This window comes from Zeus faber (assembly GCF_960531495.2).
Source record: "Zeus faber genome assembly, chromosome: 15".
Lineage (NCBI taxonomy): Eukaryota > Metazoa > Chordata > Actinopteri > Zeiformes > Zeidae > Zeus > Zeus faber.
Window position 1 is genome coordinate 3,691,020 of NC_137194.1, and position 71,634 is coordinate 3,762,653.

The following is a 71,634-nucleotide window of genomic DNA, read 5'->3' on the forward strand; positions in this document are numbered from 1 at the left end:
GCATTAGAATATAGGCAAGTCATCTATTCAACTGAATTTTCCAATTGTAGATTATTAACAGAAGAAATTCAATGAAGTACTAATTATTATTGTGATGGAAAGTCATTTACAAAGTTTGTTTTTGTCTTTGTTCCAGGCGACTTGTCGTCTCATTTCCCCTCATTTCGTCATCATAATCATTTCTATTAGTGGAGATGCTGTATTAGTCACAACATTATAAAGTATTATTTATGGTCAATAAAGCACAACTGAATTGAATTGAATTGAGAGAGGGAGGAGGGATGCAGAGCAAACTGTGACATGACTACTGTCTCCATCTTGGTTTCCATGACAACTGCAGGAGTGACTGACTGGAAACACTACAGATGGAGGGGGGGGGGGGTGACAGAAGCTTCTTTCAGACCCCCCCCCCCCCCCCACACACACACACACACCTAATGCTGATTAACCCTGAGACCATCTGCACACACACAATAATAATACCATATTGTAATTGTGTGTGAGTGTGTGTGCGTGTGCTGACATTCCTCTGCTGCTAAACTTAGCATCATAGCTCTTCATCCATATCTGAGTGTAAAGCATAGTGGGAAATCACCGCTGACCTACATTACAGTGTGTATTGTGAACACTGGGAGCGGCTGCCCCCTGCAGCGCCCCCTGGTGGACAGTCAAGCGTATCTAGGCAACCACGCAGCATGACGTCATGATGATTGACAGCTCACACTCCTGGTGGCTGTACTGTTTACTGACACTCTGAGCAGTGTCACCATGGAAAACAGCCGTGTTTTCCATGGCTCCACATTGCCGCCAGGCCCAGTGCAGGATGGAGGGGCGGGGCCTGGAGGAAAGGGCGGGGCCCGTAGAAGCTCAGGTCATGTGACTCCAGATGTTCAGTGTGTCCTCAAGGAACAAGGAAACAAGGAAACAAGAGAACAAGGAACGGGATCCTACTTCCTGAACCGGGATCCTACTTCCTGGAACATGATCCTACTTCCTGGAAGTAGGATCATGTTTTTGATATGTTTATGATATTATTGTAGTGGTATACTGTGATACTATTTTTGTTTCAGATAGGAAACAGACTAAATTCAATACATTATATACATCTACAATGTGTGTGTATGTGTGTGTGTGTGTGTGTGTGTTACGGCATTTCCATAATTGCCAAGCCCCGCCCTGCTCCGGACACCCACAACGGAACCCGGAGTAAAGCTCAAATCCCATTGGCTGACAGAACTGGGGGCCTCGGAGGGAGGCTCCTCCCACTTAAACAGTCAGGATCAGGAGGGTTTAGAGGCATGGTACAATGGCTAGAACGTGTCACCCGGGTGGGATTTTCAGCAAAAAACGTCATGTTTTGGGAGCTCACAGTACCCCCCGCAGTAATACCCCCCCGCAGTAATACCCCCCCGCAGTACCCCCCATTTGAGAAACACTGAGCTACACTACACCACTGCTAAATTCCAGCTCCATTTAACTGGATCCTTCTCGAATCAGATCTTAGAAATAATTCCAGGTAAGAAGGTGAAATGAAAAGGAAAACACTCAAACAAACTGAGAACAGAATTTTATTGAATTCATTTTAATAAAACCATTAATAACAAGTTAAAAACATTTTACTGGCTAGAGCAACGTGTCAGTGTGTGTGTGTGTTGATCTCCTGCTCCTCAGACTGTAGCGACGCTGAAATACAAAGAATCCGGTTCAAATAAAACTCCCATGATGCACCACAGCTGCTGGAAATAGTCGCGCATGCGCGCACACACACACACACACACACACACACACACACACACACACACACTACCTGTGTCTCATCCACAGGGACGCAATACACCAGGGGGGCGGAGCCACGGGCTCGTCTGCCTGGACTCACTGATGCATTGTGGGAATGCCGCCGCATGGCATTGTGGGAGGTCAAACTGTGTTCCTCTTGAGGACACACACACACACACACACACACACGGTTCATGGGTCTGTTAAATAACCTTTCAAAACAATATTGCTTATTGAGAACAATAATATTTCTAAAATAGAATAACATGAAATAAAACTGTTTTATGGCCTTCAGGGCTATTAGGACAGTTAGTGTCCTGATAAGGAATGTCCTACCAATAAACACTCGACGTCAGATGATTGACGAAGAAAACTCTTTATTTACCCCCGTCTCACCTCTCAGTCCAACTACTCAGGTGAGACAGATACTCACCTGACACTGAGAGGTGAGACAGGTGTGATCCCTCTGGGAGGGGAGACAGGTATGACCTGTCTTCCTGTTTAATGGATGTCCTGTCGTCCCCTGTTGCTGTCTTGTCCTGTCTCACTCTCTAAAGTAAAAAATAAAAATAGCATAAACACACACAACACATGCACTACAGTAATGTGCACTACACTTATAATTGCACTACACTGCGTAATGCTCACTACAGCATAACGCTCACTACAGCGTAACGCTCACTACAGCATAACGCTCACTACAGCGTAACGCTCACTACAGCGTAACCCTCACTACAGCGTAACCCTCACTACAGCGTAACGCTCACTACAGCGTAACGCTCACTACAGCGTAACGCTCACTACAGCGTAACACTCACTACAGTGTAACGCTCACTACAGCGTAACGCTCACTACAGCGTAACGCTCACTACAGCGTAACGCTCACTACACCGTAACGCTCAATACACCGTAACGTTCAATACACCGTAACGCTCAATACACCGTAACGCTCACTACACCGTAACGCTCACTACACCGTAACGCTCACTACACCGTAACGCTCACTACACCGTAACGCTCACTACACCGTAACGCTCACTACACCGTAACGCTCACTACACCGTAACACTCACTACACGTAACGCTCACTACACGTAACGCTCACTACACTGTAATGTTCACTACAGCGTAACGCTCACTACACGTACCGTTCACTACACTGTAACGCTCACTACAGTAACTTCACCTCTGATCTGCTCCGCTCTTCATCCTTCTCTCCTCCTCTTCCTCCATGCTGGAGCCCAAGCAGACTATCTGGAGGATAGACAGGTAGAAAGTCAGACAGACAGTCAATAGGTCAGACGGATAGTCAGTCAGTCACTGAGTCAGACAGACAGTACCAGCCTGTCTCAGGCTCTCTTGCAGGCTGCTCTGGATGTCTCTCAGCTCCTTCAGGATCTTCAGACTTTCTTGCGAAGGATCTTTGAACCTGACGGCAGCGAGCAGCAGCACAAGCGAGGCCACGCCCACCGCCACACCCCTGGCCACACCCACATAGCGACACACTCGCTCCTGGAAAGACAGACAGGTCCATTGAGCCACGCCCACATAGCGACGCCCCCTCCTCCACACTGAGGCAGACAGGTAGCAGCATAATAAATGGCAGCTAGCCGTTAGCATCTAGCCGTTAGCAGTGTACTGACCATGCTCTGGTGCTCAGGCTCTGCAGAGTCCATCACCAGGCGGTAAATCATTCGCTCCACGTAGAGATTTAGACACACGAGGCTGACTAGCACCAGCCTACACACACACACACACACACACACACACACACACACACACACACACACACACACACACACACACACACACACACACACACACACACACACACACACACACACACACACACACACACACTTTATTCAGGATATTTTAATATTTTTTTTCACGAGGACAAAACGAGAAGCTCTGCAGGTGAAGTCAGATGAGAGGGAGGACATGGACGGAGGAGACGGGAGGATGGAGGGACATACCTTGCCCGGGCTGTCCTCCTGGTGGAGGTGAAGAGGAATGCGGCACAGAGCGCGGCGGCGTTGTAGAGGGCGGAGCTGAGCGTGTGGACCTCCATCAGCAGGAAGTCCTGCAGGAAGGAGATGCGGCGAAACACCTCGGACAGCGCCACCTGCTGTTGCAGCGACGACGAGCTGAGCTCCGAGAACAGCTCCCTGAGGCCTGGGCACAGGGAGCACTGTGGGTGGGTGTGTACTGCTGTGTACTAGTGTGTAGTCCCTCGGTGTGTAGTCCCTCAGTGTGTACTAGCGTGTAGTCCCTCAGTGTGTACTAGTGTGTAGTCCCTTGATGTGTAGTCCCTCAGTGTGTACTAGTGTGTAGTCCCTCGGTGTGTAGTCCCTCAGTGTGTACTAGCGTGTAGTCCCTCAGTGTGGACTAGTGTGTAGTCCCTCGGTGTGTAGTCCCTCAGTATGTACTAGTGTGTAGTCCCTTGGTGTGTAGTCCCTCAGTGTGTAGTCCCTCGGTGTGTAGTCCCTCAGTGTGTACTAGTGTGTAGTCCCTCGGTGAGTCATCCCTCAGTGTGTACCTTGTGTAGAGTCCCTCAGTGTGACTCTCAGGTCTTCTCCGTTTCGCAGTATTTCCTGTGTGGCCACGAGGGCGTCGCCCTGCGCCTCCTTCAGCTCCTCAGCAACGTGCCTGGTGTCCTGCATCTGCTGGGCCACGCTGAGCGAGCTCTCCATCAGGCTACACACACACACACACACACACACACACACACACACACACACACACACACACACACACACACACACACACACACACACACACACACACACACACACACACACACACACACACACACACACACAGTGTCTGAGCCAGAGTGTCCATTTGTTTTATTGTTGTTTTTTTCATTACAGTGTCTGAATATTCTAAATCATTAAAAGTTCATTGCTATTTCGAAGTGTGTACTTGCACGAATATATTACCATTATATCAGTCTTAACATGACAATAATATTGGTTATCGCAATTATTTCTGGGACAATATATGATCCAGTTAAAGTAGTTATTGTGACAGTCCAGGTGTGTGTGGCGGTGTTCCCAGGAGTGTGTGTGGCGGTGTTCCCAGGTGTGTGTGTGTGTGGCAGTGTTTCAAAGTGTGTGTGTGTGTGTGTGTGGCGGTGTTCCCCGGAGTATGTATGGCAGTGTTTCACGGTGTGCGTGTGTGTGTGTGTGTGTGGCGGTGTTCCCAGGAGTGTGTGGCAGTGTTTCAAGGTGTGTGTGTGTGTGTGGCGGTGTTTCAAGGTGTGTGTGTGTGTGTGTGTGTGGCGGTGTTCCCAGGAGTGTGTGTGGCGGTGTTCCCAGGAGTGTGTGTGGCAGTGTTTCAAGGTGTGTGTGTGTGGCGGTGTTTTCAGGTGTGTGTGTGGCAGTGTTCCCAGGTGTGTGTGTGTGGCGGTGTTCCCAGGTGTGTGTGGCGGTGTTCCCAGGTGTGTGTGTGTGTGTGGCAGTGTTCCCAGGTGTGTGTGTGTGGCAGTGTTTCCAGGTGTGTGTGTGTGGCGGTGTTCCCAGGTGTGTGTGTGGCGGTGTTCCCAGGTGTGTGTGTGGCGGTGTTCCCAGGTGTGTGTGTGGCGGTGTTCCCAGGTGTGTGTGTGGCGGTGTTCCCAGGTGTGTGTGTGTGGCGGTGTTCCCAGGTGTGTGTGTGGCGGTGTTCCCAGGTGTGTGTGTGTGGCGGTGTTCCCAGGTGTGTGTGTGGCGGTGTTCCCAGGTGTGTGTGTGGCGGTGTTCCCAGGTGTGTGTGTGTGGCGGTGTTCCCAGGTGTGTGTGTGTGGCGGTGTTCCCAGGTGTGTGTGTGGCGGTGTTCCCAGGTGTGTGTGGTGGTGTTCCCAGGTGTGTGTGGCGGTGTTTCATGCCGCTGGTCGCGTGCAGCTCGCGTGAGCTGCGTTAGCATGAGCCACATTAGCATTAGCATGAGCATGAGCATGAGCCTCCTTGGCATGAGCATTAGGGTTAGCCCAGAGCCACAGGGACAGCCAGCAGGGGGCGCACCAGCCCATCACACACCAACCCACTCACGGCACATCGCTGTGTGTGCACGTAGGTGTGTGCGCCTACAGGTGTGTGTGCGCACGTATGTTTGTGCGCCTGCAGGTGTTTACGCCTACAGGTGTGTACGCCTACAGGTGTGTGTGCCTGTCGGAGCGTGACTGTAGGTGTGTGTTCGCACGTATGTGTGTGTGCCTGTAGGTGCGTGACTGTAGGTGTGTGCGCCTACAGGTGTGTATGCCTACAGGTGTGTGTGCACGTATGTGTGTGTGCCTGTCGGTGTGTGCGCCTGCAGGTGTGTACGCCTACAGGTGTGTGTGTCTGTCGGAGCGTGACTGTAGGTGTGTGCACCTACAGGTGTGTACGCCTACAAGTGTGTGTGCACGTAGGTGTGTGTGCCTTTCGGTGTGTGTGCCTGTGGGTGTGTGTGCCTGTCGGTGCGTGACTGTAGGTGTGTGTGTGGCTGTGGGTGTGTGCGGCTACAGGTGTGTGTGCACATACCTGTGCACGGCGCCCTCTGCCTGCTGCTGCCAGGCCTCAGACTGCAGGAAGTGGCAGATGGCGTGAGTGTGCGTGAAGAACTGGGTGTAGGCGCTGAAAGCCACGGCATCCATATTGGAGGTGCAGCTGCTGACCTCTGACCCCGCAGGGCATGCTGGGAAACTCCGCCCAGACCTGAGAGACGGACAGGTTACACATCGCTTCCTGCACATTAGCGTTACTTCCTGGAGGAACCAGGAGGTGAACAGGACAGGTATAGAATCAGACAGACAGGTATAGAACGGTTTATATCTGTATGTGTCATGTTGGACGTCCATCCAACCGTGTGTGTGTGATTGTTTTAGTGTGTGTACCTGCGCAGGTGACAGTGTGTGAACTTGAGCGCCAGCCTGCTCTGAGTTTCCGCCGTCAGCTTCCGGCAGTGCGTGTTGACGTCATGCAGGGCGCGCGCCCAGCACGTCCCGTAGCGCGGTTCTGCCGCGAGCTCCTGCACGTGCAGCAGCTCCGCTTCCCCGCTGGTCGCGAGCTGGTCGCGTGCAGCTCGCGTGAGCTGCGTTAGCATGAGCCACATTAGCATTAGCATGAGCATGAGCCTCCTTGGCATGAGCATGAGCCTCCTTGGCATGAGCATTAGCCTCCTTGGCATGAGCATGAGCATTAGCCGCATTAGCCGCGTTAGCCGCGTTAGCCTGAGCCTCCTCCCGGTGTCACGCGGCGGACCCTCGTTCTGCCGCTCCTCAGTCTGACCTCTGACCTGGGGGTGACGCACGTATTTGAGGGCGGGGCTTATTTATGGATTCACACGTTTACTCAATAAATACCTAAATAAATAATTTTATTGTCAAATATGTAATAATATATAATATAAGCAATAGTAAAATGTGCCAAACACCACAATAAATATGTAATAAAAATAAATATAATATTTATATAAATAACATATATAAATATATAAATATTATAACGAATAACTAACTGTATTTAACTCAATGTTACATTAATATAACTGCAACAGCACAAAGTATGCAGATAAAAGAATAATCTCTTGTTAATTATAAGTAAATACAGTAAAATAAACATAATCAGTAAAACAGGTAACCCTGTTGATAGGTTTTCCTTACTCTTACAACGTGTATAAACAAATTAACGTACAGATTCTGTTTCATGCTCAAAGACGATGAGAAGACGGCCTGATTCTGCTTCCCCAAATGAAGGGTTAGTCCCACTGGATGATTATAATGTCGCAATGTTATGATGTCACAATGTTATGTCACAATGATATGATGACACAACATTATGATGACACCATGTTATGTCACAATGTTATGATGACAATATTACAACATTATGATGACACAATGTTATGATGACAATGTTATGTCACAATGTTATGATTACAATGTTATGTCACAATGTTATGATTACAATGTTATGTCACAATGTTACGACATGATGACGATGTTATGTCACAATGTTATGATGACAGTATTACAACATTATGATGGCACAATGTCATGTCACAATGTTATGATTACACAATGTTATAATGACACAATTTTATGATGCCAATGTTATGTCACAATGTTATTATTACACCATGTTAGGGTGACACAATGTTATGATGTCAATGTTATGATGTCAATGTTATGACATTTACATTTACATTTAGTCATTTAGCAGACACTTTTATCCAAAGCGACTTACAAGGGAGAATAACATTCAAGCTACATTGCGACAGAGCTTAGTGTAACAACAACATTAGTGTAACAATAAATACTGCTAGGTAGCGCTATGACGACACAATGTTATGATGTGATCATGTTATGCTGACAATGTTATGGTTCCACAATGTTATGATGACATAATGTTTTGTCACAATGTTATGATGGCAATGTTATGATGACACAATGTTATGATGTGTTCATGTTATGCCGACAGTGTTATGATTTTACAATGTTATGATGGCAATGTTATGATGACACAATGTTATGATGTGATTATGTTATGCTGACAATGTTATGATTTCACAATGTTATGACGACATAATGTTATGATGTCACAATGTTATGATGTCACAATGTTATGATGACACAATGTTATGATGTCACAACGTTATGATGACACAATTTTATGATGTCACGAATGAATTTGAATTTGACAGTGTCACAACGTTACAAAGTTTCCAACCTGTTGTGACGTCACAGTCGTAACGCCCGGGAGGGACTGAACTTAAAAGTTGTAATCGACAACTTTTGTGCCACTGTCGAAAATACACCCAGGCGGCTTCAGGTTGTCCTTAGAGCGCTGTGTGTGAAATGGAAATGAGAGAGAAAACAGAAGCACGTTCACCAAAGAGGTACATTCAAATTGAAACAATTTTACTTTCATTTTATTTCTTCCTCTTACCTGTTTTCTTTTCACGTTTACATTTCGCAACCGATTTCAAGGAGTGTTTTTTATATTCTGCGTTTATCATATACGCGGAGTAGATTGCTCCAGCGTCCAACATTTCCACGAATGGTTGCACATTGTCACTGCTGTAAAACCTTCATTTTCCAGGGGTCGGGACCCGTGTCAGTCTGAATGCACAGTGATATGGAGGCTGAAAACGTTGTGTGTTGCTCCTTGAAGTACGATGCACATCAACAACTCAAACATCCTGAACAATTTGGAATTCAACACAAGCTGTTTCAACTCTATCCACACACTACTACACTACTACATACTACTATACTACTTATACATACTACTATATACTACTACATCCTACTACTGTACTACTACATTCTACTACATACTACTACTGTACTACTTCTATATACTACTAGATACTACTAGATACTACTCCATACTACTACTGTACTACTTCTACATACTACTATGTACTAATACATACTACTATATACTACTATATTACTACTACTTCATACTACTATATACTGTAGTAGTACAGTAGTAGTATGTAGTAGTAAAAGTAATATGTAGTAGTATATAGTAGTATGTAGTAGTACAGTAGTAGTATTACTTTATACTACTATATACTACTACATACTACTATATACTTCTACTGATCTACCACTATATACTGCTATTGTACTACTACTACATACTACTATATACTACTACTGTATTATTACTACATACTACCATATACTACTGCACTACTACTGTACTACTACTATATACTAATACATACTGTTAAAGCTGCAGATCTATCTACTGTATTTACTCATTTACTTCTCCATCGACCCCCAAATTCCTGCTTTTATTTTCACATTTTGCTTGTGAATTGATATAATTAATAATGACTCAAGTGATATTTTAGTAGTTAGTCAACAAACCCATTTCCCACGTGGTGGTGAAGGGGGACAGAGGTTGTTTTTATTCAGAATACACATCCAGGGTCATTATGTGAAGCAGTCAGGACTTTTACTACGTCTCTTTGTTTCTTAATTATATTTGATGGGGAAGGGCTGCAGGATTTCTGCGAATTATTTATTTATATTTATAAATGTATTGTTTGAAATGTAAAATATTCAAGTAAATCACTCCTGGAACAGTCCTTTGTTGTTTTCCTGCTCTCCGTGATTCTTCCGTGCAGGTCTCGCGATAACACATCCCTGGGGACCCAGTGAACTGGGTGTTTTTTCCCATCGTCCCCCCACATCTCGCGGTGTTTCCGTCCTGGCGGCAGGGGGCGTGGCCCCAGCGCAGTGTTTAATATCAGCTTATTAATTTGAATAAAGATGGCCGCCGCAGAGAGCGGAGAGGAGACGCTGTAAGTGGCTTTTTACATCTTTATCCGCCGTGCGAGCGTCGCGCCGCCGCCATTACGCCGCTCGGGTTGCGCGTTGCGTGTTTGCGGTGGAGGTTTGGATGGATGTGGAGCGGCCCGTCCCGCCGAAGGAGCTGCGGGGTGAAGACGTCACCGAGCCGCCGCTGAGGCTCCGCTGTGGCCCTTCACCTCCGCAGCTCCGCAGCTCCGCTCGGTGTGTTGTGCTTCTCCCCGCGGTTGCAGAACTCCGCTGCCCGGCCCGCCGAGCCCCGACACCGCGCGGCTCCCCTCCGCCACCCGGCTGGAGCTCTGCTGCCCCGGGGAGAGGCAGCTCTGAGGGTGGGTGGAGGTGGAGAGGGGCTGGGGAGACCTCCACCAGCAGAGAAAACTACAGACTGACAACTACGGAGTTACAACTACAACTACAGACTGACCACTACAGACCGACGACTATGGATAGACCACCACCGACCGACCACCACGCACCGACGACTACGGACCGACGACTATGGAACGACCACCACGCACCGACGACTACGGACCGACGACTACGGACCGACCACCACGCACCGACAACTACGGACCGACGACCACGCACCGACGACTACGGACCGACGACTACGGACCGACCACCACGCACCGACAACTACGGACCGACGACTACGGACCGACGACTACGGATCAACCACTACGGACTAACGACTACGGACCGAAGACTATGGATCGACCGCCACCGACCGACCACCATGGGCCGACGACTACGGATCGACCACTACGGACTAACGACTACGGACCGAAGACTATGGATCGACCGCCACCGACCGACCACCATGGGCCGACGACTACGGATCGACCACTACGGACCGACCACCACGCACCGACGACTACGGACCGACGGACCGAACCACCACGCACCGTCGACTACGGACCGACCACCACGCACCGACCACCACGCACCGGCGACTACGGACCGACCACCACGCACCGACGACTACAGACAGACGACTTCGGACCAACTGCCACGGACCGACGACTACGGGCCGACGACTACAAACAAACGACTACAGACCAACCGTTACCGACCGACAACTGCGGACCAACAACTACGGACCATCGACTACGGACCATCGACAGCGGGCCGACAACTACGGACCGACAACTACCGACTGAAAGTTACAGACTGAGAACTACAAACTGAAAACTACAGACTGAAAACTATAGAAACTAAACTACAGAAAGTAATTTACAGACTGAAAACTATAGAAAGTAAACTACAGACTGGAAATTACAGACGGAGAACTACAGACTGAAATCTATAGAACGTAAACTACAAAAAGTAAACTACAGACTGAAAATTACAAAAAGTAAACAACAGACTGAAACTTAAGAAAGAAACCTACAGACTGAAAACTATAAAAAAGGAAACTACAGAAAGCAAACTACAGACTTAAAATTGCAGAGTAAACGACAGACTGAAAAATACAGACCGAACACAACAGAATTAAACTACAGACTGAAACTAACAGAAAGTAATCTACAGACCGAAAACTACAGAAAAAAGCCTACGGATGGAAAACTATAGAAAGTAAACTACAGACTGACAATTCCAGAAAGTAACCTACAGACTTAAAACTATGGAAAGTAAACTACAGAAAGTAAACTACAGACTGAAAATTAGACTTAAAATTACAAACTACAAACTGAAAACTACAAAAAAAATACAGACTTAAGAAAACTAGGCTGAACTATAGAAAGTAAACGACAGAAAGTAAACAACAGACCGAAAACTACAGACTGAAAATTATGAAAAGTATACTACACACAGACGGAAAACTACAGCTTTAAAACTACAAAGTAAACGATAGACTGAAAACTACAGAAAGTAAATAACAGAAAGTCAACGACAGACTGGAAAATACAGACTGACATTACAGAGAGTAAACTACGGACTGAACACGACAGAAAGTAATCTATAGACCAAAAACTACAGAAAGAAGCCTACAGACCGAAAACTATAGAAAGTAAACTACAGAAAGTAAACCTCTAGAAAGTAAACAACAGACTGAAAAAATACAGACTGAAAACTGGAAAGTAAAACTACAGACTGAAAATCTGACCTAAAATTACAGACGGAGAACTACAGTTTGAATACTACAGAAAGTAAAAGATAGACTGAACTATAGAAAGTAAACTAGAGACTAAAAACAATAGAAAGTAAACTACAAACAGCACACTAAAGACTAAAAGAAAATCACCTAAAATTACAGACTGAACTACAGACTAAAAACTACAGAAAGTAAACAACAGACCGTAAACTTAACTTAAAATTACAGACTGAGAACTACAGTCTGAAAACTACAGAAAATAAACAACAGACTGAACTATAGAAAGTAAACTACAGACTGAAAACTACAGAAAGTAAACTACAGAAAGTAAACTACAGACTGAAAATTAGACCTGAAATTTCAGACTGAAAACTAGAGACCGAAAACTACAGAAAGTAAAAGACAGACTCAAGACTACAAAAAAGTTAACAACAGACAGAAAAATACAGACTTAAAACTACACAAAGAAAACTAGGCTGATTTGTAGAAAGTAAACGACAGACTGAAAACTACAAACTGAAAATTACTGACTAAGTATACTACACACAGACGGAAAATGACATTGAAAACAACAGAAAGTTAATTACAGACTTAAAACTAAAGACTGAAAAATACAGACTGTTAACTACAGAAAGTAAACGACAGACTGGAAACTACTGAATGAAAATTACAGAAAGTAAACAGACTGAAATCTACAGACAGGAAACGGGTTAAACATTAAACAGTGTAACATGAATTAAACAACAGACAGTAAACAGTGTCATGTCTGTGGTCAGTGCTGAAGCAGTGCTCCAGACAAGCATTACTCTGTAGTTCCATACGTTGTAGGTCTATACACTGTAGTTCTATTTTGTGTAGTTCTATACACAATTTCTATATGTTGTAGTTCTATACAAGGTAGTTCTATACACTATTTCTATAAGGTGTAGTTCTATACACTGTAGTTGTATACATTGTAAATATATACGTTGTAGTTTTATACACTGCAATTCTATATGTTGTAGTTCTCTACATTGTAGTTTTATACACTATTTCTATGTTGTAGTTTTGTACGTTGTAGTTCAATACGTTGAAATTCTATACACAGCAATTCCATACATTGTAGTGCTATATGTTGTAGTTCTCAAGTTCAAGAGATTATTTGTCACATACATATACATACGGTTACTATACACTGTATTTTTCTACTTTGGAGTTCTATACCCTGTAGTTCTATACACTGTATTTATCTATTTTGTAGTTCTGTACACTGTAGTCTATACATTGTAGTTCTATACACCGTATTTCTATGTGTTGTAGTTCTATACACTATTGGGATATGTTGTGGTTCTATACACTGTGGTTCTATATGTTATAGTTCTATACACTGTTGTTCTATATGTTGTAGTTCTATATACTGCATTTCCATACATTATAGTTCTATACATTGTATTTCCATATGTTGTAGTTCTATACGTTATAGTTCTATATGCTGTAGTTCTATATACTGCAATTTTATACATTCTCTACATCATAGTTCTATACACTGTAATTTTCTACATTGTAGTTCTATACACTAGTTATTAACACTGTAGTTCTATACGTTGTAGTTCTAGACACTGTTGTTCTATACGTAGTAGTTCTATACGTTGTACCTTTATACACTGGAGTTCTATATGTTTTAGTTCTATTTGTTATAGTTGGGTACACAGTGGTTCTATACGTTGTAGAAATATGTTATATTTCTATACTCTGTAGTACTGGTGTAACTGGAGGGTCACTGGGGGTCCATCAGTCTTTGTACTTAAAGTCTGAATGTGATGTTGTATAAACACTGTCACAGTCGGACCACAGCGTCAACTACAGCGTTCTGCGCAACCAGAAGCAACCACATCATCTCAGTAGTTTGTCTGAGCTTGCAGTTCTTCCACAGAGAAGTTAAACACAACTTCTTGGAAGAGTTCCGGTAACCATGGTAGCCATCTCTAGGAAACGCCTGTCTGCGCGCGCGCGCACACGCACGCACACACACACACACACACACACACACACACACAGACTGTATGTTACAATGTTCCGTTAAGGTCTCCATCAATGAACTGAAACAATTTCATTATTGAACCGTTTGGTGATTGGACCAGAGGGGGAGCGGCCATCTTTAATCTCTAGCAAACAGCAGCAGCAGCAGCAGCAGCAGCAGCAGCAGCAGCAGCAGCAGCAGCAGCAGCAGCAGCAGCAGCAGCAGCAGCAGACTGGGACGTCAGTGCATTGATTTGATGTGATCGTGTTGACGGGTCTCTCTCAGAACCGAAGAGCAGCATGTGGAGGACAGAGAAGCACCCAGCAGCAGGAAGAGCAAGAAGACTCGCAGGGAGCGTCACCATGACAACAAGGGGGCAGAGGCTGAAGCTTCAGCCACACCCCAAGAGGCTGTGATGTCACACGGAGGGGCGGAGCCACAGGCCCAGGTTGGAACTCATTTACTCCAATACTATATACCTCCAATAGTATATACCTCCAATACTATATACCTCCAATAGTATATACCTCCAATACTATATACCTCCAATACTATATACCTCCAATACTTTATACCTCCAATACTATATACCTCCAATACTTTATACCTCCAATACTATATACCTCCAATACTATATACCTCCAATACTTTATACCTCCAATACTATATACCTCCAATACTATATACCCATGACCAGAGTTTGCGTTAGAACAAATTGGTGCCGGTCAACGTGTGCAGGAAGAATTCAACTTCCCGGTCACATGAAAGAGATTCCGGTCGAATATTATCTGTGTTTATTGAGCTTAAAAACAACTGATAAGCAGGTTTTATAGAGAATGACATCATCAAGGCATGTAGATGATTAATATTTTTTTATTGACTATTCAAATTAAAATAAGTCCCATTAGGGCCATTTTAAAAATAAATAAATAAATAAATATTACAAATATTACGACTTGAAATCAAATAATTTCCGTTCGTGAACAACAAGTAACAAGTGCAGCCGCTTTATTAAACATTTCACTTCAATAAAATTTTGATCAAATCAAACAATAAATATGACAAATAGGTCGAAATAAATGATAAAGTTTGTGGTGTTGACGTCTCGTCGACATATTTTACACAATGAATATTTAGCGTCTGCTTTGGGTCGGAACGTAAATATAGAAAAAGACCAAACTCTGGATGTTTGTGTCCCAGCGACGCATCATCTTCCTGCTTCTCCTCAGAGTTCTAGACGCTGCGGCTCTGTCTCGTTCCGTGTGTTTACTGTGTTTACAAGCACAGCCTGTCCACCAGGGAGGGGGCGGGGCTTAGTTCTATATCCACAAACGTGATTGGTCAGAGGTGAAAGGTGACCTTTAGATCGTCCAAACTGATTGGCTTCCCGTTGCAACTTGCCGAGTGCGAAAATGAACCGATCTGCGGAATTTTGTTTCGATCAAAATGATCGAGTCTTATTTTATTTCGACATCGGGGCAAAAGAGATGGCAATAATTATGGCTATCATTTTATCGCCCAGCACAAATTCAAATTGTGCTGAGAGGGAATTATTTTCACCAGACATTATGACGGAGAGATTTAAATATGTCAGACCTGAACAGAGTTTCTGGTCAAAAAAACGGTAATTACCAGATAATGAAAATGCTGCCTGTGAGGCTGAAAACCCCCTTGTCCAATTGACCTGAATATAAGACTTCCTACCTGGAAAAAGTCTGAAAAAGTGGCGTCCACTTCTCTTCGCGGTCTAGACTTTAAAATGTCAACGTACAAGTACAATAATGAGAAATAAAACTGCGTGGGGAGGAGTGTGTGAATTTGTTCCCGCACACATACAGCACCCTACAACTGTGGAACAACGCCGACACAGCGACCTCGCCGCACCCACCACTCGCTCTCCATCGCTGACGTAGTTCGCTGGAAGCGGAAAATGTTCCCACGCGGCTGACGTAGAGGAAGTGGGCGTGTCGCCTGGCCCCTGCGTGTCAGACGCATCTGCACTCGCCGTCGTCTGACTCACTCCGCCGGACGCCAGTCTGCTTGACATGAGCTGAGCATGTTGCTAACGGCTTCCGGGCGGAATTCGCAGTGTGAAATTTGGTTCCGTATAACGTTCACCAATCCTCGCACGTAGGGTACCTAGGCATATGTCCCGTGTGACTGCGCACTGCGTTATCACTCTTTTCAAATACAATTATTTTCTTTATAAAAACAAGATTTGGTCTTCAGGGCGGGTCGTCTTAAAATCAGGGCCGTCTTATATTTGGGTGGATTTGGTAAGTACCCTGCCTCCTCAGCGCTCCGTGCTTGTTGCCCTGCAGGGGGCAGACGCGGGTGCCGGGCCCTCCGGCTCCGAGGCCCCGGGGTCGCCCCGACAGCGGCGCTCCGTCATCAGGGACCGCGGGCCGCTGTACGACGACCCGTCACTTCCTGCCGGGTGGACCCGGAAGTTGAAACAGAGGAAGTCCGGACGCTCGGCGGGGAAGTTCGACGTTTACCTGATCAAGTAAGACACGCCCGCTTCTCACTACGGCCTCTCTCAGCCACACCCACACCCAGGCTCCACTGAAGTTTAAAGTTCAGTGGAGCGATCTCAGATTGGAGCGACCAGATTGGACAGAACAGTGACGTCATTAGATCAACAGCCAATCAAGCTGCTTGAAACTTGGTTTTATGAAACAGGAAGTAGATTTCTCACTATGAAGGGGGTTTGTGTGTTGTGTTTGCAGCTCGGAGGGGAAGGCCTTCCGCTCCAAGGTGGAGCTCATCGCCTACTTCCAGAAGGTGGGCGACACCACCACGGACCCCAATGACTTCGACTTCACAGTGACGGGGCGAGGTAGCCCCTCCCGTCGGGAGAAACGCCCCCCCAAGAAGCCCAAGATGGTCAAGGCGCCGGCCCGCGGCCGCGGCCGGCCCAAAGGTGCCGGCCAGTACTGAGGGATGGATGGAATATTTCCATATAATATCCATGTAATATTGAACATGTTGTGATTGCACAGGAAGCGGGAAGCTGCGTCAGGCCACGGAGGGCGTGGCCATGAAGAGGGTGGTGGAGCAGAGTCCAGGGAAACTCCTGGTCAAGATGCCGTTTGGCAAGGCAGAGTCTACACCCAGCAGCAGCACGACCCCACCCATGGTACAGCCTGTCTGTCTGTCTGGTTTTCTGTCATTGGAAGTCAAAATGCTGATGAGGGCGTACGTACTGATGCCATTGATCTATAAAATATGACATCACTTACAGTGTGTGATGTCACCACTTCCTCTGTAGGCCTCACCAGCGGTGGGTCCCACAAAGCCCCGCCCCGGCAGGAAGAGAAAGTCGGAACAGGAACTTCCTGTTCTTACTCAGCCTGCTCCTAAGAAGCGTGGCAGGAAACCAGCATCCGCTGGCAGAGCGCCACCCATCGCGACAGCACCCTCGCCCTCGGCGACAGTAGCCCCAAGCAGTTCGTCGGCAGGAAGCTTCGCGGCGGCCATCTTGGCTGCCGAAGCCAAACGTAGAGCAGCCAAGGAGTCATCTTCCAGAGGCGTCGTCCAGGAAACGGCGCTGCCAATCAAAAAACGCAAAACCAGAGAGACGTTGGAAGAGAGAGAGAGCCAGGAATCTTCTGTTGCCACGACGACACAGGGTGGAGGCGGGGAGGGAGGAGCAGCCCCGCCTACCTCTCAGCACAGCCAATCACAATCACAGAAAACACTTCCTGCCACAGAGGAGAGCCAATCAGAGGAGCCAAAGGCTCCAAAAGGCAGGAAGCCGAAGGAGAGGAGGAAGGAACGACATCATCCTCAGTCCTCACCCCCTCCTCCCGCCCTTCAGCAAGCCACGCCCAGTTCCCAGCCTCCAACATCACAACATCCCCCCCAACCTCCCCAAACCCATTCCATACCCCCAACACAACCCCAGCCCCAACAGAGACCCCCAACACAACCCCAACCGAGACCCCCAACCCACCCTCAATCCCCCCAATCCCAGCAGAGACCCCCACCACACCCACAAACCACCCAACCTCCCCAGACCCACACCAGACCCCCAACCCAACCCCCAAGACCCCAAACACACCCCCAAAGCACCCAACCCCAACCTAGACCCCAAACACACCCCCAAAGCACCCAACCCCAACCTAGACCCCAAACACACCCCCAAAGCATCCAACCCCAGCCCAGACCACCAACACACCCCCAAAGCATCCAACCCCAGCCCAGACCACCAACACACCCCCAAAGCACCCAACCCCATCCAAGACCCCCAACAAACCCCCAACCACAGCAGAGAGCCCCTACACGCCCCCAATCCCCCCAACCCCACCCAAGACCCCCAACAAACCCCCAACCACAGCAGAGAACCCCAACACGGCCCCAATCCCCCCAACCCCATCCAAGACCCCCAACAAACCCCCAACCACAGCAGAGAACCCCAACACGCCCCCAATCCCCACAACCCCATCCAAGACCCCCAACAAACCCAGAGCCCCTCCAACCCCATCCTAGACCCCCAACACACCCCCAAAGCACCCAACCGGCCCAGACCCACCCAAGACCCCCAGCCCATCTCCAGCCCAGAGCCCCCTCAGCCCCCCCACTGCAGCCTAAACACCCGGAAACCACTCAGCTCCAGCAGAGACCCCCCCAGCCCAGACCGCCCCCTGGTCCACCCCACCAGCTGCCGAGACTCACCCACTCCCTCTCCCCTACCCAGCAGCACTTGCAGCGCGAGCGCCCCCCCCAGCTGCTCCAGGTCCAGCAGGCCAAGACCCAGCGCCTGCCCCTCGCACCCCCATCCCAGCACAGCCCACCCCCCGCCCCCCTGCCCCTCGCCCCCCCACCTCAGCACGGTCAGCCCGAGCCACAGGACCTCAGTAGGGGGGGGGCGAGGGGGAACGTCGGGGAGGGAAGAGGGTCTAACAGCTCATCCCGGGGCTACAGCCCGGCGCCCGGTCCACCAGGGGGGGTCGCTGGGTCTGGGACAGGGGAGGGTGAGGCCAGGGAGCTGAGAGACATGCTGCCCCAGGCCGCTGTCCCCCGAGCCGGCCGCGAGGAGACGGTGGAGTCCCGGACTGCCGTCAGCGAGAGGGTCAGCTGATTGGATGGAGCGACGGACGCTTTGGACTTAGAGACGGAAGGACGGAGGGACGGAGGGATGGAGGGACGGACACAAATCGTTTTGTAGAAAACAAACAGGAAATGGAAAAAAGTGAAAGTGTATGTATATAATCAAAAGGCAGCTGTAGTACCCTGCTAGTGGCTGGAGGGGGCGCTGTAGTGGAAAACTCGACATGCTTACCAACTCATAACTGAGAGTTTGCTTCCAATATATAATCTGTTTTTTATTCACGTTTTGATAGTTAGTTGTTTTCTGTTGTATAGTTTAACTTTAGTATCTTCCTCTTCAGAGGAGTGTGTGTGTGTGTGTGTGTGTGTGTGTGTGTGTGTGTGTGTGTGTGTGTGTGTGTGTGTGTGTGTGTGTGTGTGTGTGTGTGTGTGTGTGTGTGTGTGCGCGTGCGTTGGGGGCGGGGGTAGTTTTTGTTGTGCAGAAGACTTCCTTCCTGTCCTGAACCAGGCCAGATCCTGTCACTCTGTTTGACATCTTATAAAGCGAAGTATGAGCGACAGTCGCTTTCTCTTACTGTAAAGAAACAGCCTCAAAAAAGCAACTGACTGGCAGGTTAAGATGAGGTCTTCAAGGTTTGGAGATTTTAATTCTCCTTTGGTTCGGGATGCGAGCAGCCTACCTGTGTCCATAATGAGCCAATCAGAGCCAAGTCTGATGACTAGTCTAGGAAAGGCTGAAGGTCCTGATCAGGAGTCACAGGACATCAAAGAAAAGCAGAACCTCACGTCCAGACGTGTGGACCGTACGGAGGCGGACCTTATCACCTACAGAAGTGGCTCTGGAGCTCCGTACTCAAGGAGGCTCTGCCACAGACTCTTCCAAAGAACACGGCCAAGCGCCTTCACCAGGTCCACAAAACACACTGGATCCATTAAGTATCTGAAGAGCTGATCGGAGCTTCATGTCCGTCGTCCCCCGCGGTCTTTGCCAGTGATGGTACTCAGACAGGAGCGCATCTTTCTGTCCCCTCTTTGGACTGCGAGTCCGGAGACTCTGGTCCCATCCTGCAGACTGCTGTGAGTCATGACAGCACAGCGTCCAGAGAATACAGCTTGATCTCAACCACAGCTGTAGAGCCTCTTGGCCTCTTAAGCGACCTCAGTCTCTGGACTGGAGCCAATCTAAGTGGCTTCCACACTTCCTGCTCCCCTGGATGAGGGCTGGGCAGCTCAATGGAGAAGCTCTTCAAAGTCCCCCCCCACAGATGACTTCTTGGGGGTCTGCCAGTACTGGAGCCTGCTTGCAGCTCAGGTTCTTCTCTCGAGTCATCAGGTGGAGTGAGAGACGAGCTTTGAGGCAGTCTAATTGACGGTCTCCATCATCTCTCAAGTCTGAGCATTCGCCTTGGTGCTCCGTGCGCTGGCGTCAGACATCATGCCTCAGAGCTGCCAGGACTTCCAGTACCCAGCAGGAGGCGGCGTCCTCACCGCCAGCCTCCACCACCCGGGTTTACAGAGAGGTTTACAAGAGCCTTTCACTGCATGTATCCAACGCATTCATTGAATCACGTTTGTTATTTAACAAAACGGCGCACAAGGTTTCCATGGAGGCAAAGTTTCTGTGTCATCCCTAGGTGAGCATCACTGAGTATAACATTTTTCTTTTTATTCCTGAGGTTGTTCAGGGCTCTGGGATGCACAAATTCCACCTTTGAACGTCTCTGCTTCCCACTTTTCAATGTGACAAGAAGGCGTGCGTCCTATTTCCTGATTCCATATTTAGCTGCTGATGTTAATTTACCTGGATGGCGTATGTCTCACCTGTCTTTAGGCCACAGCTCTGTGCAGCTGCTCCCTTCCACAAAAGTGGCCTTGAACAAGCTTCTTCAGACTCCTTTTCCAACCTCAATCAGAACATGCCGGCAGTGAGTTCTACATATGGAAGTGATTAGCGACATTGTCTGTACAGCCACCAATCCAGTGGATCTGAACGAGTACCCAGTCAGTCATGAACTTTCGGCCCAAGCAGCTGTTGAGAGCACCTTGTGTTTGGACATTCAACAATTAGGTCGTGGCCGTTGCTTCTGTCCACACCCCTCTGATATAACAAGCTTTCTTATTAAAGGAGTCTGGTTGGATCATGTTTGTCTGAGGTTTTACTGCAGACCTGACGGGAGCAGGAAGCTCCAAAAGACATTTTGGGGAATTACCAAGCCCCACAAGCCCTTCTGCTTCGGCCATGATCCTGGAAGGGTAACCTGGGCTTAATCTCTTACTTAACCTGCTAACACATGTAGGACTCTGCTCCCATCCGGACCTAATCTCTTCATATGCGAGTCTGCTCATCATCAGATGTCTGGATGGCTCAAGTGGTGTTTACCTGCAGCAGTCAACAAGTTGATCCCAGACCAGTCAACAGGTCTCAACAGTCTGTAATCCTATGACCCAGTTAAGAGTAACTTCAGTTTTTACCGGCTAACCACGAGTGAGGCGTCAGCAGCAGCTGGCTAGCAGCTAGCGGGCACAGTAGGCGTTCTTCAGAGGCTCCGTACGAAGGTCAGTCTGGTTCAGAATCTCCCTCAATGTTTTATATCAAAGTGATATTGTGTTATTTAAAAAGTGCCTGTAAAAATACTATGAAAGTAACTAATGATAAAACGTTTTATTTTCAACCCTTTTCATTAAGTTCGAACGCTCAAATCAAGAGTCCAAAGGATTGAGGTTGTTACTCGGACCAGGGGCGTCGTACATTCAACAAGCGTCGTGGTGATGGAGGCAGGGTGGAGAATCATCCTGGGAAACCCTTACCTGAAGTAGCAGACATGTCATCATTTCATTGAACCCTGTTCAGCTGAAAACGGCACCAAGAGGAACGTTAGTGTAAAAAGAAATGAAATAAAGTTGAGTTTGGAGGAAGCCCCCTCCCCGAGCCACCAAGACACCAAGTTATTGTACCGTTGCATGAAGTGTTTAGAGTAGCACTCCATCACCATCAGCTAGGGAACAGTCAGTCAAACCAGTCAGTTTAACCACTCAGTTAAACCAACAGTCAATTAAACCAACAGTCAGTTAAACCAACAATAGGTTAGACCAACAGTCGGTTAAACCAACAGTCAGTTAAAACCAGTCAGTTAAACCAACAGTCAATTAAACCGACTCAGTTAAAACAACTGTCCATTAAAACCAGTCAGTTAAAACAGCTGTCAGTTAAAACCAGTCAGTTAAAACAACTGTCCATTAAAAACAGCTGTCAGTTAAAACCAGTCAGTTAAAAGAACTGTCAGTTAAAACCAGTCAGTTAAAGGAACTGTCAGTTAAACCGCCTCAGTTAAAATAACTGTCAGTTAAAACCAGTCAGTTAAAACAGCTGTCAGTTAAAACCAGTCAGTTTAAGAAACTGTCAGTTAAACCGCCTCAGTTAAAACAGCTGTCAGTTAAAACCAGTCAGTTAACACAGCTGTCAGTTAAACCAACGGTCAGTTAGAACAACAGTCAGTTAAAACCAGTTAAACATTGTCTTGTGCCTTGAAGTCAAACTTTTCCTGCTGGTTTCTTTCACCCTGATTTGCATCAAAAACTAATTGTTTTGATCTCCATTTTGTGTGTGTGTGTGTGTGTGTTTGTGTGTGTGTGTGTGCGCATGTGTGCGTGTGTGTGTGCGCGTGTGTGTGTGTGTGTGTGCACCAGGCAATAATGGCTCCAGTCCGGTCCTCGTACCGCTGTTAGGATCAGTGTTGTCGGTCCGACCGCTCGGTAGAATGCCTTATTCCTTCCAAACCTTTTAGGAGAAAACGTTCCAGACACTTTGATAAAGAATGAATATGAAATATTGATCTGCACTTTATGAGGGCGGTCGCTCCCTGTGCAGACTGACTGCTCTTCATCCTCCTCCTACTCCTCAAGGTTTGTGTTGACTTCTGCTCCTTGTAACAGACTTCCCAGTAAACCACATGTACCAAACCAGAGCCTCCTCTCTCACTCTGTATTATTATAATAATAATAATAATAATAATAATAACTGACAGGACGTTCACACTCCTGTGTGTGGGTCAATAGTCACCATTCAAAATATGTTAAATTATTTAAATGTTTATAAACCAATATAATAACTTGGACCACAAAGCAGTGGATGTTCTGTTTGAATGTGTGCACAAGCAGCTGGAGCTTTGTACAAAGCATTTAGGATCCTTCAGGCCTCAATAGTTTTCATTCCACTCCGCTCTTGGACTGACAAACGGGGCTTTTATTTTGAAGCGGGGAGGAAGTGGGCGTCACTCCCGCGCGCCCCTGAAACCAGGAAGTAGATTTGCGTGGAGTGGGAGAGCTTCCGGTGCAGAAGCGGAAGTAGATGTGGTGCCGCTGGCGTCATGGCGGACTGCTGAGCTGCGACCTGACCGCTTGACGAGCCTCCTGGCTCCGCCATGTCGGAGAGCTACGTCTTCCAGCTTCCCGCCGGGCTGCTCTGGGAGTTCTGCCGCGTCATGGACTCTCTACCCGACTCGGACTGGAGCCGCTTCGGTGAGAGGCGGCTAACAGAGCTAGCTGGCTAGCTGGCTGCCTACCTGCCTGCCTGCCTGCCTGCCCCCCTGCCTGCCTGCCTGCCCCCCTGCCTGCCTGCCCCCCTGCCTGCCTGCCCCCCTGCCTGCCCCCCTGCCTGCCTGCCCCCCTGCCTACCTACCTGCCTGCCTGCCTGCCCCCCTGCCTGCCTGCCTGCCTGCCTGCCTGCCTGCCTGCCTGCCTGCCTGCCTGCCTGCCCCCCTGCCTGCCTGCCTGCCTGCCTGCCTGCCTGCCTGCCTGCCCCCCTGCCTGCCTGCCTGCCTGCCTGCCTGCCTGCCTGCCTGCCTGCCTGCCCCCCTGCCTGCCTGCCTGCCTGCCTGCCTGAACATGCTCTGTTCTGTCTCGCACCAACCAGGGTTTGATATGAATCGCTTTAGAGTTCATCTGGTTGTTTTTTTGTCTGAGTTCCGTGGCGCAGCTTCTCTTTGAACCTTTCTGAACGATCATCAGTTACAACTTTAATCTGGGATTAAACTGCTGCCTTTTCTGCCATTTAAACACCTCACTGTCGAGGATCAAATAATCCCAATATGAGTTCAAACTAATGGAGCAGCAACAAGGTTAATCTGGGACCTCTCCTCTCTTATCTCCTTTTCCTTTCTCCTCCTTCTCATCTCCTCATCTCTTCTCCTCTTATCTGTTCCTCTCTTATCTTCTCTCTTCCCTTTTCCTTTCTCCTCTTCTCTCCACCCTCTCCTCTTCTTCTCCTCTGGTCTCCTCTGCTCCTCCCTTCTCTGCTCCTCTTCTCCTCTCCTTGACCTTTGCGCCTTCTCCACCAGCCTCGCAGGTGCTCTCAGACCAGACTGACGTCCGATTGGTTGAGAGGAGGAGTAGGCGGACCGACTGGCTGATGAACCAATGGGGGAGCAAGAACGCCCGTGTGAAGGACCTCCTGGAGCTGCTGGAGCGGCTACAGCTCTTCCGGGCCCGGGACCTCCTCCTCAACTGTGAGTACAACTGCAATATTAGTATGTACAGCGTACTACAGCAGTAGTAGTATGTACAGTATACTATGCCGCTAGTTGTTGTATGAGCTGTTTGTGCCGTGTGGCCTGTTCACCGCCGGGGGGCGGTCGTGCTTGGTCTCCTTTGCTCGGAGGCTCCTCAGCACTGGACTCTGTTTGCAGGGAGAAGCGAGGCCCAAGCCCCGCCCGCTGCTGCCTCCAGACCATGCCCACCGCCCTGTCCCTTGACGTTTGACCATGCCCTCAGGACGCAGGAGCAGCTCTCATTGGCCACGGAGACATTGAGTGTGTCTGGCAAGTACACACAGTACATAGAGTACAAGTACACAGAGGCAGTACAGGTGGAACAGTGTTTCGTGAAATGCTTTCCAACTGAAGAAGTTTTCTGTTTTAAGGAGCCAGGGCCGGGGGAGGAGCCGGGGCTCTGCCTAAACCAGGTCCCCCGCCTTCTAGTCTGCACTCTGGAATCCAGCCACTCCAGGTTTGGATTACTGCACATTATACTGCTTAGTACACGCTTCTTAGTAAATAGCAGTACACTGAGACGGAAGATTGATTTGAAATGATTGTATAACCAGTCTGTCTAGATTTACAACTAGTACGTCTGGTTTTATAACTAGGACGACTAGTTTAAGAGCTTCCAATGAGTCACAGCAGCGTCGTGAACCATTCGCCTACATATGAATAATCCATTTCCTGTTGCTCCATCGTAGTTCCTGTGCAGCTGCACCAGATGGCGCCACTCTAGTAAATGATGACAGATCAATAGTTGCTGATGTGACCCAGTTTCCAGAAGGTCCTGAATGTCCCGGAGGTCCGGGGGTGCCAGTGGATCCTGGAGGTGCGGGGGTCCCGGTGGATCCTGGTTCTCTGATGTCGTTGTCCTACGAGGATCTGGAGGCTGGAACGCAGGGATTCTCTGCTGCCCTGCTGGTGGGGGAGGGGCGCTTCGGGACCCTCCACAAAGCCTGCATTGGGAAGACCACCTACGCTGTGAAAAGACTGAAGGAGGTACTAGCCTAATACTGCATAGTACTAACACACCGCTATCACTCGGGCTGCCCCCTGAAAGTGGGAGTGGGACCCTCAGTCTTAAACCCCTCAGTGGACTGAGATTGTTCAAGTGGAGCAGTCGTTGTTTTTATCAGTCAGTGTTTATGACAATGAGGATAAAACAGAATTGTGCAAAATGCACAGGGAGAACATATCAACGAGGAATTATAAATAAGGGGAGTCATGAAACAAGTAAAAACCGGGTGGGGGGCGGGGCACGGAGGGGCGGGGCGGGACCCCAAGACTCCTTCAGATTATTTCCTACACATGACACATGGAGAGGGGGTGACGGACAGAGTGTCCCCATGACGCAGGCTTTCCTTCCGTACCGTTCATACGCACTTGTTTCCTTCCGCAAGGAGACGTCAAATACAATGGAAGTGTCTTTTTATATTTCCGACTGATGATTACACTCGTCCACTTTCAGGCGGCAGCTCTAGTTGTTCACCTGTTGCTCACTGTTCTGTTGTGTCAGGGCTCTGAGTTGAACTGGAGCCTGGTGACAGAAAGCTTCAGAACAGAAGTCGAGAAGCTCTCCCGGTGAGTCTTGATAATGACGTCATTTTTTAAATTTCTTTTAATGATTTGGGAAAAACACATTGTGATTTATTTATTTATTTTTGTTTCTTAGAGTGTGTGTGTGTGTGTGTGTGTGTGTGTGTGTGTGTGTGTGTGTGTGTGTGTGTGTGTGTGTGTGTGTGTGTGTGTGTGTGTGTGTGTGTGTGTGTGTGTGTGTGTGTGTGTGTGTGTGTGCCACACCACACTGTAATATTGGCTAAACATGAGCAATGAATCATTCTATAGTGTGACCAACACAACATTGAAGACAGTCAACATATAAACTGCTCTTTCCTGTAGGCGTGGCCTCCTCCATACACGGAGCGCCACTCTGTGCTGGGGAACAGCCCTATTGTCATTAAATTAAAAAAACAAACAAACATTTTGTGTTCTGGAAGAGACTCCGCCCGGACTCTACGGGTGTTCCGGGCTCGCACTGCACACCGCAGCCTGGGCCGGAGCACCGGGTCTCACTGCTGCGGGGCAGCGCGGGCGTTCCGTTAAAACGATGGCTCCGCCCCCATTACGCACGGTGTCGTTCCACGCGCCATCGTTTCGTTTCCAGGAGGCAAGAACTATAAATGCACCGGTCCGGTGCGCCCGGCCTCGGCCACCCCATCGCTGCCGCGCACGTCGCTGACACGCACATGGTCGGTACCGCAGGAGGGTGAGACAGGTGCGCCCTGATCCCTCTCCCCGCCCCACTCGGGATGGCGTGCTAGGTGGCCACCGATCTCGCCTGTACCAACAGCTGATCCGGCCCTGGACAGCCCTGTTGGTTGAACTGTGTAACATAAAAAAAAAAAACAGAACAAAAAAACCCCACATTTTTTTTAAATTGCAGCCTTTGCGATTTGAAAATTGCGTTCTATTAAACTGCAATATCGGTTTGAATCTGGTTACTCATTCAGCTCTCATAGAAATGTCAGTACTGAGTACTCGTAATGAGTACTAGTTCTCTGCAGGTACCGCCATCCCAACGTGATGCAGCTCTGTGGCTTCTCCGTCGGCTCTGGAAGCTACTGTCTGATCTACAGCTTCATGGAGAAAGGCTCTCTGGAGGATGGGCTACACGGCACGGTGCGCACGCACACGCACACATAAACACATACACTCTTCCCTGGAATGGACTAGACTTGGGCGATCGTGCAAAATTCCAATCACCATTCCAATGGCGATTGTGCCACCCCCCCCCCATGTTGTACATTACAAGGTGACGTAATGCGGCAAATGCCTTTTTTCCCCGTTCCAGAAGTGCAGGATTTATTACTTACAAATGAACTATTTACACAAAAAACATTTGGTGTTTACTGAACGAAGTCGCGTAGCAACAGGGGGACGGGCGTCCCCGCTGTCGGGACCGTCCCTCAACTCGGTTGAGCGGCGTGCGCGCCCGGCGCACCGCGGTCTGGGGGAGGAGTCATTTTAAAAGCTCGGCTCCAATTCTAGGTTTACGTTTTTCATCTTCCATACTAGTAAGAGACGAAAGACATGAAATAAATCCTTGGATCCCATGGTGCCTTCATACCAGGCGCCTTTTGTTTCTTTTTTTTGTTTTGTTTTTTTGTCGCAGATTGTCTGGACGAGATATATTCATGAGGAACGTGGCCTCGGTGCACCCGCGATGTGCGCACACTGGAGTGCAGCTTGCGGGCATCCCCCCCCGCACTTCCACGTTTCAATGCTCCAATTTTGTCAACTGTCATTAATGTCAATCGCGATCGATAGAATCGAAAGACGATTTAATCGTAAATCCGTCCAAGCCTAACACGCACACACTCATTACGTATTACATACCTGCTGTATCATGTGATATTCCATATATCCTTCTGTCTTATAATATGATTATTTCTGAATTCTGTTATTACTGATGTGCCATCAGGCTGCCAGCGCCCTCTCCTGGCAGCAGAGACTCACTGTCCTGGAAGGAACCGCCAGTGCACTGAAGTTCCTCCACCTCCCTCCAGCCCCCCATCCTCCACTCATCCATGGAGACGTCAAGAGGTCCGTCTGTCTGCTTGTCTGTCTGTCTGTCTGTCTGGATGCTTGTCTGTCTGTCTGCCATCACGCTGCTAACAGTGTCTGTGTGTGTGTGTAGTTCTAACATCCTACTGGACCAGAACCTGCTTCCCAAACTGGGAGACTTCGGTCTGGCCCGGTTCTGTGGCAGACAGCCGGGCAGACACACGGGCGCTCAGACCACCTATCAAGGTGTGACGGACTCGGTCCGGGGGACGCAGGCCTACCTTCCAGACCGCTGCACCATAGATGGCCGCCTCGGGACCAGAGTGGACATCTTCAGCTTTGGAGTGGTGAGACGCAGCAGGAGCTGATGGGAAATAAATTCCTCTCGAACTTTAGTTCACTTCTGTGTGTGTGTGTGTGTGTGTGTGTGTGTGTGTGTGTGTGTGTGTGTGTGTGTGTGTGTGTGTGTGTGTGTGTGTGTGTGTGTGTGTGTGTGTGTGTGTGTGTGTGTGTGTGTGTGTGTGTGTTTAGGTGTTGTTGGAGGTGTTAACCGGTCGTAAAGCCGTGGAAACAGACCAACGGTCCAGAACCCGCTACCTGGTGAGAACGCACACTGACCTGACTCAAGATGCCCACCGTTCTTCAATCTCTTTCACTTATTTTTGTACTTCCTGCTTCCGATCAGCTGATCGGACAATACTGGACATAAACCGCAAACACATTTTCCTCCGGGATCAGCGACTCTCTGGCACTGTGACAACACCTGGACTGGAGCGGGTGTCCTGGTCAGGAGGAAACAGGGAAGCAGCCTCCTGCAGGCATTCTCCTTCAATAACAAGATGGATGAACATCATGGTTTCCATGGAGCCTTGACCCCTCTTTCCCTGACCCGCCCACTTGGCCCAAGGGACTCTCCATCCATCGGCAGGACTGAACGGGTCCAGGGAGAAGGACCTCTACACCCAGAGATGGAGGAAGAAGGACCTCTACGACCAGAGGTGGAGGATGAAGGACCTAGGACCTCTACACCCGGAGGTGGAGGATGAAGGACCTCTACACCCGGAGTTGGAGGATGAAGGACCTCTACACCCGGAGGTGGAGGATAAAGGACCTAGGACATCTACACCCGGAGGTGGAGGAAGAAGGTTCTCTACACCCAGAGGTCCAGGACTCAGTTCATGACTTGAGTGCACTCTGCTCACTTCAACTCCATTTTTTTTTTTGCTCTGCTTATTTTTTCAGATTTTTCAAAATAATTCACATTTCTGTTAATATTTCTTAAATATGTTTATTTTCTAGAGTCACTTTCACGTGATAGTTTAGTCACTTCGACTTCTTTACCTGTTTTTAAGTTTTATCTGCTCTGTTGAGATTTTGCACAAAGATGAAGCTGTAATATTACTGTCAAATAAAACATGTTCTGTCCAATCAGAAAGACCTTCCTTCTGAGTTGGAGGACAGTCCCAGCATTCCCTGTGTCTCCAGTGTCTCCACGGGGCTGGTTTCCTCTCCGGTGGCTGCAGAGCTCTGCAGGGCCCACTTGGACCCCAGGCTTTCCTCCCCCAGCCCAGGTCTGGACATGTACAGATGGATATTAAATTAGTGCTGAGAACATGGAGCTAGTCAGCCTCACCTTGATGTGTTTACCGGTTGGTGCCGGGGTGCATGGAGCTCCAACTGTGTTTGGTTCTGTGTTTGTGCCTCCAGGGGGCGCTGGGCACCCTGTGACGGGCTGTGAGGGAGTCGCTGCTCTGGCCTGCAGCTGTCTGAACAGGAACGGGACGAAGAGACCTCCGATGAGTAAGGTGGGTCTGCAGAACAGGAGAAGGAGAGGAGGAGAGTGATGGATGTGGTGTCGATCTCAGGCTGACGGATGTGGTGCAGAGGGAACAGGAATGGGCCTCAGACGGATCCCAGAGGGAGCCCAGGGATCATGGTGCATGGTTCTCCACCTGGAACAAGGGATTAGTCGTATGATCAGGGAATCTAACGACGTTGACTGGGCCGTGTTCTGGTCACAGCGTCATAAAGTTTAAAGATGAATATTAAATTCTTTGTGTCTCGCACTAGAATATTAAATATGACCTTGAAAAGTTCTTCTCTGTCCTCTCAGGTGTTTGACAAACTCAACGACATCCTTAGCGCTCTGCGTACCTCCCAGTCCTGCCAGTACTCCCTTCCCACCCAGTACTCCCAACCCTCCCAGTCCTGCCAGTACTCCCTTCCCACCCAGTCCTCCCAATCCTCCCAGTCCTGCCAGTACTCCCTTTGCACCCCGTCCTCCCAGTCCTCCCTTCCCATCCAGTCCGCCGACGTGAGCTCCCTCTCCCAGCAGCTGTCCGAACTGGGAGCGCTGGGGTCGTCCTCCCTGGCGGGTCCCTGTGAGAGTGATGAGAGTGAAGGCTTCTCGCAGTTCAGCTCCCTCTCCCAGTTCTCAACTCATACTGGAAACCAGTTTGACTCTGGCAGCGCACTGGTTGGCCACCAGTCCGGCTCCCTCCCCCAGTGCGCCGGCCCCAGTGGACAGCAGTCTGGGTGTCCCTCTGAGCCCAGTGAGCCCAGTGGGGGTCAAGGTTCCACCAGCAGGTCGCGTCCTGGAGCAGCGAGCGGCCTGCAGCCTGCAGGGTGCACAGGTGGGCAGTATTTTATCGTGCATTACAGCCCGGTGCATTGCATTGAACTCTTTTTCTGGGGACCCACTTTTTAAAAATGACGAACCATTGCGACCCAATTCCCATTACACATTACTGCCAATTTCCGCATTAGATTATCTTGGATAGGTAAACCAGCCATTTCTTAGACATATATAGTCAGCGAATCAGTAGCGGTATAATAAATCACAACTTTGTTTCATGCATGTTATCGAAAACATATACACATGTTAAATGGATTTAGGTGGAGTTCACAGCTTTGTTGTTGTTTTTATTTACTATCAACAGTAAAACAAACAGCATGTACGCGAGCCTTTCATACCGGATTCAGTGTTTTAAGTACAATTATCAGAAGAATACGTACATTCAGTTCTATCAAGGGACAGTCTAGCAGAAGTCACCCGGTCCGCGACGGACAAAGCTCATTCATTTGCAGCACAAAGCAACATTTTTATAAAAAAATAATACATTTCTGTTGGAACACGAAACAACCATTTGAGACAGAAATTTGTAAAAAAAAACAAAAACAAAACCACCAATCGGTGTTGGCAACGAAAACTCACGATCGATGCATCCCTAATATGCATATCCCTTATCTCTAATATTAGACAGGGACAGCGGAGTCTTGTGATGGGTTCGCTGGCTGCATGTGAAAGCGTCTGACGTCAGACGGACTTGACCCTTCGGGTGCTTGTCCTGGCCATGTCACATGAGACTATGGAAGAAATTCTGTCAATTTATTTGCCGAACATTTGCAATAAAATATCCTACGACCAAGTGTTTGGGAAAGCATGTGTTACAGTATTAAATATTATTTTATAGTTTATTATAGTATAACCTTTTGTATAAAATATTGTATTATAGTATAACATTTTATATAAAGTATTGTATTATAGTATAATGTTTTATACAAAGTATTTTATTATTGTGTATTATAGTAAAACTTTTTTTTATAAAGTATTATAGTGTATTATGTTTTGATGTTTCTATTAATCAGTAAATGATCTTTTCAGATGAACAGATGCATTATGGGCCGACCAGCGGACCGGAGGAGAGCGACGAACTGGATTACCTTCCTGACCACTGACTGGCTGTTCCACTGGCTGGCTGGTCCACTGACTGACTGACTGGCTGGTTCTTTATACCCGGACAGAGTTTTCACTGTGATGTCATTTTGTGTTAAATTTAAAAAACTTTTACACTGAAACTGTTTCTGCTGCTTTTATTCAGTAGAAAGGTCAGAGGTCACACACAGCCTGACAATATTAAAATACAGTGTCTTGGAATTAAAGGATGAAGAGCAAAGAAGGTAGATGTGAAGCTGCATCGTAGAAATTGTGCAGAATTCAGGAATAAATGTCTGTGAAAGGCCCCCCCCCAACCAGGACACTAGGGAGGCGTGGCTTCTGTGACGAGAGGCGTGATCGGCAGAGGAGGAGGAGCCCACCAGAGTGATGGACCAGGTATACATCTTCATCCACTGCTACCTGACTATGGGCCAGGGGCCCTGGAGACCCCTGGATCCACATCTTAAATTTGCCCAAACTAAATGTAAATGAAGTGTTTAACCGTTGGACACTGTTTGCCCTCGTGGGGCCACGTTTGGAATTTCAAGTTTCAGTTTGTGTTCCTGATTGTTCATGTGCGTTGTGTTGAACTTAAAGCAGAGGCTCCACCCAGTGGAAGGAACCGAAATGACAGCATGGTACCCGGGTGGAGAGACAAACTCAGATTTCCAAGTAATATACATCTGATTATTTTGATCATTTAATAATGATAGTGCAATGATAGCCCCGCCCCCTTGAATTATACGAGGAAAACGATCCACTCATAGTAACTAAAGTAATGAAGACAAATGAACCAGGTTTTCACAATAATTTTATTCATATATAATAATCACTTTATTGATCATTCAGCATCTCATATAATAAGTTTATCTGTCAAAGGTCTGATCCAAACACTGCATCGCATCCAGTTTAGAAATCTGTACAATGTACATGGACAGAAAAACTCTTGTCTGTCGGTCTTTGCTACATTTAAAGCACATTACCTCCTTTCCAAGGCCAATTTGGCAACTATTTCAGATCGGGCTGAGTTGGGCAGTCCAGGGTGGTGTGGGGTGGTCAAGGGTAGTCTGGGGTGGTCCGGGGTAGTCGAGGGTAGTCCAGAGTAGTCCAGGGTGGTCCGGGATAGTCCAGGGTGGTTTAGGGTAGTCTGGGGTAGTCCAGGGTGGTTTAGGGTAGTCTTAGGTGGTCCACGGTTATCCACGGGTGGTCCAGGGTGGTCTGAGGTAGTCCAGGGTGGTCCAGGGTTGTACAGGAGTGGTCCAGGGTAGTCTGGGGTGGTCTATGGTTGTCTGGGGTGGTCCAGGGTGGTCCAGGGTGATTCCTGGCAGTTCGGGGTGGTCTAGGGTTGTCTGGAGTGGTCCAGGGTGGTCTGGGGTGGTCCACGGTAAACCCAGTTAGTCTGTTGTAGTCGGGGTGGTCTGGGGCGGTCCAGGGTAGTCTGGTGTGGTTTGGGGTGGTTCAGAGTAGAAGGTCACAGAACGAGTGTGTGCGTCTGCTGGTCTGGGCTGGTCTGGTGGTTTAGGGTAGTCCAGTGTGGTCGGCGTAGTCCAGGGTGGTCCAGGGTAGTTTAGGGTGGTCCAGGGTGGTTTAGGGTAGTCTGGAGTAGTCCAGAGTTGTCCGGGATGGTCCAGGGGAGTCTTGCTGTGGAATCGTTGCTGTCATTGATACGTGTGAATGAAAGGTCACAGAGGGAGTGTGCACGTTTGCTGGTCTGGTCTGGTGTTTTAGGGTCGTCCAGGGTGATCGGAGTTGTCGGGGGTAGTCCGGAGTGATCTGGGTCAGTCCGGGATAGACCGCGGTGGTCCAGGGTTGTCCGGGGCAGTTTAGGGTCGTCCGGAGTAGTCCAGGGAAGTTTAGGGAAGGGGTGATCTGATCTGGTTTGGCCTGGTCCAGTCGGGTTCTTCTCTACCAGAGCACCGGTCTCACTCTTTGTTCCACGGGTCTAAACGGAATCATTTTCCAGCGCCGAATCATTTCTGACTGACTGGTGACCAATTAGCTGTCTGTCTGTCGGGTTGTCTGTCTGTTTAGCTTGCTGACTGTTTTTTTTTTTTGTTTTTTTTTTTTTTTTTTACTTTTGTGAAAACTTCGTGCAAAACTGTTTTTACTGAAATAAAATGATTTATAAAACTTTTTAAATACAGATTTTATCAGAAAGGGAAAGGTTTTACTATAGACTATTATTATGATAATAAAATATATTATAATATATTATTATGATAATAATAAAATATATTATTATCTTAATAATAATAATAATAATCATTATCATTGTGATGCAGGGTTGTAACTGACTGTTGACACAACATGAATCTGTGTTTTATTGCTGTGAGGACGTAGATATTTACAAGATGCATAATAGTTTGTCTGAGAAGCAGCTTCAGGGCTTGTTTTATCTTCTTATTCATTCATGCTTTAATATCATTAATTAATCATAGTAATTCACTCAGCGTTCTACACTAGGGCCAATGAATCCAGCGTTCTGATTTATTCTGACCCTGCTGTGACTCAGAGGCGTGTGACCTTTGATCTCCCTTCAATCCTATAAAACAGATTTTATCTTAAAGGAACATTTCGCCATCTCCTAGAGTAGGAGACAGTCTAGAAGCTAGGAAACAGTCTAGGAGCTAGGAAACAGTCTAGGAGCTAGGAGACAAGCTAGGAGACAGTCTAGGAACTAGGAGTCTCTTGATGCTCTGTTTGACTTTTGGAGATTTAAAACCAATTAACTTGTTATTGAACATGAAACACTTTTTGCAAATGATGAACTTTTCATGAAGAACCAACTTCCCGTCTGAAAAGGAAGTGAAGTTCCACCAACGCACAGCTACAGTGTAGAAAATGCATAGAAGAAGAAGAAGAATATCAAAATGCCCTTAACGCAGATGGGAGGGAGCACTTAGAGGCGGGGTCTCAGCTAGACATACTTCCTGTACAGTGTAATCCACTTCCTGTACACTGACATTTCAGTGAATTAAAGGTTCATTCCCCCTAATGGCTTTAAAAAGGCTCAGCGATGTGGGAGAATTTATTCTAATTCTAAATATTAATCAATTATAATCTGAGGGAATTTGACACAATATGAATATAAATCACCACGAAATGTGAGGTTCATCACAGGGAACCGGACTGTGCCGCACACCTGACCAACTCTAACTGTTTGAGGTGGTAACCATGCCAACCATGCATCAGCTGCCGGTTGCCAAGATGACAACATGGTATTTAAATTTTGTTCTCATTAAGTCGGAATGATCCTAAATAATCATAGTCCATATTTAGTTTCTAAATGCAGAGCGGTAACCACACAGGCTGTCAACTGTCGATGGGCCACAACTAGTTGCTCGGGGCAACCGGGCCCCATAGAAACCAGTTTTATGATGAATCTCTCACAGAGCAGACCAAACCCTCTGACGGTTTCCCAGAATTCAGTTGGAACCTGGCTCCTCCTCGTGAGATGATGTCACTTCCTCAGATGGTTCCGCTCGGTTCCTGTGGGATGTAGTTTGGTTTCTCCGCGTAACACCAGGAAACTGCAAAGCACTTTTTAGTGGGCAGAGCTTCACGTCCACACAAGGTTCTTTGGGATCTGAAAAGGTTCTGATTGGAACGGACCATCACAAGCAGAACGTTCCACTCGGTCTGGAAGGTTCTGACATTGCTCTGGACAACCCTTCTGGTTCCAGTCATCATCGTTATTGTTCTGTATGTCGTTGTAAACTCCACTTTGTCCTAATCTGGCCCGGTCTGGTCCCAATCTGGTCCTGTCTGGTCCTTGTCTGGTCCTGTCTGGTCCCAATCTGGTCCTGGTCGTGTCCGGTCTGGTCCGGTCAGGTCCGGTCTGGTCATGTCAGGTCCGGTCTGGTCTGGTCTGGTCGTGTCTGGTCCGGTCTGCTCCGGTCCTGTCTGGTCATGTCTGGTTGTGTACAGTCTTGTCTGGTCCTTATCTGGTCCTGTCTGATCCCAATCTGGATCTGTCTGGTCCAGTCAGGTCCTGGTCATGTCTGGCCTGGTCGGTCGTGTCAGGTCCGGTCTAGTCCGGTCCTGTCAGGCCTGGTCCTGTCTGGTCTGGTCTGGTCTAGTCCTGTCTGGTCGTGTCTAGTCCGGTCTGGTCTATTGGTGTCTGGTCCTGTCCGGTCCTGTCTGGTTGTGTCCAGTCCAGTCTGGTCCCAGTCTGGTCCTGTCTGGTCCCAATCTTGTCCAGTCTGGTCCTTATCTGGTCCAAATCGGGTCCCCATCTGGTCCTGTCTGGTCCAGTCTGGTCCTTATCTGGTCCCGGTCGTTCCGGTCAGGTCCGGCCTGGTCCAGTCCGGTCTGGTCCTGTCCGGTCTGGTCCTGTCCGGTTGTGTCCAGTCCAGTCTAGTCGTGTCTGGTCCAGTGTTCAGGCTGGATCTTCATCGCTCTAGGTCCAGGATTCACTCATGGTCTTCTAACTTGTTGGAGATGGTCCTCAACAGTTGTCAGGTCCAGATCCTCCATCTTCCCCTGGAACCAGGACCCACTGAGTCCTGACGTGAACCAGCAACCTGCCAGCGTGCCCATGAGCCAGGCACACGGTTTGGGTGAAGAGGCACTTGGGAACAGACGGAACCTTTGCGCTGTCCACCATGTTGGCTCCACCCTGGCACAACAGGGCTGTTGCTAAGCAACACGGTGTTTCTATGGAGGAACAAGGTGAGAAGCTGTGACTGGTTATGGCAAAAGGATCCTGTTAGAAAGTTGAAAAAGCTACTTGTGCTCCACCAGCAGGTGGCGCTGGTGCTCCCACGCCACCTCACGCTAGTTGCATATTTTAATCTCATTATCCAATCACAGGGACAGCCCTCGAATTAAGCCCTGCCTCCGGAGCCGACCCCCAATCAGAGTCTGCGTCGGTCTGTGTGTGCAGGGCTTGAGCCAGGGTCCCGGTGCTGGCGGCCATGACGGTTGAGCTCTCCTCCGATCAGAACGTTCCCTCCGCTCTGACTCCGCCCCTCCTGCTGCGATGCTGGCTGCTGAATGGCTGAGCGGCGAGATGGAGGAGGAGATTGCTGCGTTCTGATTGGAGGCCAACACCGAGCTCCCAGAATGCTGTGCAGGGCGTTGCTCGCTCTGTCTGTCTGTCCTCCTCCTGTCTGTCTCTCTCTCTGTCTGTCTGGCTTTCCTCCTCGTGTCTGTATCCCTCTCTATCTGGTCCAGGTCCAGGTCTGGAGCTCCTCCTCCTCCTCCTCCTCCTCCTCCTCCTCCTCCCCTCCGTCTCCTCGGGGAAACGGTTGTCATGGTTACTGAATATTTATCCTCCTCTGTGTGTGGGGGGGAGAAGGGGAGGAGTCCATCCTCAAGGTCTGCGAGAGAGAGACAGAGAGACAGAGAGAGAGACAGAGAGAGAGACAGAGAGACAGAGAGACAGAGAGAGAGACAGAGAGACAGAGAGAGAGAGAGACAGAGAGAGAGAGAGAGACAGAGAGAGAAGAATACGTGTCAAACAGCGCCCTCTGCAGGAAGCCATAGAAGCCAACATGCCAACGTGAGGCTCCTCCTCCAGGAGGCTCCTCAGCATCTGACATCCTGAGGGATCCAAACTGTGATGGGTGTGGCAGTGATGGGCACCAGAACAGTGTTTAAATAAAAAGATACTTTCACTGTATTTGACGTCTCCTTGCGGAAGGAAACAAGTGCGTATGAACGGTATGGAAGGAAAGCCTGCGTCAGGGGGACACTTTCTCCGTCACTCTCTCCCCGGTCACCTCCTCTCCATGCCTCGTGTGTAGGAAGTAATCTGAAGGAGTCTACGGGTCCTGCCCCGCCCCTCTGTGCCCCGCCCCTCTGTGCCCCGCCCACACAGTTTTTTAATTTGTTTTATTTATAATTCCTCATTGAGATGTTCCCCTGCGCGTTTGATCCTCTTATTGTCATTAACACTGACTGATAAAAACAACGACTGCTCCACATGGTACTAACACCTGACTGTTGTGTGACATGTTACCGACACCTGACTGGTGTGTGACATGTTACTAACGCCTGACTGGTGTGTGACATGTTACTAACGCCTGACTGTTGTGTGACATCTTACTAACGCCTGACTGTTGTGTGACATCTTACTAACGCCTGACTGGTGTGTGACATGTTACTAACGCCTGACTGTTGTGTGACATATTACTAACGCCTGACTGGTGTGTGACATGTTACTAACGCCTGACTGTTGTGTGACATATTACTAACGCCTGACTGGTGTGTGACATGTTACCGACACCTGACTGTTGTGTGACATATTACTAACGCCTGACTGGTGTGTGACATGTTACTAACGCCTGACTGTTGTGTGACATATTACTAACGCCTGACTGGTGTGTGACATGTTACCGACACCTGACTGTTGTGTGACATATTACTAACGCCTGACTGGTGTGTGACATGTTACTAACACCTGACTGTTGTGTGACATGTTACCGACACCTGACTGTTGTGTGACATGTTACTAACGCCTGACTGTTGTGTGACATGTTACTAACGCCTGACTGTTGTGTGACATGTTACTAACACCTGACTGGTGTGTGACATGTTACTAACACCTGACTGTTGTGTGACATGTTACTAACACCTGACTGTTGTGTGACATGTTACTAACGCCTGACTGTTGTGTGACATGTTACCGACACCTGACTGTTGTGTGACATGTTACTAACGCCTGACTGGTGTGTGACATGTTACCGACACCTGACTGTTGTGTGACATGTTACTAACGCCTGACAGGTGTGTGACATGTTACCGACACCTGACTGGTGTGTGACATGTTACTAACGCCTGACTGGTGTGTGACATGTTACTAACGCCTGACTGTTGTGTGACATATTACTAACGCCTGACTGGTGTGTGACATGTTACTAACGCCTGACTGTTGTGTGACATATTACTAACGCCTGACTGGTGTGTGACATGTTACTAACGCCTGACAGGTGTGTGACATGTAACATGTCACACACCAGTCAGGCGTTAGTAACATGTCACACAACAGTCAGGTGTCGGTAACATGTCACACAACAGTCAGGCGTTAGTAACATGTCACACAACAGTCAGGTGTTAGTAACATGTCACACAACAGTCAGGTGTTAGTAACATGTCACACACCAGTCAGGTGTTAGTAACATGTCACACAACAGTCAGGCGTTAGTAACATGTCACACAACAGTCAGGCGTTAGTAACATGTCACACAACAGTCAGGCGTTAGTAACATGTCACACACCAGTCAGGTGTCGGTGTGTGACATGTTACTAACGCCTGACTGTTGTGTGACATGTTACTAACGCCTGACTGTTGTGTGACATGTTACTAACACCTGACTGGTGTGTGACATGTTACTAACGCCTGACTGTTGTGTGACATGTTACTAACACCTGACTGTTGTGTGACATGTTACTAACACCTGACTGTTGTGAGACATGTTACTAACGCCTGACTGTTGTGTGACATGTTACTAACGCCTGACTGTTGTGTGACATGTTACCGACGCCTGACTGTTGTGTGACATGTTACCGACGCCTGACTGTTGTGTGACATGTTACCGACGCCTGACTGTTGTGTGACATGTTACTAACACCTGACTGTTGTGTGACATGTTACTAACACCTGACTGTTGTGTGACATGTTACTGACGCCTGACTGTTGTGTGACATGTTACTGACGCCTGACTGTTGTGTGACATGTTACTAACACCTGACTGTTGTGTGACATGTTACTAACACCTGACTGGTGTGTGACATGTTACTAACGCCTGACTGGAGTGTGACATGTTACTAACATGCTACTGACACATGACAGGCGTGTGACATGATACTAACGTGTGACTGGTGTGTCCACACTGGGATGGAGAGATGAGGATGAAACAAAGGGAAAGGGAGCAGTGGAGGAAGAGAAGAAAGGAACCAACCGTGTGTTTTCAGTTCGTCCAATGACGTAGAAACAGGGTTCACCCTGGCGGGAGTTAGTCATACAGAGAGACAGACTGGACAGCTCCACTAGGGGCAGACAGACAGGCAGGGGGAAAGAGAGCGACAAGGAGCGAGACAGACAGGAAAAGAGAGAGAGAGACAGGGAAAGAGACATACAGGAAGAAAGACAGGTAGAGAAGGAGGCAGTAAATCAAGTCAAAGAGTGAAATCATCAGAATATAAGAGACTAAAAGTTGAATTGTTTAAATGATGATTATTATTGTTATAATTATTGTTATTGTGATTATTAGGGCTCCAGCCCACAGGACCCTTGGTCAGGGGGAGGGAGGAGGCTGATCTTAATTTATTGATGAGATTTACAGTAAGACGCTTTATGATGTCATCATACTATTTACTATTAGTGATATTTACAGTAATACGCTTCATGACATGATATTATTTACTATAAATGTAGAGATTGTGGTTGAGAATGTCCAGTTGCACCGTGTCCAGTGTGCGGTGTGGACTCAGTCACTCTGTAGTGTTTTGAAGTTACCAAACTATGGATTTATGTGTATATTTATATAACTTCTTACCTGGTAGATGTCCGTAGATCTGTTAGATTGATATTGTAAATTTGCTCCACATTACTTTGCAGGATGAATGAAAAAATAATCTGACATGTCGCACTGAAATGTGCGACTCAGTGATGAGTTCAAGATCCAGTGAGGAATTGTAAAAATAGAAGCAGTGCAATGGCAATTACTCACAGAAATACCACAACGTTTTTGGTATTTCATGGAAACGTAACTCCATGAAAATGTAATTCAAGTAAAATATTCAACACATAAATGAGTTGCCCGACACGGCACCAAGCTGCCACCGCTCAGTGAGAGAGCAGCTCTACTTCCACTGACAACACCATGAGTTCTAACAATGACAAGTTCTGCTTTACAGGCGAACATGGACGGTTGTTTTAAAGACAGGAGGGTTGTGCTGTGTAGTCCACATAGTGGTTGCTCTGGGAGATGAGCAACCAGGAGACAACAGACCATGCTACGTTCGAGTAAACTCGGAAAATTGTGCTGCGTTTCAGAGAACCTGGGAAACTGTAAAACACACCCAACACGACTAAATTGGACCCTGTGTATTGCTGCCTGCAGATATATTTATTATTATTGTAATTACTTATTATTATATTTGTTGTATTATTATAATTATCATTATTAGAAATAAACTTTTAAAGAAGCAGACAGGAAGAAGCAGGAAGCGCAACACGGAGCTTGCTGTTTGAAGCTCCAGACCCATAAAAGGGAATTATAAGACTACTTACTACTACATAAGTAGTAGTAGTAGTGGTACGTAGTGGTACTTATTGGTTAGTAGTAGTAGTAAGTAGTGGTAAACAGTGGTAAGAAGTTAGTAGTGGTAAGTAGTAGTAAAAAGTGGTACATAGTGGTACGTAGTGATACGTAGTGGTACATAGTCGTTTGCAGTTAGCATGCAATTAGCGTACCATAGTCCGGGACATATCCGTTGCCAGTCTTGAGGACCAGGTGGATTCGGGGCCCTCCCCTCCTGATGTGGTCCACGGCCTGGCTGTGGGTCATGCCCCCCGTGGGTTCCCCGTTGATCTGGACCAGCTGGTCCGACACCCGCATGGCTCCGCTACGCTGGGCGGGGCCCCCCTCCATCAGGGCCAGGACGTACAGCCCCATGTGGTACTCTGAGCCCCCCCGCAGCGAGAAGCCGAACCCTGTGGGTCCCCGGTCCAGGTCCACGCTGAAGAGGCTGTCCTCCTGGGGGGGCGACAAACATCCACCGAGTTTAAAACCTTCTTTCCTCCTTTTCTTTTAACTAACCCAACGAGGATACCCCACCCACTCCCCCACCCGCTCACTAACCACCTGATCGCCGCTCGTTCGGTCTGAACATTACCATCAGCGATGTCCAATGAGAGCAAAGAGGAAACCAGGGGGCGGAGCCATCAACATACCATCAGGCACCCCCTTCTCTCCACCTCCACCACCTCCTCCTTTTTTCTCTTGGGTGAAGTGAGGTGAGAGAAGGCGATGTGTGTGTTTTTTACCTTTACTTTGTGTCTTGATGCTCTTCTCGTCCTGCTGTCAGCGTCCGATTCTGAGGAAACTAGAGGAGGAGGTGGATAGGAAGGTGGAGGCGAGTTGTTAGTTCAGTATGGTATTTGTATCAAGCTGAAGATGCTATGCTATGTAGCGTGCTGCTCCACACCGTCAGTCCGGGGAAGCACCGTCAGCCTGAGGGAGCTCCCCGCCCTCCGCAACAGCTGGGACACCTCCCTGTGCGGGAGGGAGGAGACGCAGCGCCCCTCCACCTCCACCAGAGAATCGCCAGGGTGGATGAGGGCACTACGCCCAGCAGGGCTGCCCCGCCGCACCGTCACAAACCGGTGGGAGGTCCTGGAAGAGGCTGGGAAGAGGGGATTGAATCTGAAGTCAGAAGGGTTAAAATCCAACTAGAATCACATCCTTCTGAAAAGAGCTAACGCTAACCTACTAACGATAACTTGCTTACGCTAGCCTGCTGAGTGTGGATGGATTTGCCCTGTTTTGTTGGAGTTATTCTCCCTAGCTCCCTCTGTCTGTCACTCTGGTACTACATTCCTGCCACTGCACTTGGCTGATATGTCAACATGTTACCCCCGGCACCCGTCAGTCTGATAATAATCAGATCCTTAAGATCCGATTCCCACATTCTCCATGTGGGGATCGGATCAGATCTTACCACCGGGTCTCACTGGCCGCTGCGCTGAGGTTTGGTTCAAACCTTTTTTTTTTTTCCTCCCTCAACCCCCAGTAACAGATGTGTCCCCAACACCTGAACCCAACGACAGATTCAAGATTCAAGAGGTTTATTTGTCGAGAAAGAGAGAGAGAGAACCCATTTCACAATCATCTGGAAAGGGTTTTTACTGTGATTTATTTCTTCTTTTTGAGGATCTCTCCAGGCGGAGGAAAGCACCGGGGGCGGTCAAAGCGGCTACGGGGAGCACCAGTTCCTTCTGCGCATGCCTTGAATCAATCAATCGAATCATCAAAAAAAAAAAACACAGATGGACTTAATCGCCAATTGCCGATATATTCATCCAATGGCCCAAGACTACACATCACAGCTGATACCATTGTGCAACTGTTGTCACCTGTTTGGTCACTTCACAAGGACAGGGCCTGTCACTCAGTCACTCAGTCCTCGCCAGATCGTTGAGTTAAAAACTAGGACTTACCCACTCCCCGGTTCCCCGCCAGACCTGCCAGACCTGCCTGCCCTGCCTGTCCTGCCAGTCTGGATCTACCTGCCTGTCCTGCCTGACCTGTCTGTCCTGCCTGACCTGCCAGTCTGGATCTACCTGCCTGTCCTGCCTACCCTGCCCGCCTGACCTTCCCTTCATTCTGTGCTTGCCATCTTCTCCCCCTTGCTTCCCTTCAATAAAGCCCAGTTCTTATTTTCATCTAGTTCTGAGTCTCCCTGTCTTCTGCCCTCGCCACGTGGAGACATACGTGGCCATGCAGCGAGTTTAATGCTCTCCAAAAAAGTACCTGAGACAGGATCTCACTTTAGGAATCTTTAATATCTTTACAAAGTATGCAAATGTAAATAACCTGTTAAAACTTTGTCATAGCTCCTACACTTAAATATCTTTAAGAAGTTAGTAGGCAGATGAATGGTCAGTCTCTTTGCAGATGAAGGGTCAGTCTCATACAAACAGGAATAACATGAATGAACTGACAGATTGTGCTGCTGCGGCTGGAGCCCCTAGTAAACAAACACAGTCATACCGTTGAACTCACCTCCGCTGCTGGCGTCCTGGGAAGCGATAACGAACCCAAACCCCTCCCCCGGTCTCCTCTGAAGCTCCACCTCCATGTTCTTAGCTTCGCCTCCTTTTCCCTCATTGGCCGTGGCTCCTGAGGTTGCCCCGCCCCCTCGGACGCTCTCCTCCACACCCTGGCAGTCCCGAGGCTCCAGCGTCAGTGTCACAGGAACCGAATCCAGGAAGCTGGTACTCTGGACTAGGACCGAGACCGCCGGGCCATTAGGAGCTGAACCTAGAACCAGAACCAGAGAAGACAGACTAGGACCAGAACCAGAGACGACTGACTAGAACAGGACAATCAATGCATTGATGAATACTTGTTACCTGGGTGGGTCCCTGGTCCTGCTGGAGACGGGGCCTCCATGGGGCTCCCGAGGGTTGCCCCCGCCTGGCCGAGTGGAGGCACTGCGCCCGTTGAGGCACGTGACGAGGAAGGCGAGTTGGCCGGTGGACAGGTGGGGCTGAGAGGGGAGGCGGGGCTTAGGGGAGAGGGGAGGGGCTTGTAGAGGTTTGGGCTCACGACAGGGCAGCTCACTGGACCTGGGGGGGGGGGTAATTAGCTGGTTGATCGCTGATTGGATCTGACATTCTGTTATGAAGGCAGTGGATGCTAGATAAGGGTCAGGTCAGTAGCTAGGGTCAGTAGTTGGGGTCAGGAGTTGGGGTCAGTAGTTGGGGCAAGGTCAGTAGTTGGGTCAGTAGTTGGGGTCAGTTGTTGGGGCAAGGTCAGTAGTTGGAGTCAGTAGTTAGGGTCAGGTCAATAGTTGCGGTCAGTAGTTAGGGTAGGGTCAGTAGTTGGGGTCAGAAGTTGGGGCGGGGTCAGTAGTTAGGGTCAGGCCAGTAGTTGGGGTCAGTTGTTGGGGCAAGGTCAGTAGTTGGGGTCAATAGTTGGGGTCCGTAGTTGGGGTAAGCTCAGTAGTTGGGGTCAGTAGTTAGGGTAAGGTCAGTAGTTGGGGTAAGGTCAGTAGTTGGGGTCAGTAGTTGGGGTAAGGTCAGTAGTTGGGGTCAGTAGACTGTACCTCCTCTGCTGACCAGTAGAACCAGCTCCCCCTGTCTGCTGTGTTCCTGTAGGATGCTCTGCACCTGGAACCCAACAGTGTAAGTACTGTAGTATTAGTACAGTAGTATTAGTACAGTAGAAGTACTACTGTAGTATTAGTAAAGTAGTAGATGTAAAGTAGAAGTACAGTAGTTAATTAGTATTAGTACAGTAAAATGAGAAGGAGTACAGTAGTAGTACAGTAGTAGTAGTACAACAGTAGTATTACAGTACCAGTACAGTAGTATTCATATAGTAGTACAGTAGTACAATATTATTAGTATAGTAGTAGTACAGTAGTAGTAGTAGTACAATAGTAGTACAGTAGTATGAGTATTTGTCTGCAGGGTGTTGAGGTAAGGGAGATCAGCAGGTGAAGGAGGCTCAAGAGGAGGAGATTAGCAGGTGGAGGAGATCAGAAGGTGGTGGAGATCAGCAGGAGGAGGAGGTCAGCAGGTGGTGGAGGTCAGCAGGTGGTGGAGGTCAGCAGGTGGTGGAGGTCAACAGGTGGTGGAGATCAGCAGGTGGTGGAGATCAGCAGGAGAAGGAGGGCAGCAGGTGGTGGAGATTGGCGGGTGGTGGAGGTCGGCAGGTGGTGGAGATCGGCAGGGGGTGGAGGTCGGCAGGTGGTGGAGATCGGCAGGAGGTGGAGATCGGCAGGTGGTGAAGATCAGCAGGTGGTCAGTGTGCCACAGGGCGTGTCTGACAGTTTGACAGGTTAGGATGTAGCAGCAGGTTAGGATCCCAGATGGCCGACAGAGAGGCAGCACCGCCTTTCTGTCTCAATAGAGACTACGAATGGTGTGGATTGACCCGACGTAGCCTGATGGAGCGTCATGGATCCTGGCTGCATCGTTATTTCTTATTCAATTATATAATACAATAACAACAACAATACAAAACATAACAGTAATAATAATAATAGTAATAACAGTAAAAATAATAACATTAATCATAATAACAGTAATAATAATAAGTAATAATAACAGTAATAATAATAATAAGTGATAATAACAGTAATGATAACATTAATCATAATAACAGTAATAATAGTAAGTAATAATAACCATAATAAAAATAAGGTCATAATAACAGTAATAGTAATAACAGTAATAAAAGTAAGTCATAATAACAGTAATGACAACAATCATAATAACAGTAATAATAATAATAATAACAACAACAGTCATAATAATAACAACAGTAAAAATAATAACATGAATAATAATAATTATAATAATAAAAACAATAATTATAATAACAATAATATTGGTAATAATAATAATAATAACATGAATAATAATAAGTCATAATAACAGTAATAATAACAGTAATAATAGTTATTATAATAATAACAATAATATTAACAATAACAGTAATAATAATAATAATAATAATAATAATCATAACAACCTGTGTGAAGCTGAGGCTCTGGACGTCGGCTCCATTGATCTTCACTACAGCGTCCCCTGGCTGCAGGGCGGGGCACTGCCGTCGGTCCCAAACCCGGCGCACCACGGCCCGCTGCCCCCCCGCCCCCCCCGCCATCACGCTGAAGCCGAGCCCCGCCCCCTCCGCCCGGCACAGGGCCACGGGGACCAGCTCCCCGGCGGGGGCGGCTCCGGCGGGCTGCGCCCCCGGCGGGAGCCCCGCCCCCTGGGGGGACGATCGATGGTTGGCGGGGCAACCGTTGAAGCCACAGTGGGGCGGGGGCGGTTCAGGGCGGGAGGGGGCGGAGGGGGCGGGGCTAGAGAGGTCGCTCTCTGAGGACTTCGAACTCTGACGGAGCAGAGAGGAAGAGGGGGTGGGACCAGAGCAGCTGCTGTAGCCAATCAGGGAAGACCTGGCAGGAAGGAAATACAACCCTTAAAATACAACAAAACTGATAAAATACCATGACAGTAGAAATAAACAGTAGTTAACAGTAGTGTGTACTATTAGCAGTACTTTTTGTCGTATTTTCTGGCTGTTTACATATATTTGACAATGTATTTTTAGATTTTTTACCTACTTTTTCAAATCAATTTTATATTATTCTTATTCTCCATTTTTTCAGACTGTTAAGGTTTTTTTTAATGTTTTTTAATGTTTAATGTCTGTAGTATGTAAACATACCGATTTAAACACTACTACTACTACTACTACACCCAAACACTACTCCCTCTATCCCAAACACTACTCCCTCTATTCACATTCATATGCCACTTTAATTCACATGCCACTTTAAATGCACATATCTGTATATACATAGGCATATTCCTTCTGTCTATTCCATTTTATTTCAATTTATTTTTATTGTATTCTATTCTATATATTTTTATCTTATTCTATAAGTATTCCACTTACTGTATTACGTTTTAGGAGTCAGTCAGTCGGTCTATTAGAAAGGAATTTTCTACTTTTTATTTTATTTTTTTGTTTTTCCTAGGACATATTGTGTGCTATCACCGGGTGCGTTGCATTACATTTCACTGCATATATGTATGGAAGTATGTATATGTATGTGACAAATAAATATCTTGAATCTTGAATCTTAAACTGATTTTGATTCTGCTTATAGTACTTGCAGTACCTGCGGGTTGCGTTGTGCGGTAGCGCCCCCTCAATGTGGCTGGCGGCATTTCTCCCCGGAGGGAGGGGTGGGGGTGGGGCCACGCAGTGAAAGGGGGGCGGGGCTAAGCCAGTGTCTGAGGAGGGGGGCGGGCTCGGTAGACCGTTGGTGATTGGCTGGGCAGCGTAGGAGGGCGGAGTCTGAGCCGGGCCTGGAAACACAGACAGGAAATCCTTTATGATGCTTTATCAACGCTCACTGCTAACTGACTAGCACGTCGCACCTCGTGCTGGAGGTTTGGAGAAGAGTTGTGAAGGTTCTGAACCATATTCAATTCAGCGAAGACAAAGTCACAGCGAGGCGGTACACGGGGTGTACTACCAGTCAGCAGAACGTCCGGGAAGGATGCTCTTGACAAAACTTGAAAACACATTGAATCCGGGGCCTCTGTCTGTCCAGCTGCAGACGCCACGCCCTCAAGACTTCAAGGTGACGCAGCCGCTGGTTGATCGGGGTCAAATCGGTCGACTGGGTGGTTACGACAGGTGGTCGTCCAGACGGGGTTTCTTACCGGCGTTTCCATTGGTTTCCATCGTTGTGCGGTAGGTGAGCTGGGTGGAGGGACCGCTGAGATGTGCCAGGCCAGGGGGGTGTGGTGTCTCTCTGGGTGGGTGTGTCTCTCTGGGTGGGTGTGTCTCTCTGGGTGGGTGTGGCTGCACAATGGGACAAACATCAGTTGGAAAGTTGAAGGTCTGGTCCCTCACACATGGTGCTGTTCTTCCAGAGCAAAGTAGATAGCCATGGAGCAGAATAACGAGGTGATGGTGGTTACCGGATGCCCCCCCGATTCCCCCCGGATGCTGCGCTCGTCAAATGAGCGTGGCCTGGCTCTGCCGGCCATACAGCCACGGCAATCCAGGCTATTCTCATTTGTAGTTCCACGTTGGTGGAACGAGCTGCCAAAAATGACCAGAGCGGGGACCTCCCTCTCTGTCTTTAAGAAGCACCTGAAGACCCAGCTCTTCAGTGAGTACCTCCTGTCCTAATCTACAATTACTTTGCACCACCTTGCAGTATTTATTGTTACACCAATGTTGTTGTTACACTAATCTCTGTCGCAATGTAGCTGAATGTTATTCTCCCTTGTAAGTCGCTTTGGATAAAAGCGTCTGATAAATGACTAAATGTAAATGTAATGTAATGTACCGTGGTTACAGCAGAATAACAAGGCGATGGTGGTTACCATGGTTACAGAAGAATAACTAGGTGATGGTGGTTACCATGGCAACAGCAGACTTACTAGGCGAGGGTGGTTACCATGGTTACAGCAGACTAACTAGGTGTTGGTGGTTACCAGGGTTACAGCAGACTTACTAGGTGAGGGTGGTTACCACGGTTACAGCAGACTAACTAGGCCATGGTGGTTACCATGGTTACAGCAGACTAACGAGGTGATGGTGGTTGCCACGGTTACAGCAGACTAACTAGGTGATGGTGGTTACCACGGTTACAGCGGAATAACTAGTACTTGCAGATGTTGGGGGGTCACCCACCGGGTCCAGGCTGCGTTTGGGGCACCCGTCGGGGTTGTAGAGCATGGGGTAGCCCCTCCTCAGCACCACGTCCACGCCCTGCCCCATGGGCACCGCCTTCAGCAGGTCCACCACCTCCTTGTGGGACTGACCCAGGACACAGCGCTCGTTGATGTAGACCAGGATGTCGGCTGGGGGAGCGAGGGGAACCGGGTCAGAAGCCGAACACAGCGAGGGGGACCTTCCCCTAGGGGAATGGCGGACATGCAGTACTCCAGCAGAAGTACTGTAGTACAGTATAAGTACCTGTACTGAGGGCGGGCGGCCCCCCCGGTGTCACGCTGTACACCTGCAGGAACTCCCTCGGGCGACTTCCTCCCACAATGTTGAAGCCGAAGCCTCGCGGCCCCTTGGAGAGACGGGTGTGCACGGAGAAACCCTGCAGCTGGGTTGGGTGCACGGTGAACTCTGGAACTACCAGTACACACAGTACACACACACAACATTATTCGTAGTATTGATGTACTACCTTACAGTAATACTGGTGCACTGATTGTAGAGAGATTCTGTAATCTACTACTGTAGTACTCTACTACAGTACTACTGTAGTACTATACTCTCATACTTTACTGTAGTACTACTAGAGTAAAACACCCTAACCTAAAGAGCTGGAGTCCAGGAGGGAGGCAGACAGACAGACAGATAGACAGACGGACCAACAGGTGACAGACAGACAGACAGACAGATAGACAGTCTTACTCTCTGTGGAGGGGGTGGTCTCCTGGCTGTGGGTTCGAGGCTCCATCCAACTTGTCATCTTCGAGTTATGACTGAAAAACACAACATCATCATCATCATCACTGAACTGAACAGCATGTAGCGTGTTAGCTTTAGTATTACGTGTAATGTTCTGACTACATGTATTAGTAGTAGTAGTAATAATAATAATAATAATAATAATAATAATAATTAATAATAATAATAAATATAGCTGCAGGCAGCAATGAACGGGTCCAGTTTAGTCGTGTTAGGTTTGCATTACTTTTGGATTTTCCCTGATCTGTACTTTATTACATTTGTTGTGCAACAATCTACAATTGAAGAACTCAGGTAAATAGATTCATTTCCTGTAATGAAATACAAAAAACATTTATTGGACATGAACATTCATTTGGAATTTGACTTGTTATGGAAGCACTCGTCACTATTTAACGTCTTCTTGCTTTTCATTTTAACCTACGTTTAGCTGGACCCCCACCCAAAACATGGCCTTTCCTCCATGTAACATCAGTAAGGACCCCCACCCAAAACATGGCCTTTCCTCCATGTAACATCAGTAAGGACCCCCACCCAAAACATGGCCTTTCCTCCATGTAACATCAGTAAGGACCCCCACCCAAAACATGGCCTTTCCTCCATGTAACATCAGTAAGGACCCCCACCCAAAACATGGGGTTTCCTCCATGTAGCATCAGTAAGGACCCCCACCCAAAACAGGGGGTTTCCTCCATGTAACATCAGCAAGGACCCCCACCCAAAACATGGGGTTTCTTCCTTATAACATCAGTAAGGACCCCCACCCAAAACATGGGGTTTCTTCCTTGTAACATCAGTAAGGACCCCCACCCAAAACATGGCCTTTCCTCCATGTAACATCAGTAAGGACCCCCACCCAAAACATGGCCTTTCCTCCATGTAACATCAGTAAGGACCCCCACCCAAAACATGGCCTTTCCTCCATGTAACATCAGTAAGGACCCCCACCCAAAACATGGGGTTTCCTCCATGTAGCATCAGTAAGGACCCCCACCCAAAACAGGGGGTTTCCTCCATGTAACATCAGTAAGGACCCCCACCCAAAACATGGGGTTTCTTCCTTGTAACATCAGTAAGGACCCCCACCCAAAACATGGGGTTTCTTCCTTGTAACATCAGTAAGGACCCCCACCCAAAACATGGGGTTTCTTCCTTGTAACATCAGTAAGGACCCCCACCCAAAACAGGGGGTTTCCTCCATGTAACATCAGTAAGGACCCCCACCCAAAACATGGCCTTTCCTCCATGTAACATCAGTAAGGACCCCCACCCAAAACATGGCCTTTCCTCCATGTAACATCAGTAAGGACACCCACCCAAAACATGGGGTTTCCTCCATGTAACATCAGTAAGGACCCCCACCCAAAACATGGGGTTTCCTCCATGTAGCATCAGTAAGGACCCCCACCCAAAACATGGGGTTTCCTCCATGTAGCATCAGTAAGGACCCCCACCCAAAACAGGGGGTTTCCTCCATGTAACATCAGCAAGGACCCCCACCCAAAACATGGGGTTTCTTCCTAGTAACATCAGTAAGGACCCCCACCCAAAACATGGGGTTTCTTCCTTGTAACATCAGTAAGGACCCCCACCCAAAACATGGCCTTTCCTCCATGTAACATCAGTAAGGACCCCCACCCAAAACATAGCCTTTCCTCCATGTAACATCAGTAAGGACCCCCACCCAAAACATGGGGTTTCCTCCATGTAACATCAGTAAGGACCCCCACCCAAAACATGGGGTTTCCTCCATGTAGCATCAGTAAGGACCCCCACCCAAAACAGGGGGTTTCCTCCATGTAACATCAGTAAGGACCCCCACCCAAAACATGGGGTTTCTTCCTTGTAACATCAGTAAGGACCCCCACCCAAAACATGGGGTTTCTTCCTTGTAACATCAGTAAGGACCCCCACCCAAAACATGGGGTTTCCTCCATGTAGCATCAGTAAGGACCCCCACCCAAAACAGGGGGTTTCCTCCATGTAACATCAGCAAGGACCCCCACCCAAAACATGGGGTTTCTTCCTTGTAACATCAGTAAGGACCCCCACCCAAAACATGGGGTTTCTTCCTTGTAGCATCAGTAAGGACCCCCACCCAAAACATGGGGTTTCCTCCTTGTAACATCAGTAAGGACCCCCACCCAAAACATGGGGTTTCCTCCTTGTAACATCAGTAAGGACCCCCACCCAAAACAGGGGGTTTCCTCCATGTAACATCAGTAAAGACCCCCACCCAAAACATGGGGTTTCTTCCTTGTAACATCAGTAAGGACCCCCACCCAAAACATGGGGTTTCCTCCATGTAACATCAGTAAGGACCCCCACCCAAAACATGGGGTTTCCTCCTTGTAACATCAGTAAGGACCCCCACCCAAAACAGGGGGTTTCCTCCATGTAACATCAGTAAAGACCCCCACCCAAAACATGGGGTTTCTTCCTTGTAACATCAGTAAGGACCCCCACCCAAAACATGCAGAACATTGTGGTGTGACCAGCGATGGACACTTGTCATTGGTCCCTGGGCGTCGCTGTACGCTGCCCCCCGGAGGAAGGCCGAGCCAGGACGGGTTAAAAGCAGAGAAGCCATTTACCCTGACACCACATGAGTGCACGTGTTGATAAATAAAGAATATTCTTCTTCTTGTTCTCCACTACAGAGTGATGGAGTCTACACCACCCAGCACCATGTGAATGGACCTTCGTAGCCACAACCTGCTCATTTATAATGAACTGGATCATCATCTCATCTGGCTGCACCACCCGACCGCAGGTTCTACAACCTTGACGTGTGGGTGATGCGCCAACGTTCAGCTACTTCTGGTCAAATTTCATCTGTTTTTCCACTGATTCCTGCTCCGTGTGTGGATCCATTTGGATCAAACGTGAACGTTGACGTCAACGAAGGAACGATAATAATAATTATAGTAATAATAATAATAATAATAATAATAATAATAATAATAATAATGATAATAATAATAATAATAATGAAGTACTAACTTGATGTAGTATGGTTCCCAGTTTTCCGGAACATTTCCCCGTCCCCCACTGGCTCCCCCATCGCCGCCGCCCCCGCTTGCCACGCCCTCCCATGATTGGCTGAGAGGCAGCGCTGTGGGCAGGGCCTTGCTTGCCCCTGATGATCCAGCTGTGGAGAGAGAGAGAAGACGAGAAGGGTTTGACTGTTATCATAATAGTAATATTTTCAATAATTATTAATGTGGGGGGCACTGTGTGCAGTACTGCATGGTATCAGAGGGGGTGCTGTCTGTAGTACAGTGTGTAGTACAGTGTTCAGGACTGCGTGGTACCAGAGGGGGTGCTGTGTGTAGTACTGTATGCAGTACTGCGGGGGACCAGAGGGGGTCTTTTGTGTAGTACAGTGTGTAGTACTGCGTGCAGTACTGCTTGGTACCAGAGGGGGTGCTGTATGTGGTACAGTGTGTAGTAACATGTGTAGTACTGCGCGGTACCAGAGGGGGTGCTGTCCTCCTCGCTGTCCTCCTCCACAGCCTTCTCCAGGTTGCTCAGCGACTTGCTCCGCGTCCTGAACCTCCTCAGCAGCTTCCTGTGCTCCTGGAAGGACACAGGGGGCGTGTCCGGGCCAACGTGCACAGGGCGGGGCGTCCCGTAGTAGTTCCCTGATTGGACAAGAGGACACTGAGACCACGCCCCCCCAACAGGGCGTCCCGTAGGAGTTCCCTGATTGGATCAGACCCCGCCGAGGGCCAGCACCAGGTGACGCAACTGCCCTCACTCAACTCAACATCCCACAATCCCCTGCAAACCAAGTCCAAGTATCTGTGCTCATGAAAACTTGTCAGATAATGAATAGAGGATATTATGTGACGATACATGTTATAACATACTATGACATTTCATTCTGTCTGAATTCAATCTGTTTGGGTTTCCATGGAAACGTGCTGACTGTGCAGGTGTAGTATCTGCTGCGTACCCTGGAACTTGCCGCTCTCCAGCAGAGCCCCCGACTCCTCCAGGGAGAAGAACTCCTCGATGGACACAAAGTTGTAGTCGACGCCCGAGATCTCTCCATCCCGAGGGGGGCGGGTCGTACCTGTGACATCATCACATCATCACATGACAGCCGTGTACTGTGCGTACTGTGTAGTCCTGTGTAGTCCTGTAGTACTTGCATGGTACTGCTCTCAGGTACAGGTTTTCTCGGATCACTTGCTGCAGTTTGCTGTCGCTGCTTCCTGGAGTAAAACATTTACTGAGGAAGAGACGCAGGTCCTTACACAGTGAGCAGCCTGTAAGACAACAGGCGGTCAGAACCAGAACCAGGCAGTCAGAACAGGCGGACAGAACCAGGCAGTAACAACTATTCAATTGATTATCCTGTTTTACCCGGCGACACGGTCCTGATCCTGATTGGCTGAGGGCAGCTGTTCAGGACGCCCCTGACGTCCCCGAGCGTCAGGCCCAGCACCGCCGTCCCCCCGATCTCTAGAATGACATCACCCACCGTGGCTCCGCCCCCTGGTGCCGCCGTGACGAATGGGAACTCTCCATAGTCGGCTCCACCCCCGATGGCCACGCCCAGCTCCCCGGAGGCTCCGCCCAGCGGAACAAAACTCTCCTGCACCTGAAGAGAAGGTCAGTCGACAAACTGTCGGCCATCTTAGTCACAATGTTCCAGGATCTTCTGTCACGGAGGCGATGAAAGGTTGAATGTGAAACGACTTCACCAGGAAAAACATCTTCAGGAACAAATGAAGAAACAAAAACTTGATGAAGTTTCTTCTGAACTGTGGGTCTAACGAGGCATCAGGAGATCAAATTCAGATGGAAAATTTGGAAATATAGAAAATAATTCAGCTCAAAGACGTGTTGCTAAGCAACCGACCAGAAACTGTTTTGAGCTGTTGCTCATAGCCTCACATGCTGCTGACTGTGGCTGACGCTCAGCAACAGGACGTCAGATGAAGAGGGAACAATAATAAAACGATTGGAGGAGTTTTTAATGTCAATTCACCTTCCTGAGTAGAACGTAAACACTGAGACAGAAAGGTTTTAGTGAATAGAGGATCAACAGCCATCAACAAACTCACATTTGAACATACATTTGACAAATTAAATGTAGTTGTTACACAGCTGTAATACTGTTGTAACTGTTGTTACAGTATTGTAAAACTATCACACTATTGTAACATTTTTGTTACACTGTTGTAACACTAGTACACTGTTGTAACACTAGTACACTGTTGTTACAATGTTGATACACTGTTGATACACTGTTGTAACATTAGTACACTGTTGTTACAATGTTGATACACTGTTGTAACACTAGTACACTGTTGTTACACTGTTGTTACACTGTTGATACACTGTTGTAACACTGTTAAACTGTTCTAACACTGCTGTAACTGATGTTACACCGTCATTACATTGTTGTTACACTAATGTTACACTGTTGTAACACAGTTGTTACAAGGTTGTGGCTAAACAGTTGATCACATTTTACTTGTATGATACAAAAGGTACTGTGGCTGTGTCTCACCTTTGACCTCCAGTGAAGTTTCTTGGCTGTAGCTTTAGACATGGCTGTTCACCTGCAGACAAGAATTACAGCGTCACCATGGCAACACACACACACACACACACACACACACACACACACACACACACACACACACACACACACAGGGTGTGTGTGTGTGTGTTTAACTGAACATTCCTCCCTCTCTTTCTGATAAGAGGGAACAAAGTGCAGGTTCAGTTTCAACGGAGAGTTTCAAGTATAATAAGCAGTTTACGTATCACCACAAGGATTTAATGGATATATCTAGAATATGTACATATACATTACCTCCTGTTTACACGTTACACGTGTTACACGTAACGCTACACGTTAGTACATGTTACTATATGCTAATACATGTAACTGTATGTTATTACATGTTAGTTGAGGTTACTACATGTTACTAAATGTTACTACAAGTTACCTGACGTTACTACATACCTAAATGTTACTAGATGTTACGACAAGTTACTTGATGTTACTACATGTTACTACATGATATTAAATGTAACTACAAGTTATTTGATGTTATTACATGTTACTACATTACACTAAATGTTACTAGGTGTTACTACAAGTTACTTGATGTTACTACATGTTATTACATGATACTAAATGTTACTAGGTGTTACTACAAGTTACTTGATGTTACTACATGTTACTACATGTTACTACATGATACTAAATGTTACTAGGTGTTACTACAAGTTACTTGATGTTACTACATGTCACTACATGTTACAAAATGTTACTAGATGTTACGACATGTTACTACATGTCACTACATGTCACTAGATGTCACTACATGTCACTACATGTAAGTATATGTCACTACATGTCGCTACATGTTACTACATGTTACTATATGTCACTACATGTTACTACAACTTACTACATGTTACTACATGTCACTACATGTTATTACATGTTACTATATGTCACTACATGTTACTATATGTCACTACATACTACTACAACTTACTACATGTTACTACATGTCACTACATGTTAAAAGATGTTACTACATGTTACTATATGTTACTTCATGTTACTACCTGTTACTTAATGTAACTACAAGTTACTCGATGTCACTTCATGTTACTACATATGTTATAACATGTTACTTGATGTCACTGCATGTTACTAGATGGTACTAGATGTTACTACATTTTACTCAATGGTTCTACATTTCACTAGATGTCACTACATGTTACTACATGTTACTACATGTCAATACATTGCAGGAGATGTCACTATATGTCACTACATGTTACTACATCCTACATGTTACTATATGTTACTATCTCACTACATGTTAAACATATTACTACATATTACTTCATGTTTCTACATGTTGATATATGTTACTTGTGTTACTATATGTTACTTATTTTACTACATGTTACTAGATGTTACTAGATGTTACTACGTGTTACTAGATGCTACCACATGTTACTAGATGTTACTATATGTACCTAGATGCTACTACATGTTATTAGATGTTACTACACGTTACTAGATGTTACTACATGTTACTATATGTCACTACAACTTACTACATGTTAGTATATGTCACTAGATGTTACTACATCTTACTACATGTTACTAAATGTTACTAGACATTACTTAATGTTACTACATATCACTAAATGTAGATATAACTACAAGTTACTCGATGTCACTCCATGTTACTACATATGTTATTACATGTTACTGATGTTACTACATGTTACTACATGTCACTAGATGTCACTAGATGTTACTACATCTTACATGTTACTATATGTCACTAAATGTTACTACATGATAATACATATAACATGAAGTAACATATTACTTCATGTTACTATGTTACTTATTTGATCACATGTTACTACATGTTACTTGATGTTACTAGATGCTACTACATGTTACTATATGTTATTAGATGTTATTACATGTTACTAGATGTTACTACATGTTACTACACATAACTACATTCTATTAGATTTTACCAGATGTTATTTCATGTTACTAAATGTTGCTACACGTAACAAGATGTTACTACATGTTACTTCATGTTACTACATGTTACTGTATGTTACTACATGTTTCTATATGTTACTGCACATTACTAGATGTTACAACATGTTACTATATGTAACCACACCTTACTTGACGTTACTAGATGTAACTACATGTTACTGTTTGTTACTACACGTTACTAGATGTTACTACAACTTTCTTGATGTTACTACATGTTACTTTATGTTATCACATGTTACTTGACGTTGCTACATGTTACTCGATGTTACTACATGTTATTACATATTACTTGATGTTACTACATGTAACTACATGTTACTACATGTCACAAGGTGTCACTAGGTGTCACTACTTGCTACGACATGTCACCTCATGTTATTACATGTTGATATACGTTACTTGTTCTATATGTTTCTATATGATAATTATTGTCTACATGTTACGACAAGTTACTAGATGTTACTACATGTTACAACATGTTACTAGATGTAACTACATGTTATATACGTTACTACACATTACTACACGTTACTATATGTTACTACATGTTACTCGATGTTACTACATTTCACTACATGTTACTACATATTACTTGATGTTACTACATGTCACAAGGTGTCACTAGGTGTCACTACTTGCTACGACATGTCACCTCATGTTATTACATGTTGATATACGTTACTTGTTCTATATGTTTCTATATGATAATTATTGTCTACATGTTACGACAAGTTACTAGATGTTACTACATGTTACAACATGTTACTAGATGTAACTGCATGTTATATACGTTACTACACATTACTACACGTTACTATATGTTACTACATGTTACTCGATGTTACTACATTTCACTACATGTTACTAAATATTACTTGATGTTACTGCATGTTACTGGATGTTACTAGACGTTACTACATGTTACTATATGGTACTTTATGTCACTAGATGTTACTACATGTTAATACATATTACTTCATGTTACTATGTTGATTTGTTACTTGTGTTACTATGTTACTTATTTGACTCCATGTTACTACATGTTACTAGATGTAACAACATGTTACTACACGTTACTAAATGTTACTAGACGCTGCTATATGTTACTAAGTGGTACTATATGTTACTATACATCACTAGATGTTACTATATGTTATACTATATGTTACTACACATTACCAGATGTAATTACATGTTACTACACATTAATATATGTTTCTACATGTTACAATATGTTACTACACGTTACTACACGTTACTGTATGTTACTACACATTATTGGATGTTACTACACATTACTACGATTTACTTCATGTCATTATATATTTCTACACGTTATTACAGGTAACCACATATTATTACATGTAATTAAATGTAATAATTTGTAGTAACATGCAACAACATGTAACTACATGATATTACGTGTTACTATGTTTATTACATGTGATTACACGTTACTACACATCACGTTATGTGATTTAATGTGTTTGCATGTTACGGCTACTACATGTGATTACACATTACTACACACATTACATGTGATGACATGATATCATGCGTTATAACATGTGTTTACATGTTACTACATATGATCACACGTTACTACACATCATTACATGTAATTCCACATCACTACATGTGATTACATGTGTTAATGTGTTACTGTTACTACATGTGATTACACGTTACTGCACACCATTACGTGTGATCACACGTCACTACCCATCACTCCATGTTACTCCCTCTATCACAGGCTCCACGCAGCTACGAGCCTGCTGCACCGCGCCGGCATCTATTCGCTCCCGCAGCCGCTTCTGCAGCTGCTGAGCGCAGGGTTCGGCGCCGTGAGGAGGAAGAGGAAGATGCGGATCCTACCTTCATCCTGCGGAGCCTCCTCGGCGCTTCCCTTGTTCCTGCCTCGGGTGCCTGCGCGTGTCCGTGCGTTGTGTGGGGGCGCGCGGTGCTTCCGGCCGCTGCAGGTGACGCAAGCCGCGGCTTGGACCTCAAAGCAGCGCAGTAGTAACAGCGGCGCTGCTGACGTCACACGCACGCACGGGATGTCGAGGCGTGCGTCCACCCCCCCCCCCCCACAGCCCCGCCCCCCTCCCCCTGTGCTCCGCCCCCTTCAGAGAGGGAGGGATGGAAGTGTGTGTGTGTGTACTTGTGTGTACTGTGTGTATGTGTGAGTATTTGTGTGTGTATGTGTGTGTGTGTACTTTTGCGTATTTGTGTATGTGTGAGTACTTGTGTGTATGTGTGTATGTGTGTGTGTTTTGTGTGTGTGTTAGTGGCATATACAGTGTGTGTGTGTGTGTGTGTGTATTGATTCTAACAGTGTGAATTGTAATTTTCAGTGTGTTGATCTTTTTAAGTTCCAGACAGGTAGAGAGACGGACAGACAGACAGACAGACAGACAGACAGATAATCAGGCAGAGAGACGGACAGACAGACAGACAGACGGACAGACAGACAGACAGACAGACAGATAATCAGGCAGAGAGACGGACAGGGAGACAAACAGACAGACAGACAGATAATCGGGTAGAGAGACGGACAGATAGACAGACAGACAGACAGACAGACAGATAATCAGGCAGAGAGACAGACATAAAAGAAAAGATGAGGTTACAGTAAATATAGAAACAAAACAAACACTGTTACCCTGCAGGGAATAGAACCCCCAAGCCCTCATTGTGTGTGCACCATCCATCCCTCCATCCATCCATCATACATCATCCACACTCTGAGGTAAGTACTGGAGGTAAGTTTCATTAAGCAGGATTTAAATGTATATTTAGTACAACACAGACAATTATTACTATTATATAATTTAGAACCCGGACACGTGATTGTGGCGCCGCCCCTTGCGGCCGCCTGCGCCTGCACCAGTAGAGCTAGTACTAGGAAAGCTAGTACTAGTAGAGCTGGTACTAGTAGAGTGAGTACTAGTAGAGCTAGTACTAGTAGAGCCTGTACTAATAGAGTTAGTACAAGTAGAGCTAGTACTTGTAGAGCTCGTACTAGTAGAGCTATTACTAGTAGAGTTTGTACTAGTAGAGCAAGTACTAGAAGAGCTTGTACTAGTAGAGCTAGTACTAGTAGAGCTTGCACTAGTAGAGTTAGCACTAGAAGAGCTTGTACTAGTAGAGCTAGTACTAGTAGAGCTTGCACTAGTAGAGTTAGCACTAGAAGAGCTTGTACTAGTAGAGCTAGTACTAGTAGAGTTAGCACTAGTAGAGCTAGTACTAGTAGAGCTGGTACTAGTAGAGCTGGTACTAGAAGAGCTAGTACTAGTAGAGCTCATACTAGTAGAGCTAGTACTAGTAGAGCTTGCAATAGTAGAGTTAGTACTAGTAGAGCCTTGTAGACTAAGGAATAATGGAAAGGAAAGAAGGGGAGGAGCCCAAGGAAAGTTGAAATGGAGACCAAGGAAATAAAGAAACGAGACCAAAGAAAGAGGGAAAGGAGACCAAGGAAAGAAGGAAAGGAAGGAAGACAATGAGACCAAGTGCAGGGTCATGTTTCCACTGTCTGACATGTACTTTATTCAATTTATTCTTCTTCAACCCTGTGTTGTCTGCACCAACTTCTTGCTTCCTGTTCACTGTCCATCCTCCATTTTGGATTAACTTTGTGTTCCCTTCACTGGCTCAAAACATCATCACGATTTTTACACAGTTTTCTACTTGAGAACGTTTCACTTCTCTGACACTTTATGTCCCAAACGTCATGGCTGTTCTAACAGACGTCCCGTTCATTCACTAAAAAATAATAGTAGTAAAAGGAAGTGAAGGTCACCTGTTGCGTCCAGGTGATGGTGTAATGGGCGTGGGGCATGTTGTTGTCACGCCTCCCCCAACCAGCAGGTGTCTCCGTCCTCCCTTACAAGTTGAACCATTCGGGTGGATGTGTCCTTCTGCTTTTCGAAGGAGATAACACCTTTTATTCTTTAGTGATTCAAGATTCAAGATTTTTATTTGTCACATACATAGAGAGTGATGTAACCACAGTAACACAATTCAGCCAAAGACACAACATTGTTGACACAACATTGTATGAAACCAAACAACAGAAGAGTAATCTACGTGGTTATTGGTTATTAAATAATATTTTACTAAATATTATATTTTGCTATTTGGTGAAAACAACAGAAAAAACATTTGACGATATAGAATCGAGTCGGACGCAGAAATGTGAATATTTCAAGGTAAAGATTAAGGAAGTATCAATGAGACGCAGCAAAGAGATTAAATACAATAATATAACAAAATAAATCAGCAATAAGGATGAATTTAACACATTCATGATGAAAGATAATGTTTAAATGAAAGCCGGAGGGAGGATGACATTCTTTAAAGGAAGGAATGGTCCACTTCGCCGGGGTGCTGCAGGGTACCTGTCCTCTGGCGCTCGTCACTGGGGGGGCGGGCTGTGGGTGGGGGGACCATCTGCCGCCCTCTGTTCTGTGGTCCGCATGCGTGACGGCCAGGGCCTGACCAGGGGCCTGATGGGGGGGCGGACCTGCCCGGCATGGAGGAGCTGCCCGGCATGGAGGAGCTGCCCGGCATGGAGGAGCTGCCCGGCATGGAGGAGCTACCCGGCATGGAGGAGGCGCATGGCAGTTCCCGACCTGCAGCGCCCCTGCGTTGATCTGGTTGTGCTTCGCCTGGGTGGGTGGGGATGTGGCAGGCGGCTGCGATCTTGCCCTTAGTGCTTCTTGTCCATACATAAAATTTTAATTCCACTCAAATAGGCCCAAAACACAGACACTAGCACACAAATCCTACTCCAAACAACACTCCACCAGAGCAGGGTCTGCAGGCCAGGAGGGGTGCGAGTGATTCATGTTTGACTTGCTTGAAGGGCCCGCACCCCTACACCCCACAATTTTAACTGCAATTGCCAACAACACACATTGAGCACTGGGGTTCTCCAGGGTGGCGGGGTGCTTGTGGGTTGGTGTGGGGGTGTGGTTGGCTGGGGGACGGCCGTGTGGGGGGGCGGCTGTCGGCCTTTGCTCGGGGCTCGCGGGCCAGGTGGGCCGTCTGGTCGGCCCGCCCCACCACAGCCCTGGACGACCTGGACCGACTGCCCTCTCCTCCCTTCTGGAGCGTGGGGGGAGAGGCCACCCTGACCCAATCACCTAGATCCAGGTCAGGTGTGGCTGTTCAAACCATCCCATTCCGACATCACAATGTTTTTAGTTTCTATGTTTATGCTTTTCCATGTACATGTTGTTGTTTGGTTCTATGTTTATGTTTTTCCATGTACATTTTGTTGTTTGTTTCTATGTTTATGTTTTTCCATGTACATGTTGTTTTTTTCGATGTTTATATTTTTCCATATGCATGTTGTTGTTTGGTTCTATGTTCATTTTTTCCATGTACATGTTGTTGTTTGTTTAGATGTTTATGTTTTTCCATGTACACGTTGTTGTTTTTTTCTATGTTTATGTTTTTCCATGTACATGTTGTTCTTTGGTTCTATGTTTATGTTTTTCTGTGTACATGTTGTTGTTTGTTTCTATGTTTATGTTTTTCCATGTACATATTGTTGTTCGTTTCTATGTTTATGTTTTTCCATGTACATGATATTGTTTGTTTAGATGTTTATGTTTTTCCATGTACATGTCGTTTGTTTAGATGTTTATGTTTTTCCATGTACGTGTTGTTGTTCGTTTCTATGTTTATGTTTTTCCATGTACATGTTGTTGTTTGTTTCGATGTTTATATTTTTCCATATGCATGTTGTTGTTTGTTTCTATGTTTATGTTTTTCCATGTACATGTTGTTGTTTGTTTCTATGTCTATGTTTTTCCATGTACATGTTATTGTTTGTTTGGATGTTTATGTTTTTCCATGTACATGTTGTCGTTTGTTTAGATGTTTATGTTTTTCCATGTACATGTTGTTGTTCGTTTCTATGTTTAGTTTTTTCCATGTACATATTGTTGTTCGTTTCTATGTTTATGTTTTTCCATGTACATGTTATTGTTTGTTTAGATGTTTATGCTTTTCCATGTACATGTTGTTGTTTGTGTCTATGTTTATGTTTTTCCATGTACATGTTATTGTTTGTTTAGATGTTTATGTTTTTCCATGTACATGTTGTTGTTTGTTTCGATGTTTATATTTTTCCATGTACATGTTGTTGTTTGTTTCTATGTTTATGTTTTTTCCATGTACATGTTTTTGTTTGTTTCTATGTTTATGTTTTTTCCATGTACATGTTGCTGTTTGTTTCTATGTTTATGTTTTTCCATGTACATGATATTGTTTGTTTAGATGTTTATGTTTTTCCATGTACATGTTGTTTGTTTCTATGTTTATGTTTTTCTATGTACATGTTGTTGTCCGTTTCTCTTTCTTTGTTTTTCCATTTACATGTTATTGTTTGTTTGGATATTTATATTTTTCCATGTACATATTGTTTGTTTAGATGTTTTTTGACGTTTCATGTTGTGATTCTCCCTCTTGGAGTAGTAATAATGATTGATTGTTTAAAGACCAACACATGTAAGATGGTTCCCCAAAGAGGGGGATTGGTGGTGGTTGTGTGTTACAAAATGCTGTGCTCTTGTCATCCTACAGGTCGTCCCCAGGACAGAGTTATTGCAGCAGTTCTTGATGATTAAAAAATGAATAATGAGTTGCATGGAGGGTTTAGAAGTTGAACTCCACTTGCAGACTGACCCACGACATCATCTCCAAGGTGATATCATTGTTAATCTCCTGGCATGCTGCTGTCCAGCCTCAGGGTGGAGGAACAGGTCAGTCAGGCAGCTACACAAAGATACTGTGTCCAGCCTCAGGGTGGAGGAACAGCTCTGTGATGGTTCAAGATATTTTACTGAGAAAAGTTTGAAACAGACTGAAAGCTCTTATAAACCTGAAGCCATGATCTGACACTAAACTAGTACCACTGCTGCCCCCTACCCCCCCCCCCCCCCACCCAGCCTCCACCACCCCAGGCAGGACCCCCACACCCACAGATCAGTGTCTCTTCACCCATCCAGGGTTGTTTGTCATTCCTAGAAATGATGGAGTGAAAAGAGAACGATGCTGACACCACCTGAATGGATGTGTTGAAAGAGGATGAACGGTGAAGGAGAGCTTCAATGAGACAATGACACACATCCCCACCCAAGAGAAAGGAGAGCTCCAGCCAACACACACCCCACCACCCAAGAGAGTCTCAGTGTTTCCATCGCTGTGTGAGAATGAGAGGTTATCCAGGTCGTCAGACGGAGATCCATGGTCCTGCAGCAGTTGAGCAGATCTGTCCTCCAGTTGCACACTTGGTTGTTGGGGAGGTTTGTCGCTCGTTCTCCCTTTCGCAGATGTCCACCGTTGTATCCTACCAGGGGCAGGGGTTGAAGAGGCGTGGTCTGGATGATAATTCAGACCAGCCGCTCGCATTACCAATCTCAGGGCGCTGGACTCTGCCTGTTAGTCGTCCTCTCATTTCCCAGGGTAATGATTTACTCTGAAGCTCAGCACTGAGAGTCCCAGGGAGGAGATGTATGACCCTGTACACAGCCCTCCTGTTTCTTGGTCGTCTTGTTGGTGCTAATTAGCCATGTCTTGAAGGTGGAACCAGGTAGAACCAGATGGAACCAGGTGGAACCAGGTGGAACCAGGTGGAATCAGGTGGAACCAGAAGGAACCAGGAGGAACCAGATGGAACCAGGAGGAACCAGGTGGAACCAGGTGGAACCAGACGGATCCAGGTGGACTGGGGTCTGGAGTGGAAGGACCAGCACTGTCTTAGTCATGGGACTTTATTTTAGTCCAGGGATAGCCATCCTTTTTTCTCCTAGTTTGCAGGAGACAGTAGTGTCCACAGTGGGGGAAGTGATGCAGAACTGGGGGAGTGGTGTTCCCTTTTTTGTATGCACCAAACCAGGGCACAGAGCGGGTGGCTTTATTTAACAGTCTCAGGGCGGTTGTAGAGCGGCAGGACACAGGAGAACACTTTATTTTTGCACGTTACTGGAACTACACTGTGGATTTTTCTGTGGACAGGATTTGGGAGGAACCCCACCTCCCCACCTGAAGGTGCCATACTGATGGCTTCAACTGGAGGATTAAACACCCTGACTCCAGGCAGTACACCTGGGTGAAGGTGTCAGGGTGGAGGGTGAGTGCAGCCGGGCTGGACAGTGTCTATGTGTGCAAGGCCGTCAGCCGAGTTCAATCGCCCCGGTTGGTTTTATCACCATTTAATTTATATTCAACTTCATTTTTTAGCCAAGAGGAGAAACATCTCCTCTAGGCACTTCAACCCCAAACTTTCACTGGAAAGGTTATTTTGTGATCGCTTTAAGGATTTTTGGGCTTTTTGGTGTGCAAAGAAATATGATTTTGAGTCCTCGAGTCAGTGGTGGGAGGTGGGGAAAGCCCAGATCAGGACTTTCTGCCAGCAGTACAGTGCATACTGCACTTCACACACCAGGGCGGCGCTATACACCTGGAGACCCAGATTAAAATGATAGAAAACACCCTAATAACCAACAGCAGCACAGACAGGGGTTTACTATTACAGAACAAAATCTTTATTTATATCTTTATATTTATGCCAGACAGTGAAGGGGGCTCTATTCAGGGCCTGTTTTATGTCTATTAATGATATGGATGCTCCCAGTAGTTTTTCTTTAATTTGGAGAGTACTGCAGCCCAGAGGAGGCTGATGGCCTGCATCGGTCTGCCCGATGGGACGGTGACCACCGACCCAGCGGAGATGAGGAGGCTGGCGGTGGAGTTGTACGCTGCCCTCTACAGGGCGGAGGACTGAGAGGAGGAATCCACCGCACAGCTACCTCAGGGGCTCCCCCAGCTGGGAGAGGAGGAGCGGATCGCCCTGGACGCCCCCATCACCCCGGAGGAACTCAACCGCTGCAGTGGGGCAGATGGCACCGGGCAAGGCGACAGGAGAAGACCGGCTTCCCGCTGAGTTTCTCAGACACTTCTGGAGCTTCCTGGGGCAGGACCTCCTGGGCGTCCTGCTGGAATGCGTGGGGAGGGGCTCCCGCTGGCTTCGTGTCCTAGGGCCGCCCTGTCTCTGCTGCCCAAGAAGGGAGACCTGGCCCTCCTCGAAAACTGGAGGCCTGTAGAGGCCTGTAGCCCTCCTCTGCGCCAGCTATTGGCATCTATCCTTCGTGCGGAGCAGACGTGTTTTATTTTGCTCTCCGCTCTCTGCTTTGCTTCCATTTTTCCCCGTCTCAGAACCTTTTTTCTGCTGCGACGCTTAAAGCAGAAAGAGTGGCTCCATCTAACAACTGGACACTTATTTAACAACTGTTTCTAAAGGATTACTACCAGCACTCGCTACAGTGGACACAGCTCCCCTCGCTTCAGTAAGCTAAAGTAATTTGCAGCAAAGTGCTCCCTTTCTCCACAGGCGACTTCCTCAAACTTCCGTAGAAGATCACAGCGCCGGAAGCCAAAATTCACCGGTGAGAAGTGAACCTGGAAGTGAACGGACTATTGTTGGAGAAATTCCCCTGCCCGCTACAAGGAAACAAGACGCAATCCTGCTATCCCTTACAACGCTCTTTCCAGCCCCCCTGTGGTTATCCTCATCGCCATACAAGGTTGAATGAGGATGACGCGTGATCTGCTTCTTCAGTATTACAGTTGGCGTTGTAGAGAAAGAAGGTTCTCTTTCCATGAACTCCTTAAAGACCCAGAGGAAATGTTTTAAAAACCACCTAACGTACAAGACGCCGTTGTCCTCATTCCAATAGTTGATCAGAGGCATTTTTCTCTCACACGATGTGGGAAAGACACCACTTTACCTGGCTCCACCTGGCCCTGCCTGGCTCCACCTGGCTCCACCTGGATCTCCATCATTGTGTCCCCTGGAGGAACACAATATACAACTCACAAACTGCGTCTGTCTGTTCCTGACTATAATCATTTAATAATAATCATTTTAAGGACGGGGGGGCACTACCGCACAGAGAGAGAGAGAGAGAGTGAGAGAGAGAGAGTGTAAATCATCTCTAGAGGGTTTATCAGACGTAATATGGAAGATTAGTGCACATAACACACACTGTAACATCTATATCTGTCTGTCTGTCTGTCTGTCTGTCTGTCTGTCTGTCTGTCTGTCTGTCTATCTGTCTGTCTCCCCGTGGAGGTCAAGATGCTTTGGATCAGAATCTTTTCTCTAGACAGTGTTACAGTGTGTGACACTGTGTGTATTACACTGTGTGTGTTACAGTGTGTGTGTGTTACAGTGTGTGTCTTACACTGTGTTATACTGTGTGTTACAGTGTGTGTGCGTTACAGTGTGTGTGTTACACTGTGTTACACTGTGTGTTACAGTGTGTTACACTGTGTGTTACAGTGTGTGTGTTACACTGTGTGTTCCAGTGTGTGTGTGTTACAGTGTGTGTGTGTGTTACAGTGTGTGTGTGACACTGTGTGTATTACACTGTGTGTTACAGTGTGTGTGTGTTACAGTGTGTGTGTGTTACACTGTGTGTGTGTGTGACACTGTGTGTATTACACTGTGTGGTACAGTGTGTGTGTGTTACAGTGTGTGTGTTACAGTGTGTGTGTTACACTGTGTGTTACAGTGTGTGTGTGTGTGTTCGACTGTGTGTGTTACAGTGTGTGTGTTACAGTGTGTGTGTGTTCGACTGTGTGTGTTACACTGTGTGTTACAGTGTGTGTGCGTTACAGTGTGTGTGTGTGTTACAGTGTGTGTAACACTGTGTTACACTGTGTGTTACAGTGTGTGTGTTACACTGTGTGTGTTACACTGTGTTACAGTGTGTGTGTTACACTGTGTGTGTTACACTGTGTGTGTTACACTGCGTGTGTTACACTGTGTGTGACACAGTGTGTGTGACACTGTGTGTTACACTGTGTGTTACACTGTTTGTGTTACAGTGTGTGTGTGTTACACTGTGTCGATTACAGTGTATGTGTGTTACACCATGTGTGTTACACTGTGTGTGTTACAGTGTGTGTGTGTGTTACAGTGTGTGTGTGTTAAACTGTATGTGTGACACAGTGTGTGTGCGTTACAGTGTGTGTGTTACACTGTGTGTCACACTATGTGTGTGACAGTGTATGTGTTACAAGGTGTGTTACACTGTGTCTGTTACAGTGTGTGTGTGTTACAGTGTGTGTGTTACACTGCATGTGTTACACTGTGTGTGTTACAGCGTGTGTGACACTGTTTGTGTTACACTGCATGTGTTACACTGTGTGTGACACAGTGTGTGTTACAGTGTGTGTTACACTGTGTTACAGTATGTGTGTGTTACATTTTGTGTGTTACACTGTGTGTGTCACACTATGTGTGTGACCGTGTATGTGTTACACTGTGTATGTGTTACACTGTGTGTTACAGTGTGTGTGTTAGACTGTGTGTGTGTTACACTGTGTGTCACACTATGTGTGTTACAGTGTATGTGTGTGGTACAGTGTGTGTGTGTTACACTGTGTTACACTGCATGTGACACACCGTGTGTTACACTGTGTGTGTGTTACACTGTGTGTGTTACACTGTGTATGTTACACTGTGTGTGTGTGTTACACTGTGTGTTACACTGTGTGTGTTACACTGTGTGTGTGACACTGTGTGTGTTACACTGCATGTGTGTTACACTGTGTGTTACACTGTGTGTGTGTTACAGTGTGTGTGTGTTAAACTGTATGTGTGACACAGTGTGTGTGTGTGACAGTGTATGTGTTACACGGTGTGTTACACTGTGTCTGTTACAGTGTGTGTGTGTTACAGTGTGTGTGTTACACTGCATGTGTTACACTGTGTGTGTTACAGCGTGTGTGACACTGTTTGTGTTACACTGCATGTGTTACACTGTGTGTGACACAGTGTGTGTTACATTGTGTGTGTTACACTGTGTTACAGTATGTGTGTGTTACATTTTGTGTGTTACACTGTGTGTGTCACACTATGTGTGTGACCGTGTATGTGTTACACTGTGTATGTGTTACACTGTGTGTGTTACAGTGTGTGTGTTAGACTGTGTGTGTGTTACACTGTGTGTCACACTATGTGTGTTACAGTGTATGTGTGTGGTACAGTGTGTGTGTGTGTTACACTGTGTTACACTGCATGTGACACACCGTGTGTTACACTGTGTGTGTGTTACACTGTGTGTGTTACACTGTGTATGTTACACTGTGTGTGTGTTACACTGTGTGTTACACTGTGTGTGTTACACTGTGTGTGACACTGTGTGTGTGACACTGTGTGTGTTACACTGCATGTGTGTTACACTGTGTGTTACACTGTGTGTGTGTTACAGTGTGTGTTACACTGTGTGTTACACTGTGTGTGTTACAGTGTGTGTTACAGTGTGTGTTACACTGTGTGTGTGTTACACTATGTGTTACACTGTGTGTGTGTGTTACAGTGTGTGTGTGGGTGTTGCACTGTGGTGTCTTACAGACTGTGTGTGTTACACTGTGTGTTACAGTGTGTGTGTTACAGTGTGTGTTTTATACTGCGTGTGTTACATTGTGTGTGTTACACTGTGTGTTACAGTGTGTGTGTTTACAGTGTGTGTGTGTTTGTGTGTGTTTCACTGTGCGTGTGACAGTGTGTGTTACGCTGTCTCTGTGTGTGTGTGTGTGTTGCTCTGAATTCATAACAAGCCAAAGGTAAAATATTATAATTATATGATATTATATTATATCATAATAATATCATATTGTAATACAACATATAAATAATCGATTTTAATAATATAATGTAGTAATATAATATATTACATTTAATATGTATAATATAATAATCATATAATATGATAATATCTAATCTAATATCTAATATAAATATCCAATTAATATAATATTTGAAAACACAAACTGATGAATTCTGGGTCATATTCTGTCATCATCTTTAATTTTAGCATGAAAATCAGAATGGGGATGTTTTAATCCTATGACATCACTGCTGATATGGATTTAATCCTAATATGGATTTATGGAACAGGAAGAATGATTACTGGGCAGTATGCAGAGGGGAGGAGCTTAGCGGCTAGGCTCGTGGTGTTGACAGGTGAAGAGAAGGGGGCGGATCTTAGTGGCTACGATAGCAGTGCAAATTAATTTTTTGTCTATTTATCTGTGCTGTCAGCAGCTCCGTACATCGCTGGGTGTTTGTGCCATTTTGCACCAGGAGAGAGTTAAGCCCTGCTCTACTTTCCATGTTGGCTCTGTGCTTGTGTTTACACAACATTTTGGTCTCTGCGTTCCACACATGTGGATGTCACGTGGACGCGCAAAGTATCATTTTGCATGAAAGCTGCAGGTGGAATCAAACTCTCAACCTGAAAAGCCAAACTTTCAATATCCTCAAGAAGCCCTGACAACAGCTCTCACCAGTGGACGATCCGTGGAATGACCAGGGCACAGCAGCCACGAGCCCTGCAGGTGCACAGAAACTACACGGTGCAAGACCATTCCCAGCCCAAAGCATCGCGGCCACAGAAGAACCACTAATGTACAGTATACAGTATATACTGTGTATATATATATATATATATTTATATATACACTGAATATAGTATACAGACTGTATATGTATATATATTTATATATGTAGTGTATAGATCATATATACATATACAGTATATTTATATTTACATTGTTTATGTATTTATGATCTATTCCTTATATACTGTATATGTATATGATCTACATACTATATATATATATATATATATATATATATATATATATATATATATATATATATATATATATATATATATATATGTGTTTATTTATATATATATATACTGTGTATGTATCTATGAGCTGTGGTCCCTGCACATTCTGCATTAATTCAATCTCTTTCCCTTTAATACATTCTGTGACTTTCCCTTTAAGAGAGATTTTAGTCTTTTAATCCCAATTGATGGAGAGACAGAGAGAGAGAAAGAGAGAGAGAGAGAGAGCGAGAGAGAGAGGGGGGATAGAGAGAGAGAGAGAGAGAGAGAGAGAGAGAGAGAGAGAGGGGGGATGGAGAGAGAGAGAGAGAGAGAGAGGGAGAGAGAGGGGGGATGGAGAGAGAGAGAGAGAGAGAGAGAGAGAGAGAGAGAGGGGGATAGAGGAATGGAAGGATGGAGATCTCTGAATCCACTAAATCCGTTTCTCCTCCCAAAACAGATTTTATTTATTTTTAATATTTCTTTCTTTCTGGAACTTCTTTTTCTTTTCTCTTTTCACTGAATGTGGAACTAAGGATTTCACCTGAACGACAGGATGGAGAGAAGTTCCCTGTGAAGGAAGAGAGGAACCTCCTGCATTTAATGGACCAAAGATGGTGTTCGAGGAGAACAGAAAAAGTAAGATGCACCT

At 46.6% G+C, this 71,634-nt stretch overlaps 4 protein-coding genes across 7 annotated transcripts; 2 read left to right on the forward strand and 2 right to left on the reverse strand.

Moving 5' to 3' along the window:
- Positions 1-1,552: 1,552 nt before the first annotated feature.
- LOC307241443 (uncharacterized protein) lies at positions 1,553-8,525 on the reverse strand. 4 transcript variants are annotated; one of them, XM_080015542.1, is made up of 10 exons: positions 8,463-8,525; positions 6,276-6,449; positions 4,316-4,473; positions 3,753-3,951; positions 3,420-3,516; positions 3,117-3,288; positions 2,963-3,030; positions 2,210-2,327; positions 1,808-1,932; positions 1,553-1,683 (listed from the first exon to the last, which is right to left on the reverse strand). In XM_080015542.1, exons 2-10 carry the CDS (start codon positions 6,386-6,388, stop codon positions 1,624-1,626), a joined length of 1,110 nt encoding a protein of 369 aa, XP_079871668.1. In that variant the 5' UTR covers positions 6,389-6,449; positions 8,463-8,525; the 3' UTR covers positions 1,553-1,623. The 4 variants fall into 4 exon arrangements, 3 of the variants coding, with proteins under 3 accessions (XP_079871668.1, XP_079871666.1, XP_079871667.1); XM_080015540.1 differs by lacking the exon at positions 8,463-8,525 and adding an exon at positions 6,629-6,991; XR_013844552.1 differs by lacking the exons at positions 1,553-1,683; positions 8,463-8,525 and adding an exon at positions 6,629-6,991 and having other exon boundaries at positions 1,911-1,932; positions 2,963-3,026.
- Positions 8,526-10,030: 1,505 nt separating this feature from the next.
- mecp2 (methyl CpG binding protein 2) lies at positions 10,031-23,147 on the forward strand. The gene is made up of 6 exons (XM_080014504.1): positions 10,031-10,053; positions 14,440-14,602; positions 16,476-16,660; positions 16,884-17,077; positions 17,157-17,293; positions 17,426-23,147. The coding sequence occupies exons 2-6, from the start codon at positions 14,570-14,572 to the stop codon at positions 19,235-19,237; spliced, it is 2,361 nt and encodes a 786-aa protein (XP_079870630.1). The 5' UTR covers positions 10,031-10,053; positions 14,440-14,569; the 3' UTR covers positions 19,238-23,147.
- Positions 23,148-23,553: 406 nt separating this feature from the next.
- Positions 23,554-32,148, forward strand: irak1 (interleukin-1 receptor-associated kinase 1). The gene is made up of 14 exons (XM_080015531.1): positions 23,554-23,724; positions 24,543-24,710; positions 24,891-25,022; positions 25,124-25,209; positions 25,515-25,739; positions 26,257-26,321; positions 27,305-27,419; positions 28,222-28,343; positions 28,438-28,651; positions 28,836-28,904; positions 29,737-29,875; positions 30,012-30,109; positions 30,418-30,937; positions 31,969-32,148. Exons 1-14 carry the CDS (start codon positions 23,628-23,630, stop codon positions 32,040-32,042), a joined length of 2,124 nt encoding a protein of 707 aa, XP_079871657.1. The 5' UTR covers positions 23,554-23,627; the 3' UTR covers positions 32,043-32,148.
- Positions 32,149-33,189: 1,041 nt separating this feature from the next.
- LOC307240665 (membrane-associated guanylate kinase, WW and PDZ domain-containing protein 2-like) lies at positions 33,190-59,246 on the reverse strand (the record flags this gene model as incomplete). Its single annotated transcript, XM_080014505.1, has 19 exons — positions 59,164-59,246; positions 55,243-55,294; positions 54,090-54,327; positions 53,872-53,992; positions 53,677-53,792; positions 53,195-53,362; positions 52,722-52,869; positions 49,662-49,732; positions 49,209-49,376; positions 48,924-49,093; positions 46,233-46,475; positions 44,800-44,863; positions 44,105-44,314; positions 43,755-44,012; positions 42,178-42,375; positions 42,017-42,075; positions 41,444-41,726; positions 39,927-40,014; positions 33,190-33,460 (listed from the first exon to the last, which is right to left on the reverse strand). The coding sequence occupies exons 2-19, from the start codon at positions 55,282-55,284 to the stop codon at positions 33,190-33,192; spliced, it is 2,916 nt and encodes a 971-aa protein (XP_079870631.1). The 5' UTR covers positions 55,285-55,294; positions 59,164-59,246.
- Positions 59,247-71,634: the final 12,388 nt, after the last annotated feature.

Coding starts and splice junctions, on each gene's coding strand:
- LOC307241443 (XM_080015540.1), bottom strand. CDS start 6,942: ATGCGGCTAATGCTCATGCTCATGCCAAGGAGGCTAATGCTCATGCCA. Junction 3,952..4,315: donor ACTGAGGGACTCTACACAAG/GTACACACTGAG, acceptor CCCTGTGCCCAG/GCCTCAGGGAGCTGTTCTCG. Junction 2,328..2,962: donor AAGAGCGGAGCAGATCAGAG/GTGAAGTTACTG, acceptor TTTTTACTTTAG/AGAGTGAGACAGGACAAGAC.
- mecp2 (XM_080014504.1), top strand. CDS start 14,570: ATGTCACACGGAGGGGCGGAGCCACAGGCCCAG. Junction 14,603..16,475: donor GGGCGGAGCCACAGGCCCAG/GTTGGAACTCAT, acceptor GTTGCCCTGCAG/GGGGCAGACGCGGGTGCCGG. Junction 17,078..17,156: donor CGGCCGCGGCCGGCCCAAAG/GTGCCGGCCAGT, acceptor GTGATTGCACAG/GAAGCGGGAAGCTGCGTCAG.
- irak1 (XM_080015531.1), top strand. CDS start 23,628: ATGTCGGAGAGCTACGTCTTCCAGCTTCCCGCCGGGCTGCTCTGGGAG. Junction 23,725..24,542: donor CTCGGACTGGAGCCGCTTCG/GTGAGAGGCGGC, acceptor CTTCTCCACCAG/CCTCGCAGGTGCTCTCAGAC. Junction 26,322..27,304: donor GAAGTCGAGAAGCTCTCCCG/GTGAGTCTTGAT, acceptor AGTTCTCTGCAG/GTACCGCCATCCCAACGTGA.